Genomic DNA, 68845 nt, shown 5'->3' with positions numbered 1-68845 from the left:
AAAAATCTTATACAAAGTATAATTAGAAAAATATAATAAATATATGCATTAACTAAATTAATATATAATTTATTTTCAATAACAAAAATTAAATATTTTAATGATTGTAATACTTTTTAATAGTTATTACAACTTAAAATTATGATAATTTTCTTTAATAATTAAATAAAAATTACATTTATTTACTTATATATTTAACAATTTTGTTTTATTCATTTGCGTGCATATTGTGTAAGTTAGCTAGGTGTATTTACATCTCACTCAATGAAACAATTGAGGTTTAAGAAAAATTGAGGTTCAAGCTGTGACCCCTAACCGGTTCGTCGGCAGTGCGTTTACGATCTGGGGGTCGGAGGGTAGGCAGAGCCGGAGGCCTTCATCTGAAGACAGTCGTAGCGCGGGGGCGCCGGGGCGTGATAGCTCCTCGTCGGCGGCGGCTGTGGCTACTGGAGGGTTCGTTGATGGGGCTGGGTCGGTTCTCCGGCGACCTGGAAAGGCTACCAGTCACGCTGAGGCTCAACGAAGGCGTGCGGCCTCGGGAACGGGCAAAAGCTCGAAGGAACATTATGTTGTTAATGCTGGCTCTACTCCCCTCACCAATCAGAATCTGGAGACAAGGAATTTTGGGAAAGGGAAAGCCTTTAATGATGAGCCAACGGCCAGTTCCTTTAATGCGTTATCTTCTGATCTGGGAGGGGTGGACCCATGCGGGCTTAGGGCTGATTCGGGTTTGGGCTTTGAGAAACCCGCCTCTTTGATTGGCCCAGCTGCGTCTAAGCCTTCCTTCTCCCAGCCTGCTGGAGTGTGTGCTAATTGGGCTGGAGGTCCAGATGGAAAAAAGCCTGCTAGAAACCTGATCAAACGGCGCTCCAGAGGAAGATCTACGACCGCGGCTCAGGATGGGGACGATACCACGCCTTCGACGCACCCATCGACGCAGGTCGAACCCAAGGTGTCTCAACGGGAGGATGGGAGAGAGAAGGTCACTGGGCAGTCTGGTATCCCGCCTCCAAGAGTCTCGGCTTCTCAGGCGGTGGCTCAGCCGGGTCCCGACACGTCTCCTGCTCCGCCGTCTCTCTCTCACTCATTCTGCTCTTCTGCTGAGGGCGATGTGCCGAGGGCTGAGGACGGTCCGGGTGTGGCGACGATTCAGCAGGAGCCGCCCTCTCCGGTGAAAGCCAACCCTTTCTCTGCGCTGCGAATTAAAGGTGACGGGACGAACTGGAAGAAATTGGCGCGTGTCGAGGCCAATAGTGGTGGGGTGGTGGGCGAAGGGACCCAGGAGGGTTTTGTGTTGAAGACGAGGGTGGAGTATCAGAAATCAGGTGAGCCTATGGCGGGTGATAAGATGACTTTCTCGGCGTCTGTGAAGGCTAATACCCAAGTTAGTAGAAAGAAGAATCGGCGAGGTAAAGGGCCGGTTCATACTGAGGGGGGCGCTGGAAGCCTTCCCAGACCGGGTGCGAAACGCAAGTCGTTGTCGGGTTTTGGTATTGAGTCGACCGAAAAGATGGCTCGGGTTGGTGATCTTGGAAGTGCTGACTGCCGGATCGCGGCTCCTGTGGTTTTTGTGAAGCCCACACAGGAGCGTCCTAGCTGTGCTTCACCCATTCTCTCGTCCCCGTCTGTTTCCTCGGGTCTGGATTTAGGCGGAGACTCTTTGATTCCAGAAGCGGCGCCCCTCGAGGTGGAGGGCCGCCGAGAGCAATGATTGGTGTTATTTGGAACGTCCAGGGGCTGGGTAGTCCCCGGACGAGGAGAGCTCTCCTTTCTCATGTCTCGCTCTATAAACCTGACCTCATCTTTTTGTCTGAGACGAAGTCGCGCAGAGGAGCTGCAGAGAGAATGAGGGTGTTGTGTGGCTTTGATAATTGTTTTTCGGTTGATTGTGTGGGGCGTAGCGGGGGTCTTATTGTTTTTTGGAAGAATTCTATTGTTTTTGAGGTGCGGTCTTACTCTCGGTTTCATGTTGAAGGATTGGTTTCTGAAGTCGATGGAAGGAAGTGGATGTTTTTGGGGCTTTACGGGGATCCTGTTGCCTCCTTGAGGAAACATTCCTGGGAGCTTGTGAGGAGACTGCAACCCCTCCCTGAGTTTCTGTGGCTGGTTGGGGGGGACCTTAACGAGGTGGCGTGGAATTCTGAGCTCAGCGGGGATAGGTTGAGGGAACCAAAACTCCTCGAGGACTTCAGAAGAATGATGGAGGATTGTGACTTGGGGGACCTAGGCTTCGACGGAGATATTTTCACGTGGCGGCGGAGCGAGGACCCCCTCATCAGCGCGGGGAGATTAGACAGATGTCTGGCCAACTCGGGCTGGACGGGTGCTTTTCCTTCGGCTTTGGTGAGGCACTTGGAGTTTTGGGGATCGGATCACCGGCCTCTTCTGTTATCTACGTTGGGTTTGCCGACTAGGGAGCCAAGAAGAAGGCCTAGACGGTTTTTCTTTGAGGAGTCTTGGTGCGGCGATGAGGGTTGCGGGAAGATTATCAGGGAGGCCTGTAGGGGGGACGAGGGGAGGGAGCCAGCTGACAGACTGGCCTTGTCTCTGGAACATTGTCGGGAGTCGTTTTCTAGGTGGGGGTATGCTAGTAGGATGGGTTTTAAACACCGGATTGCGAAACAGAAAGAGATCCTCCGTCGTGTGAGAGAAGGGGGGCCCGGGAGAGATGTGGAGGCGATTCGGAGGGAAGAGCGTCAGCTGGATGCTCTGGAGGAAAAAGAGGAGATGTTCTGGCGACAACGTAGTCGCACTAACTGGATAAAAGGTGGAGACAGAAATTCCAAGCTCTTCCATCGTAAGGCCTCTTCAAGGAAGAAGAAGAACGAGATCAGGGGACTTCGCGCGGATAATAGAGTCTGGGTTACGGAAGCTCGAGAGATCGAGTCGGTGGTGGCGTCGTATTTCTCTGACATCTTTGTTTCCGATAGACCGACGCGCGAGGATATGAATATCGTGGGCGATGAAGTATCCAGGTCAGTTACTAACGATATGAATTTGGCTTTACTGATCCCATTTACAGGTGCAGAGGTGAAGCAGGCGGTGTTTTCTATGGAGGCTATGAAGGCTCCCGGAGTCGATGGCTTCCCGGCCTTGTTTTACCAGCGATATTGGGAGGTTGTCGGTAAGGAGGTGGTGGATTTGTGCTTAGGGGTGCTGAACGATGGTAAGCCGGTGGGGGACATCAACAAGACGATCATTACCCTTATCCCGAAAGTTGACAAGCCTGAGCGTGTTCGCGATTTCCGGCCCATCAGCTTATGCAATGTTGTTTACAAGGTAATATCTAAGTGTCTTGTTGAGCGCCTTAAAATCACCATGCCTTACTCTATTTCAGAAAATCAAAGTGCTTTTATCGGCGGGCGGCAAATCCACGATAATGTTATGATTTGTTATGAGGCAATCCATACCATGTCCCGAGGGAGATTTGGCAATGGGTCGTGTGCGGCACTAAAGATTGATATGGCTAAAGCATACGATAGGGTGGAGTGGCCCTTTCTGGAACTGATGATGCTTAGACTTGGCTACGATGCCCGTTGGGTGGAAAAAATTATGCGCTGCGTAACTTCGGTAAGTTTCTCTTTCAATATTAATGGTGAAGTTCGTGGTAGTGTGATTCCAAGTAGGGGGCTGCGCCAAGGGGATCCTCTCTCGCCCTTTCTCTTCATCTTTTGCTCAGAGGGCCTCTCTAGTCTTCTCCGGGCACGGGAAGAGCAGGGGCTTTATCGTGGGATCCGATTTGGGCGAGATGATCTATCCATCACCCACCTCTTCTTTGCGGACGACAGTCTCATTTTCTGCCAAGCGACTACTGAAGATTGTGAAGAGGTAACGCGCTGTCTTCTGGATTATTCGAGAGCTTCGGGACAAGCGATCAATTTTGATAAGTCCGATGTGTGCTTTGGATCGGAGGTGGATGAGGCGATCGGGATAGAGCTTGCGTCGATTCTCCGTGTATCGATTACGGCCTGTCATCAGAGGTATCTGGGGCTCCCTACGGCTGTAGGCAGATCGAAGAAAGGTGTTTTCGCCTACGTCCGTGAACGTGTCTGGGAAAAGATCAACTCGTGGAGAGGACTTTTTTTCTCAAATGCTGGGAAAGAAGTTCTTATTAAGGCAGTGCTCCAGGCGATTCCCTCCTACGTTGCTAGCTGTTTTCGCATCCCTCAGGGGCTTGTTGATGATATTCATAAGGCCATTGCTAGTTTCTGGTGGGGAGATCAAGTTGGTCAGAAGAAAATTCATTGGGGTAAGTGGGCAGAGCTTACGGTTCATAAGGATAACGGTGGACTAGGCTTCCGTGACATTGGGAGATTTAATCAGGCGCTCCTCGCCAAAAATGTGTGGCGGCTCCTTAGGCGGCCGGAAAGTTTGGTTGGCCGTGTTTTTCGCGAGAGCTACTTCCCAAGGGGTGGAATCATGGAGGCGTCGTGTGGGTCGTCGGGTTCTTTCCTTTGGAGGAGTCTGTGTTGGGGAAAAGAGGTTATTCGGCGTGGTTCTCGTTGGAGAGTCGGAGATGGGGAGTCGATTTCAGTGATTGGTGACAGATGGATCCCACGTCCTCCGTCCTTTGGCTTCGAGGATGCTTCATTCGTCCCGGGTAACATGCGGGTCTCGGAGCTTATGCTGGGTACGGGGGTATGGAATGCCCATTTGATTGAGGCCATGTTCTCTCCCGAGGATTCAAATACTATTAAGAATATCCCGTTGAGTCGTAGCGGAGGCCCAGATGTGCTTCGGTGGCACTACACTAAGGATGGCGAGTTTTCGGTTAAAAGTGGCTACCGGGTCGCGATGGAGTCTTTCTCTCCCTTGGCTAGCACGTCGGGTCCCTCCGGTAATACCGAGTGGTGGAAAGTCCTCTGGCGCCTCAATCTCCCCCCTAAGGTTAAGAGCTTTGTTTGGAGGGTGTGTCGGGGGTAGATTCCGGTTCGGGCTAATCTCGCAAAGAAGAAGATCGTGATGGAGTCCATTTGCCCTATTTGTTCGTCCAACGATGAGACCCTCTTCCACGCTTTTTGGGGATGCTCTTGGGCCCGGAAAGTCTGGAAAGCGGGGGGCTTCAAAGACCTCTTTCCTTTGTTCCGGGAGGGCGACACGATTGGGCTGCTCCTCGAGGCCTCTAAAGTTCTCACGGTACGTAATCTCGAACTCTTTATTTCTTTAATCTGGGAACTTTGGAACCACAGGAACAACGTTTGCGCTGGGAAAAAAGTGTGGAACCCGGGGGACCTCGTGGAGTGGACTGGGGGATACGTGCACGATTTTCGGGAAGCTACGACCGGGCCACGCAATACCACATCTACTTGCGTCGAGAGGAAATGGAGGCCTCCGTCGGAGGGCACTATTGCAATTTCTGTGGATGCTGCTGTGCGACCTCAAGGCAAGAGATTTGGGATAGGATGTATTGCGCGGGATGCTGGGGGGATGGTGCTCAGCTCTGAGATTACTGTGCGACATCAAGGTCTCTCGCCTCAACTTGCGGAAGCCTCGGCAATCTTACAAGGTATGATCTTTGCGGTAGAGTTGGGTTGGAAGGATGTGATTATCCAGTCCGATTGCCTTGAGGTTGTGGCGATCATTCGGCAGGGCACGTCCCCTATGACGGAGCTTGGTACTTTCATTAGTGATATCATTTTGCTTACGCCTAATTTTGATAATATTGATTTTGTGTTCCATTATCGGGATTGTAATAAGGTTGCGCATAATCTTGCTAGTTTTGCTCTTAATTTTGAGACGGGTGCCCGGTGGTTGGGCTCGGTTCCTCCTTGTGCTGTTTTAGAGATCGAGCACGATCGTCGTGGTATTAGCCATTGCGTGTAACCACGGTTTTCCTCCGCCATACGTGAGGGTTTTAATGGAATTTTGCCCGTGGTGCTGCCCACGGTTTCTTTAAAAAAAAAAAGAAAAATCCCACATTTCTCATATACATGAGTAATATGAGTTTTGAAGTGTTATAAATACAAAAATATTTGGTGGTCTTAGTCGTTAGTCGTGTTTAGGTATTTTTGCCTTTAATTTTAAAATACGCGATATTTTGATTATTTCGTCGATATATTCGATATTTTATCAAGTTTTTATCAAACATAAGATTTTGTCATTATTTATGATATTCAGTGTGCTCTTCAATAGGTCTGTAACCCGAACCCGTCAACCTGAGGAAACCGATCGTCCAATCCGCCCCACTGACCTGGCGGTGCCACCCCGAACAGACCCGACCAGTTTTGGGGTGCACCAAACCGAACCGTTGATCCTCGTCGGACGGTTTCGGTTATCATCGGTGGAACAGCGGGTCGCACCGACCCAACTCGTCATCAAGAATCCCTACAAAATTCCCGGGAAGGCAAGAGAATGAAGATCCAAAGCAAACAGTTTTGATACACAAAAACGAGAGTGGTGACGTGGCTAGTAATTTGACTATGGCTAACTTCACCAAGGAAATAAGTAGGAGGGCTTGCGTTGAGTACATAGTTGGTGCCGAGTTACCGTTCAAGCACCTTGAGATCGTTTTTTTGAACAATTTTGCTTCACCATTCAGCCTAGACTTGCTCTTGTTTCTCAAATTACAGTGGCTAGAGATGTGTATCAAACATATTTAGAAGGAAAGAAAATATGAATAATCCTGCAGAAGTATAGAGTGTCTCTAACTATAGATACATGGAGGTCTATTCAAAATCTAAACTATATGTGTGTAACCACTCACTTTATAGATATGACAACTGAAAGTTACATAAGAGAATCGTCAATTTTTTCCTTGTTCCCAACCACAAAGGAGATACTATTGGAAGGGAGCACGAGACATGTATCCGCGAATGGGGAATTACAAAATTAGTTTAAGTCACAATCGATAATGCTTCCTCAAATGATACCGCATTGACTTACCTGCAAAGAAAACTACAAGACATCCCCGGTTGTGTTCTTTTGGATGGTAAGTCCTTGCATATTTGTTGTTGCGCTCATATAGTGAATTTGATTATGACTAAAGGTTTGAAGGAAATCAATGATTCTGTTGAGATGATCAGAAATGCAGTGAAGTTTGTTTGGTCTTCTACAACAAGATCAAAGAAGTTTGATGAATGCATTGTTGAAGAAAAAATCGACTCTAAAGCTGGTTTGTGCTTAGATGTTCCCACCCGATGGAACTCAACATATCTTATGCTAGAGACAACAATAACATACCAAAAGGCATTTGATATGATGGTGGTTGACGGAAATTACGAGAACTATTTAAGAGATAATGAAGATGAGAAACAACGGAAAGGGCCTCCAACTGATATCGATTAGGAGAAAGCAAAAGAGTACGTTACTTTCTTGAAGACATTCTATGAGGTAACATTAAAGTTCAGCTGGACACACTACACGACGGCGAATCTGTTTCCGTGAAATCTATGAAGTTAGGCAGCTGTTAACAACATTAAAGTCAGCACAAACAAGTATTTTAAGAAACATGGCTTTCAACATGAAGGCTAAATTTGATAAGTATTGGGGTGATGCGGAAAAAATAATGACATGTCGATTATTGTCGCCGTTCTTGACCCTCGATACAAGATGGGACTTGTGAAGGTTTGTATCGAAATGGCAACCGGTGAAACGATGGGGGCTGATATGGTGTGCTTTCGAATTAAAGAGAAGTTGCAAGAATTGTTGAATTTTTACAATGAGAACCATACATCTATTAAAGAAAAACAAGTGTCTCAATCGCAACCAATTCCTCAAAGCAACAGTTGTACTTCGGTCATCTTGAGTAGACTCATGGAAACTCGTGATTACAGTCATGGTGCTAAGAATGAAGTTGATGCATACTTGATAGAATCGCGCGAGCCGTTTGTTTTGTCTGTTAAGTTTGATATACTTTCTTGGTGAAAGTTGAATAGCTCAAAGTATCCAATTTTATCATCCATTGCTTGAGACATCTTAGCAGCTCAAGTTTCAACTGTTGCTTCTAAATCAACATTCTCTACAAGTGGTAGAGTTCTTGATAAATTTCGAAGTTCTTTGCACCCAAAAATGGTAGAAGCTTTGATTTGTTTGAGGGATTGGTTGATTGGCGATGATGTGTCATTAATTGTGGAAGAACTGAAAGAAGAAGTAGAAAATCTACAATCTTCAGAATCGATCGTGAAAACAGATAATTTATAACCTCATTCCAATATTAGAAGCCCCAAAAAACTGTTCAAAAAATTTATCAATAACATTTTATTCCAATATTCTTGTGACTGGCTCTGGGTCTTATTTTTAAACAAGATATATTTTCATTTATCAAGGTAAAAATAAAACATATATGATATATGATTCATGTTCTTACTACGAGAATTCGAATTAATTCATATATGGCTCTGGGTCTTCGTCGTCGTGAACTTCAGCAAAGAGCAACAGACTTGAGTTCCTTTTTATTTTATTTTTTGCATAAGACTTGAGTTTTTCATGATCGAGAGAAAAAAAAAATTAGATTATGGCGATTTTCTAGTTTCTATGATTTTTTTCGTTTGGATTTTTTTTATAGATTTGCTTTAAATATTTCTATTGATTTTTGCTGAATGTTTTACACTTATTTACATTACTAAATTACGGTGAACCCGAACAACCCGACTCGAACCGACCCAAACAAACCAATACAAACCAACCCGGTCTTTTTTGATCCGGCTGGTTTGGTTCACATATCATAAGCCGTTTGGTTTGGGTTTTTAAATTGGCAAGCCGAATGTATCGGGTTGGGTCCGTCAAAAGCATAAAATCGAATAACCCAACCCGATGTACATGCCTACTCTTCAATAATCATTAAAGAGGAAAGATAATTTTGAACGTATTCAAATTCATTTTCTAGTTCTAAAATAAATTTGGAATATGATTACTGAAATATATACAAATTGAGAGAATAAAAGTAAAGAAGGAAGTGTGTAAGAAAAAAAAATGTGATGTATGGAAGATTAATGGTATAAGAAATACAATTATATGATGGATATAAAAGACACAATTAAAATGTCTCTTCGGAGACACCAGATAAAAGATACAATTAGAATATATGTAGCTACAGGGGCGGACCCAGGTAGAGGGCTCAAGTGGCCTAGGCCCTTCCAAGACAAAAAAATTCGGGCTTAAAAAAAAAATTCAACCTAAATTGAAATTTGGCCCCCTCCCCCTCTTTTCAAGTTCCGGATCCGCCACTGTTAGCTAAAATATGATAAGTATATAGCTGCTCAAATTATTAAAATTATAAAATATATATTTTTATGCTACAAATGACAGAATATTGGATTTGTGATATTTTATTTAATAAGTTAGTGACCAGAGATAGTCTTACAAGAAAATTTTGATGTCACACACATTACTCTATTTTTTTTCAATCTCTCTTTCACTTTCAAAGGTTCAACAATCGGAAAGTACTCTAGCTATTTTGTTAACGGCGATGCGAAATGGCGGAGCCAGGAACTGAATTCAGGGGGGACCAAAAAAAAATTAAACAAAATTAAAGATACATAATATATAACAAAAATATCCAATTCGATAAAAATATTACATATTTCCACGACGGGTTTTAAATTTATCAAAACGATCTATAATGACTTCATTATCAATACAATAAAAAATTTCTTTCTCAACATAAATAATTAAACCGTCGTTCAACCACTGATCTCCAATACGATTGCGTAACTTGGTCTTCACGAGATGCATTCCAGAAAACACTCTTTCAATGCTAGCCGTCGCAACCGGCAAAATCAATGCCAATGTCAATAGTCGGTAGACTAAATGATACACCTTGAAGTTGATGAGCAAAACAATGGATGTAATATGCGCTTGGATTCTCCTTCAAAATAAGTGCTTTTAAACCGTTGAACTCTCCTTGCATGTTACTAGCTCCATCATAACCTTGTCCCCGTAGACTGGTTATGCTCAAACCATATCTAGAGAAAAATCTATCAATTGCCGCCTTAAGTGATGTAGCCGCGGTGCTTGAGACATGTTCAAGACCCACAAATCTTTCAATTACACACCTTTTTTATCTACATAACACAACACAATAGCCATTTTTATACTTTTGATCAAAATAGTAACAATTATGTTTTTTTACAATTTTACTAGTAACTGTAGACTTATATACCTACAGTTATTGTTATTTGTAAACTTGTAAGTTTACATTTTATGATATTTGATATATTTATGTCTACAATTATTAATAAAAGTGTCTAAAAACATAATTATTGTTATTTTAGTACAAATTATCAAAATTACTACTAATGGGCATTGGTCCATTTCCCAAAAAGAAAGAACATTGATATTTCGAACATAAGCACGGAGGCGGATTCGGTGTTTCAGAGGTCTCTAATTTCCTACTTCATGATTTTTCTTATCTAATCTTATTGTGATTTTCTTTCTTCTAATTACTTTGGAATTGGATCCCGAAACTTCTTCTTCTAATTACTTTGGGTGCCAAAAAATATAACAAGTAGTAAACTGTAAACAACATTTTAACAAATTATATATAATATATACATATATATATATATATATATATATATATATATATTTGTATATACATAATATTATAATTTCACTTCTCTTAGAACTTGAAACAAGTCAACGATGGATAATTACACATGAAGTTTTTTTTTTTTTTTTCAACATCCATAACATTACTAATATATTCTTGAATCGGTAAATAAAAGCAACTCAAATTTTCATCGACACTATTTTTTATTATTAGTATTTTTCAGATTTATTAGTATTTTCATGATCAGTATATATTTTATCTCTAATAGAAATCGATATATATTTCAAATATTGATCTTTGTACACTATTTTCACAAACAAAAACAAATTACATTTCATACATTGTATAATTTCTTCTCATCTCAAGTTCCTTTCCCTATGTTTTATTTATAAAAAAAGGAAAATAATAAAATTATAAAAAAAAAATGTATGCTAATTTAATTTATTGCGTGGAGGGCATCGTTAAAGCTAGTCACCATAAAAGTGCAAGTTATTAGCTAAATATTGCTTCTTTTTTTTATGCAATTATAGACGAAAACATTGAATTTATGGTTGTTTTATCCTTTTTTTTTTTATTTGTTTTGACATATCTTTGGTGCATTGTACCCCTTCTTGCTTTATTCATTAATCTAAGTAATCTCAAGTAATGAGGTCCTGTATGAGCATGTTTACCACAATTATAACATACGTACGTATATGCGATGTACACGTTTGATCGATTCGTTGATCCAATGTACGTATAGGACCAGTTGGAACACTATTGTTTACTCGAAAATGATATTCATAAGCGCGTTGATGTAGACACATAAAATGGGCTCCACCTGATACGTGGTTCTCATTGATGTGTCTGCGCTGATGGTTGATGTTTAATGATGTGATATGCAAATAATTAATTTGAAATAATAAGTTTTACCTTTTTTTTTTTACCTTTCACAAATATTATCTTTTTGGTTGAAGTGTTACCGACTACAAAATCCTAGTAGTCTTTGCTTGTCTAATCTTTTTTTTGCCAAATTGCTTTGTATGGCATCCACCTTCTTTGATCCGGTGTTCATATCTTGGGCTTCTCTAACCTTCTTTGATCTAGTGTTCATATATTGTGTATGATCTCTTGGGCTTCTCTAAGATTGTCAATGGATTCTCTTCTTCGTATTTGGTTGAGCTCGTTGTGTTTAACCCGTTAAAACTCAACATACATCATATTAAATTAATCCATAATTCAGCGTATCAATACAAATACCATCACTCTCTCGGTGATTTCTTCCGAAGAGAATTTTATCGGTTGTGTTCTCAACACGTGCCGTTTCTTATTTTAAAAGCTTAGTTTTTTATTTGACAAATCTAAGATCTTGTTACAACCATTTGGGTAGAACTCATCCCGAAAAGCTAGGTGTTAGGGAGATGGTGTCCAAGAGGTTATAGACCCACATACTAAGCCTATACTTTATTGATGTGGGACTCGCACATGTCAAGCTCATACTTACCAATGTGAGAGTCAACTAGGATCGTAACATACCACCACGCTTCTGGCACCGACGTCCACTTCAGCCCACTCTGGTCGACCCATTCTGGATAGCCTCCTCTGGCTTTTCCAGGTTGCCATTCCCTAGATTGCCCATTCCGCAACGTGGGTCGGAGTAGGGTTAGCGACCTGATACCAACTATTACAACCATTTGGGTAGAACTCATGTCCAAAAGCTATAAACCCGCATACTAAGCTCATAATTTAATTAGTGATGTAAGACTCTCACATATCAATCTCATATTTAGCAATGTGAGAGTCAACTAGGATCGTAACATATCTTTATTCATATATTTTTTCAATTCAAACTAGTTTAAAGATTAAACCAGTTTAAACTTTTTTTTATGTAATAACTAAAGTAAAAATGCACCATTCAAAATGGAAATGTCAATTGAGCCGAGCCTCTATGGACTAACCCTACCAGACCTTCTTTTTTTAGAAAATTTGGGTCGGGCCGACCCTTTTCAAAAAATGGTCGTGCCAAACCGAGCCCGTTGAAGGGTTTGGCCTGAGTCTGGGGTATAAGCCCGGCCTGGCTTGGATTTGATTTGGACCCAACTCTTTATAAATTAAAAAAGAAGTATTTATTTTTGTTCAATTTTTTTTATAAAAGGTGTTTTTGACACTTATATTAAAAATTTATTATTAATAATGATTTTTTAATTAAACAAATTTATTGTTTTGATTAAAAGTGTATTTTTTAATTAAAAATATATTTATTTATTATATTTTTTTGGAAAATAGCGATATAAATACTTAAAGTTTTCAATTGGATAGTTAAGTATCCAATATTTTTTTCCAACGAGTAAAATACTTGTTGTTTACTTTTAGTTCCGCCATTACTACATATTTCAAATCAACGGTCTAAATTTAACATACTTTTAATTCCATATTTTTATTTTTAATTTTAATATGATAACATTAAAAACTAATAAAATAAATAACAAAACAAATAAAACTCAAATCAAAATAAAAGATTTATAAATAATAAAAATTCAAATAAAAGATTAAAACAAATAACATCCGAATAAGAAGATAACAAAGTCAAGTTAAGATCATGTTTGGACTTTTTTCAGGCTCAATTTAAACGCTTTGAAAGGTCGGAGACAGACACGGTCCGGTTTACGGTCTCATGTTTGGACTAATTCTGCCCCGCCTAGCTTCTAGTACTTAGCTACTAGAAGAAGAAGAAAGAAAAGAAAAAGAAGAAGAAGAAGAATATAATTTAATTTTCCATTCATTTATTTAACCAAACTGCTGTGTCACTATCATAATCTTTTATCATATTTATAAAAAATAAATAAAAAACTGTAAAGTCGTAAAAACCCGATCATTTTTTACACAACGAGCGCTATGACACTCTTTTTTTTCAAAACAATGAAAAACTCTCCTTTCCTAATCCAACAACAGAAGAAAGAAACAAAAAATCGATCTGTGTTTTTTTTTTAAGCCAATGTAATGTATATTCACGTACTTGATATCTGATACAATAAAAACTGACTAATAATTAACTCATCACAGAACTACCACCACCATTATTATTAGCATCGCAAAGCACACAAAAGCGTCTCATCATGGAATCAATGACACTCCCACTCTGGACCCTCAGGCTCTTGCTCTCGTGGTTCCACAGATGAAGCGCGTAGCCCTCCGCCAAGATCCCCCTCAGCCTCTCGTCCCGCGGCGGCTCGTCCTCGCGGGGCCCGCGAAAGAGGCCGCGGATGTCCATCCACAGCACGGGATAGAACGCGCTCGGCGGCAGCACCGTGGGGCCCGCCGCGGGCCCCAGCCTCGCCGCGACCCTCGACACCAAGTACGGCCCGTTGTGGCCCCACCTGCTTCCGTCGAACGTCCGAGCGAACTCCGCGATGAGCTCGAGCACCGCCGGGTGGGCCCGGTCGAAGACCAGCACCGCGTTGTTGAGCCGCGTCCATTTTCCGGTCTCGGGGTCCGCGGTCTGGGCTCCGACGGCGTTTCTCAGGCCCGAGAAGCTCCTGAGGAACACCACGTCCGTGTCCGCGTAGACTCCGCCGTATCGGTACAGGAGGCCGAGCCGGAGGAGGTTCGAGAGGTTTTGCCCGATGGAGATCTTCCCCGGGTCCACCGCGCCGCTTCTGAGCCCGGCGAGCCATTTTTCCGCGGGGGTTCCGGCGAAGAGCGAGTCGTAGTCCGGCGAGAGCGCCGCGACTCGGAACCCGGCGTCGACGAAGGGTCTTAGAATGTCCTTCCCTCGGTCCGAGTCCATGGTTTCGGAGGCGATGACGAGGCAAGAGGACGGGTGGGACTTAAAGAGGCTCTCGACGGAGAATCTCTCGCGGTCGCCGAACGAGTCGAGCGAGGAGATCCACGTCATGAAGAACTTGGGCTCGGTGCAGTTTTTTTCGGGGGCGAAGAACTCTTCGATCCTCGCCGAGAATCGCTTGTCCGAGTTCAGGACTAATGGCTTGAGGACTTTCTTTTTCTTTTTCCGGGACTGTTTCTGTTTCTTGGTTGGCTCGGGCTTGAGGAACTGAGGCGAGTTTTCCTCTCTGACGACGTACATGACGGAGGAGGAGACGAGTTTTTGGGGAGATGAGTCGCGAGAAATTGAGGACGAAGGCGGCGAGGACGAGAAATTGGCGGGTTGGGACGGGATTCTGGCGAGAAGAGGAAGGTTGAGATAGAAGATCGTGAGGCCATTGTAGGCTAATAAGAAGCAGAGAAGAAGAGCGAGAAGAGAAGTTGGGAGGCAAAACAGGCACGAGTTGAGGCCTCGTAGCCTTTGGACGATATTCACCGATGTCAACATGGCTTTGTTTTGTAGTTTATAATAATTAGGGTTTGTTTTCTTCTGATTCTTTTTTGGTTTCTGTGTTTAGTAGACATAGCAGCTAACAACGCAACGACCACAAATAAGAAGACGAAGAAGAGGAAGAGGAAGAAGAAGAAGAGTATGGAAGACTAATTAGCGGAAGCATTGTGATATGGGTTTTTGTTTTGTCTCTATTCTTGACAATCTATTTTTGTGTGAAAGTGTGAGAAGGTTCATAATACAATTAACTTTGATTATTAAATCGATACTACTATTTTATTGATTAGAGACAATGAAAGAGTTTAATAGTTGAGAAGTATTTTATTGTCAGGCTGCCAACTATTCTTACGTAATATAGTATATGTTTGAGAGAGAGAGAGAGAGAGAGAGAGAGAGAGAGAGAGAGAGAGAGAGAGAGAGATTGAAAATAAGAAGAGCTTGTTTTCTTTTTCTTTTTTTTTTCGAGGGAGAAAATAAGAAGAGCTGACCTAAAGTATATTTGATATACATAGATATGTATATATATTTAGTCAATTTGATTTTTATTTGTAATAAGTTGGTTATAGGCTGGCCAACGGCCAATCTGATAAATTAAAGTCATTTTGTATATATATATATTTATGTTGCAAGTTGATAATTGAAACTTCCATGATGATGCTTCTTTTATATCATTTGGAATAAATTATAGTTCCCTGGTAACTGGTAAGGTTTTTGTCCCCAAGAGAAGGATGATTAAAGATAAAGATGAGCATTGAATATTATGGTAGAGATAAGTGAAGGAATCAAGGAAATTAAATAAAAAGAGAAAAATATATGGGTTAATCAATCAGATGTAGATGTAATACATGGTCAAGATTAGCAAATGATATTGATATTGCCAACTATATGAATATTATATAATATTTATTAACCTCCCATATCACAGCTTAATATTATATCAAGTTCAATTGTAAATACCTACAGTAAAAAAAAAATTGTGGTATACCGTATTGAATTTACTAAAGTCATAAGATAACTGAAGCTTAACAATAATTATTTTTTATTTTTAATGGAAGTCATTAACATAGTTTTGGTTTTTTTCATTTCATAAGAGTTAAATGTTTCTCAATTCCAAAACATCGAAACATTTTTATCATAATTTTGGAACACATGCAAAGATATATTATGAACTATATATCGCGCTTTGATATATATCTTCATTTGAATATCATTTTTTTTAATTTACCTTGACAAAAGCTTTTGTTTCAAATCTTGTGATTAATGTATACATAGACAATACACTAAAATTTTCAAAATGGTGACGTGCAATAGCCAAAAATATGCCTCTCCATTTCAAGTATATACATACAATATTCATCACTTCATTTAGATGAAATGTCTTCGTTTTATAATTTTTTTTTTAATGTAAGACTAAAAAAAGTCTCTCTTTCTTTTTCTTGCACGATGTTCTCTCTACCGAATATTTCTTTTACCCATTCTTCTATTCATGTGGGATGTAGAAATTAATAGTAAATAATAAATATTAGGCACAATATTCAAGCTGTGACTTGTGTCATTTTCTGTAATTCCCATGAAACGGTCAACGCAACACTATACTTTGATTTCTACTCTCTAATCGTTTATTTGTAAAATACCTGATACAGTTAGGTTCAGATTAAAAAATTAAAAAAAAAAAAAAAAAAACTGATATAGGTTAGGTTCTCAAATCAGGGCATGTTTGATCATAAAAAAAATAAGAGGGGCATACGAGAAAATATTAATAAAAATAAGGACTAAACTCTTAAAGCTAGTATAAATCTACAGATACAAAGTATTTATTTTTTTACAAAATTTCAGGGGGCGTATAAAATAAAATAATCAAAGAGAATTTTAACCGCTGGAATTTAAGACAGTTAATATTTATTGTTATTTAATTTTTAATTACAAAGATAATTTTATATTAACCTCATGGTATTTTTTTTTTCAAATTAACCCCCCCTAAAACAATCAACTTTGACAGATTCACTTGGGGTTGATTTTACTTGGAATATACGAGCCGCTTGTATTTGACAGAACTGAGTTTTTTTTTGGGAGAGTAACTCTCTTAAACATATCCATGTTATAACGTGTAGTAAGTTCCGTATTTGCTGGCCGAGATATTAAAAATTAAATATGAAATCATTGGAACGCTCAAATCCATAACACAATTCATAATCAGATACACATGGCATTTTGTATATATATATTTTGGGATAACTCTCGACTATTTATTGGCTTGCAATCGGTCTCCTTGTAAAAATTGATTCGCAATGAGAAATATTAGTATTATATTTATAGTTGATTGGTTATCAAATAACGTACAAAAATGAATAAAAATCTTGATGTTGTTAAGACGTGCATGTTCTGTAATCTCATCTCTATATTAAAAAAATATATTAGTGTCGTGCCTACGTGCTATGTGTTAATGTGATATTCTCGTAGACATAAGCAAACTTGTCTGTTTTGATGTGGGGTTAAATGACGATCTTCTTCTAACCATTTGAGCGAGAGACCCAAAAATTAAATTTGAAATTAACAGCAAATACATATTTTAATAACCTTTTAGCCAAAATAAAAATAAAAACAAAATGTCCACTCCGGAAAAAATAACAATTAATTAAGACTTCATATTTGCTATTTAACTTTAGGTTATGCATTAACCATGATAAGGAACTAGCCACGCGCCGCACACTCTCTCATGAAACAAACAAAAAAATCAAATTTGGGCTTTTAATCTTTGGTGTCTTCTCTCTTGGAATACGGAGATTCTTGTGGTCTCGCCCAATGGAAAACTCTCGACTTAAGTAAAGTTACTTTTTATCGTTATTTTCTTATTCATGTTTTGCTTTTTCTTTTGATTATATTTTAATAATTCAGATTTATTAGATCTGGCTTTTGTAAGCTCGATTTTAAATCGGAGTGGTATTAGGAGTCATCGATTTCGCGAGTTTCCACATATAGGAACCGACCGAAATTCCCGTACCTCAATTGAATAAGGGCTTTATGTAAATGACGAACACGTTTTCCTCAATTGAATAAGTTTAAAAATGTATAATGAATTTGATTCAATTTTAAGGAGTGATATTCAATTTTCTATTTAACTTAAAGAGCTATAACCAATTGATATCACGAGTCATAACTTTTGAATCATATAGCTTTGTATTGTCATAGGAAAAAAAACAACAAATATAGATCAATCTAGTGATCAATGAATTTTGAAATCTATATATATATTTTTTTTATATTTATCATGAATATTTAATTTCTATATCCAATGTAATTGTTAGCATCATATCTAATATTACTTTAACAAATTATAATGAATTTTATTTAATTTTTAATGGATAATTTAAAACATTATTCTTCAATTTCAAATGTAGTATTTTATTTCATCTCTTAAATTTTGAATTCAAATTAATTTTATTTTATTTTATTATACAAAAAAATGGTTACCTCCTTGTTTGTCGTATTTCCTGTTTTGATACAATTATTTGTCTTTTCCCCTCTTTTTTTCGTTTTCATTTTTTCTAATTTACATGTTCTTCGGTACCTTCTTTTAAAAAAAGATTCCTTCAGTACCCATCGACCGTCGATCCTTCAAGGCCGCAAGAACGCCGAGATCTCATCTCGTTTGTGCTTTCAATTGTTGCCGCTCTCGCTGTTGCTCTCGACCGTCCCCGTTCTTTCCGTCATTTTGGCTCATCGCTCTTGTCGTCGCCGAGATCTTATTATTTGTTTTTAGTGATAGATAATTGTATTTTGTATTTTATTTTCTTATAACTATGTTTGTGATATTTTTAACTTCCTAATTAGTAAACCATATTTTTTTTCATTGATCATAATCGCAATAATTGAGTCTTTAAAATGATTAAAACATTATTAAATTAATCATTCAACACGATCATTAGATAGTTTAATCTAAACAGATATGTATTTGTAAAAACATTAATGGTCGGATTTGGATCTAAATTTCAAACACGATTATAACTGATCGGTTTTGGGTCTAACGATTATTTTTGTAAACACGATTAACACGACACGAATACGAAATTGTCTTTTCAGTTTGAAAGTGATCTTGGAATATTTTTTGGAAAATAAGGGCGCAAAAATAATACCAAAAAATAAAGAAAAATATAATGGAGAAGACGGAAAAATTGAAGAAGAAGGAGAAGTACTATTTAAAAACTAAAGAAATAAGTAACGTTATATTGAATAAAAAAACCAAAATTTGAAAACGTAAACCAATCCGTGGGACTAGGGTAGCGGGTGAAGGGATTGGATTTGTTACTCGTTAGATGATCATTTTTTTTCTTATTCGTTTTCATTAATAAGAATTCCAAGATCTGCAGTGGCCTTGTGTTTTGTGACTACCCAATTTTAGCGTAGGAGTACCCAAAGAGAGAGACAACAACACGGGAGGAAAAACAAAGACAGAAAGTAGAAGGTTGATTACTTGTAATTTTTATAATCTCGGATTGATATTTGTTAGTGAAATATTATTTAGTATAAACCTATGTAAAAAGATGTATCTCAATCTTCTTTTCTTTTTTTTTGGTTCTTTGTTTATAATCTTAAGCCAGATATGCTAGATATATGTGCTAGTATATTTTACGTATTCAATTGGACTCCAAATTATTGTCACACCAAATTATTGTCACATAAATGTTGGAGTTTTTATTTACTTATTGTAAACTGCTAGTTAAAGCCTAATTTTCTGATTTTGGGTCTATTAGGAAAATAACTAATTTAAACGTTTGATATTGCTAAATAGTCAACGTTTGATAAATCTTAGGTAAATAGTCATTTCATGTATTTATAGATGTAAATCTTAGATAAATAGTCACCTCCCTATATCAGGCCACATCATTATTTACAGCTATTTATCTAAAATTTACCAAACGTTGGTTATTTAGAAATATCAAATGTTAAAATTGTCTATTTTCCTAATTTTCTGATTTTGTTATCTGTGCTCTATAAGCTATATATTCATGTATTGAACGTCCAATTTACGTTCCTTGCCCTTCAAAAAAAAAATGTACAACAATATTAATCAACTTACTATTATTATAAAATAAAATAGAAGTAGATTAATTCGTTCCTGTTAAAGACTAGGAAACACGTTTCATAAATGAGATGCTTTTCTTACAAATTTATAACAAAAATAATAGGACATATGCTTCTGTTCTATAAATAATATATTATATATATCCCAAAGAAGAGTTACTCTCGAGTCAGTACCTTACAGCTATGAAATTTAAAATAAATAATTTGGTGGTAATTTGGATAAATTTAGTCAAACCGCGCTGAATCATGACGAGTAATTTACTTATCACATGTTTTAAGACACCGACGTGATTCTCTCCGAATGTCGCAAATTTCTAAAAATAATTTTATGGTATACATTGGATCTCTATGATTAGAAGGAACAAGAAAGTGGATCTCCAAATAAACATTAGGGTTCTTAATTTTAACCAACTCTCCATTTGAAAATAAATAAATAAAACGATTTGCATATTGCATTTTGCATTTTCAATTGGATGATTAGTTTATCATCTCAATACAGATGGCGTAGTGTCTTCCCACTTCTTCAGCTCAAGCATTGAAGAATAGGTTTTTTTTTTTTTTTTTTTTTTTTTTTTTTTTTTTTTTTTTTCTGTGGAGATATCATATCAATTCTTTTATCAAATTGCACACGTTGCATTTATTCACAACTATCCACTAGTTACATGGAGAACTTTTCACATATGAAGTCACAACTATTTTTCCTCTATCGTATAAATATTTATTTAATTTTTTTTTCTACCGAGATCAAATGAGATAGCTCAAAACGTGATTTGATTAGTTTCATTCATACTAATATGGTCACGGATTTTAGTCGTGTTTGTTGGGTAAACCCTCCGCTGAATTATTGAAGCCTCTCTATACTACGTCCATTTTTTATGTCTCGTTTCCGTGTTTCTCCAAATAAATTAGCACACGTCATTGTTTGCAAGTAAAAAGAAAATAAAGTTTAAAATGATAGTGATGTGTCATAATTTAATTAGAAATACGTATAATGTGTTAGGAGATTAAAAATATGAAGGATAATCTATTGACTCTATCTTTTGCATTTCAACTAAATTTTGTCACATATTTTCTTAAAACAAAATCCAATCTCGTATTTACACGTCTAATAAGTTGATTAGTAATTTTTTTCTTTCTTTCTCCGGTAGATATACATAAGTAAAAGGTTGATCAACGCATGCAATATATCAACAAAGTTAGAGGCAAATGTACCCCCAAAAAAAAATTAATTAACAAAATCATTGAAGAAAAACAAGTAGTGTATCATATCCACGCCTATCCCTGAAGGAAAACAATGACATTTGGTTTCTGTTTCGCTGTGATCAAAAGCTGTTCGGCAATTGAATGAGATAGTTCATTGTTGATTGGTATAATTGTACTAAAAAGAAGTGGATTTGTGAACAAAAACAAATCTGTTAAAAACTTAGTCACTAGACTTGTGAAGCATAAATTATTCAAAGCTTACATAACGAACAAAGGCAACACAAAATAAAAGCATACAAGAAATTGAGATAAACAAAGAATAAATATACCAGGGAAAAACACTGCAGATTTTCAAGCTAGACTAAAACTAAAACGGTTCTTATTGAGATCATACATATTGAAAAACCACAAAGAATAATGAATGGGTGTCAAAGAAGGCCTCGCCTGCGCTTGTAATCGCTGACGGAGAGCGTGAGAGCGTGGCGTCGCCCATCGTTCTCCGGGACCCGGCACCCCACGGTGGCCTCGATCCTCTGCTTGCGGGCCATGAAGCCGGCCTGGGCCCCCGCGGCCCCGCCAAACTTGTCGAGCGGGACCAGCGATATCGGAAGCTCGAAGTCGTGGAGCGCGTTCGCCACCGTCCCTTGGTCGACGGGGGCCGCCGTGTCCACAAGCTTCCCGGCCCCCGCCGCCGCCTCCAACGCCACCGCCGTCGCCTCCCCTCCGGCGGCCGCCCCCTCCTTGGCCGCCTTCCCCACGTAGTAGTTCCTCGACCGGGTCCACCGCCTCGAGAACGGGTCGTACCCGTCCTCGCCCGCCTTGAGCCCCGACTTGGCCGGCTTCAGCCCCGACGCGTTCTTGAAGTTCTCGACGCGGTTCTTGCGGTTCATCTCCGAGAGCCGCACGGCCTTCGCGTCCGCGCCCTTGTCCTTGCGCGAGGCCTCGAGCTCCTGGAGCCGGGCCCGGATCCGCTCCGCCTCGGCCTCGTCGGAGCGCCCGCGGGCCGCCTCGAGCTCGCGCCGAAGCCGGTCCTTCTCGAGGGCCACGTTCATGGGCCGCGCCGACGCCGACTTCTTCTCCCGGAGCATCTGCTTCACCGTGGCCGCCGAGTACACGAACGTGCTGATCTTCTTTATGGCCTCTTTCTTCTCCGAGACCTCTCGCTTGCTCGGGAGCCGCCCGCCGCCGCGCTCCACCTCCCTCGCCAGCTGCTTGAACTCCTCCTCGATCGGGCCCGAGTCCGAGACCATGGCCATCTGCCACCTGGCGGCCGAGTTCTCGCTCCCCCACACCACGTTCAGGTACTTGTGCGTGATCTTGTTCTCGAGCCGGTACTGGCGCTCCGGCTCCGTCGCGTCCACGTTTCGCACCATGCAGAGGCGGTAGATCGGCCCCGACTTGGACCGCCCGATCCCGACCCGGACGAAGCAGCCCACGATGAGCTCCTCGAAGAAGGGCTCGAGGAGCCACTTGGCGAGCTTCGACCGCCGGATCGTGACCTCCCTTACGTCCTCGAAAGTCAACCCTCCCGACCCCGGAACCCCTCTCTCGTCGTCGCTGTCGAGCGTCCCCGCGGACCCCTCGTCGTCGTCGCTCTGAGACCGGCTGTCGCTGTCGCTCTGGCTCGAGCTGCTGTACGATTTCCTCCGGCCGGGCGGGCCCCGCCTCGGGGCGGGGTCGCGGAGCTTCCGGTGGGCCTCCGGGTCCTGCTGCTGCTTCAGCCGCTTCGCCCGGAGCTCGTTGAGCGCGTCGTCCTTGGCGGTCGTCCGGTCCGCCGACCGGGCCGAAAGCCTGACCCGCGAAGAGGGGATCGGCGGAGTGGTCTCCTTCCTCGCCGCCGCCGCCGCCGGAGCGCTGCTCTTCCCTTTTCCGGCGACGTCCCACTTGGGCCTGAGCTTCTCCTTGAGATTCTTGTCGTCTTTTTTCGAGGCGCGGTCGAGGAGGATCATCTCCCTCTGGAGCTCGGTCATCTCGGCGAGCTCCCTCCGGTCGTCCTCGTCCTTGTAGAGGTCGCTCCCGACGTCCGAGTCGCCGTCTCCGTCGCTTTCGCCTCCGCGGCTCCGATCGTTTCCGCTCCCGCCGCCGCCGCCGTCCTCGTCTTCGGTGGGGTCGAGCCTCTTCTTCAAGGGGACTTGAGAGGACGAGGATTTTCTGTGGGAGTAACCGCGGTCATCGTCGGAGTCGTCTCTCGAGTCGCTTCCGGCGTCGGAGTACGACCCTTCGCGCCGCCGCCGGGACGCCGGAACGGAGTGCCGGTTTCTCCCGGAGGAGCTTGTCCTCCCCGCCGCCTCCAACAGCAAGTTTTCTAGGTCCGCCATTACAGGCAGCGCTTCTTTCCACTATCTTTTTTTCTATCTACCCAACCAGCTATAAATCTTTAAAAAAAAAAAAGAGGATTAATACAGCTTGAATTTGAAAGGAATTTTTAACTCCGACCAATTACCAATCGCAAATCAAAGTCCAAAATTACGCAAGGTTTCAAACTGAATTTCTACAGAGACGCGTATAATCACAAATTCCGAACATCATGCAAGAAAAAAACAACGATATGAACTCCTCGAGGATCGCAGCGAAGATTCGCGAAATTCGAAAAACCCTAGGCGATTCAGAGATGAAAGGGCTTTGGGAAGTTTACCTTATCGTTCGTTGAATAGATGAGTAAACTCGGAGAGCAGATCAGAGCCAGAAGTTCTAGGTTTAGAGAGACAAAAGAGTTTGATAGATTTCGAAGAATTGAAACACTTTAAACGGAAAGTACTTAATTAAGTAATGATGTACTTGTAAAACTTGCTGGATTCTGTATCAGAAATCAGAACGCGCGTATGTTATGGGCTCACACGCGCTCGGGCCGTGAATCAAATCAGCCACAGCCCAACACTACTCAAAAAGTTGTAATTACGTCCCTAAACAAACTCATTTTCCCTTTTTAACATCAAATTTTCGTTAAAACTTCTTAACAAGTTTTTTTTTTCCCTTTATCTTTTGAAAATTGCACAGGTGCGTAAAATACCTACATATAAAACAGTTGTAGAATATTTTAATATAAGGAACAAGCATCGAGGTCGGATTATGCATTGGGCTATTGTAAGCTTAGGTTGAAATTTGATACGGACAGAACCACGAGGGTGCAATTGAACCGAGATATCGATTAGCGACGGAAATTTTTCGTGTTTGATGCTTTCTTGTCATTGTAGTGTCGCTGTTGTCACCTTATGTTGGGATGCAAACCAAAGTCCCACAACGGAAGTAAATGCAAAGAATGCATTGGATATAAGAGACTCACCTAACTACATTAGTATGAGGCCTTTTGGGAAGGAAACCCAAAAACAAATCCGTACGGACTTGGGCCCAAAGCGGACAATATCATACTAAGGTGTGAGGCAGCCCAACACGGTGGAGGAACTCAGCCCTATCACCTTCATTGCAACGTAAGCATCGTTCATGTTACCTTCACCTCGCCCTTGTGTTCCACTCGAAGAAAGTTAGGTTGTGTTTGGTAGTTAACTCAAAAAGTTTTTTGTTTTTTGTTTTCTAATTTTTGTAGTTGTATTGAAAAACTGTTTTGTAGTTGTTTTCAAAAAGATGTTTGGTACAGTTTTCATTTTTGTTTTTGAGAAAGTGAAAAAACTGAAAAAAGTGTTTGGTATAGTTTTCATTTTTGTTTTTGAAAGAATGAAAAGAGAAGATGAGGAGAAAGATGAGAGAAGAGAAGAAATTTTTTTTCAAAAACACCTTTTATTTGTTTTCAGTTTTCTTTACTTTTTTCCAAAACAACTTCAAAATTTTTTGAAATTTTTTTCCAAAAACACCTAACCAAACATGTTTTCAATTTTGGTTTTCAATTTTTTCAACCCAAAAACTAGAAAACAGTTTTTGAGTGAAGAAACAAACATGGCCTAAGTTTTGAACAAGGGTTTTGAGTTTTACGTCTTTTTTAGAGGAGTGTCTTTCGCGACAAGGTACATGGAGAGAGAGAGAGAGAGAGAGAGAGAGGAATTACAGTCAAGAGTGCAAAATTGAAAAGAAATAAAAAAATTAAGAGGATATATTTGAAAAAATCATATAATTTTGGATTAAATAAAAAGATTAGTATTAATTTGGATTAAAATTTTAATTTATAAAAATTTAGTGGGGGCATATGCCCCTCCTGTTTTTAGCTCGTTCCACCGGTGGTTAGAAATAAATAAAAAGAATAAGAAGGAAATGGAGAGAAAGAGCTCGTGAGAAATAGAAATAGGGGATTTAAACGTAATTATATTTCACTTCTAATTAGTGTAATTAATAAATAACTAAAATGTAATACATCATTATTAGATTTTTTTTTAAAAAAAAGTCATTTTTGCTAATATCGATCATCTAGGCAAATTATTCGATCGAATGTGTAATTTATTTATAAGTCTATCAATGTGATTTTGTATATACCAAGCCTAATGAAGTCTAGGTAATCAATTTTTCCAACCTAAATAACATATTGTTTTTTTTTCTTCCTCTGAGTAATAATAAACAGTAATTGAACTAGAACCTCAATTTTTTTTTTTTAATCTGTAGAAGTAGAACTCACTCCAAAAGACAGTGGTCTCAATTCTCATCTCTCTCAAAGAAGTCAACTCCAACAAGAGTAAACAACATGGACCAAATACAGCACAAGTTCGTGGAAGTGCAACAAGGATTGAAACTTCACATCGCCGAGATCGGAACCAGTGAGAATCCCAACAAAATGGAAAATCCTCCAGGAAATGCACTTCTTTTCTTTTCCTTTTAACGCTATAACCAGCTTCGATTCGCAGGCGAGAACGTGGTGGTATTGCTTCACGGATTCCCGGAGATATGGTACACGTGGCGATACCAGATGATCGCTCTCTCGGCCGCGGGTTTTCGCGCCATCGCGCCCGATTACAGAGGCTACGGATCGTCCGACCCGCCACCGGAGCCCGAAAACGCCTCTTACCTTGACTTCGTCAACGACATTCTCCGAATCATCGACTTCCTCAGAATCCCTAAGGTCTTTCACATTCCACCAATTGTTGTGAATTTCCGTTTTATTACTTGCAGAAAAATAGGTCATGTAAATCATAAAAGGTAAGAAATTTATACATAGTATACATCTTCTGAAAGGCGTGGCCAAAATACTCAAATTGACAGGTATTTGTGATTGGGAAAGACTTTGGATCTCCAATAGCATACTATTTAGGGCTTTTATATCCAGACAGAGTTTTGGGAATTGTGACAATGGGAGTCCCTTACATTCCCAAAGGCGTTCCAATACTACACAAGTCACTGCCTCAAGGTTTCTACATCTACAGATGGCGGGTAATTTTTTTTTTTTACTTCTAAATTCACAACTTTGTTTAACCTTTGACCTTAGGTTCCTAAGGATCTACTCTATCTCTATTTTACATATTCTTTAAAGAATATTCTAAGTATATCCTCTCTCACTGTAATTTTTTATAATTGAGTTTTAACTCATTATTATTTTTATATATTACAAATTTTACCAACACAATTAATTTTATTCATATTAGTACAAATACATAGATATTATTAATAATATATCCGAAAATAAAAAATAAAAAATTATTCATTAATTGCACGAATATGACAATATATTAATTGAAAGTAGAGTACATAAATTAAAATATTACATTTCATAATAAAATAAAATAAAAACACGCCACAACATAAGTAAATGGATTACATTAATAAAAATAAATAAAATACACCACAAGATATTAATTGATTAACAAATACATAAATATAGACTTAAGAATTTGAATATCTCTCCCACATATGGTCTATTAGTGCATTATTTTCTCTCTCATTTAGGAGCCGGGACGAGCCGAAGCTGATTTCGGGCGCTTCGACGCGAAAACGGTTTTTAGGAACATATACATCCTCTTTGCGCGGAGCGAGATTCCAATAGCTTCGGAGAATCAAGAGATCATGGACTTGGTAGACTCTTCTACTCCTCTCCCGCCTTGGCTCACCGAGGACGATCTCACGATTTACGGGGAATCGTACGAGAAATCCGGGTTCCGAACCGCATTACGAGTTCCATATAGGTGAAATTTTATTTTTACCAATGCTCTTAGTTCTTACTTAGTTACCTTAATATTTTTTACTAACGTACTTTAACTGCAATTTTTTTTTTAAATGTTAACCATTTTAATAAATGACGTCCCTTTAAAACTTATTTTTAATACAAAAAATAATACTTTTATAGTTTATATATATACATATATATATATATATAGAACGTTGGTGGAACTACGAAAATTATTAATAACCTTCACTTATGACGGAGGAAAATCGTGGTTATAGCTTTATTAAAATTAAACGAGGTGAAAAAAAAGAGCACGAAGGATAGATTACATAAGACTCTTGTGATATCTAGTTATAGTCCTTGCTATCTTTTACAATACTTTTATAGCTAAAAAAATTGGTTATTTTAGTTACCTAACAATCAAAAACAGGTTAAGATTAAATCTGTTGAAGTGAGATAATCTTACATTGGCTATGTGTGAGAAATGTGAATGGACGCGTGTTTATATATCGGTAGGACCTCTCCACTTAATACCAATTGGTTTTATGATGCAATTTAACATAACGTCTTTACCGTATTATCCTTTTTTTTATATAAAATTGTCCCTTGTTTTTTTTAAATAAAAAATAAACTTCTAGAGAGGATTTTATTATTATTTTTGTTATTTTTGCTCACATTTGTCGCGTGACAGATCACGGGGCGAGGAGATAAATGTAGTTGATCCAGTGGTTAAAATTCCGGTGCTTTTTATAATGGGAAGCAAAGACTATGTTCTCATGTTTCCGGGGATTGAGGACTACTTGAAAAGCGGAAGGGTTAGAGATTTCGTGCCGGATTTGGAGGTCGTGTTTTTGGGTGAAGGAAGCCATTTTGTGCAGGAACAATTCCCGTGTGAGGTCAACAAGCTAGTCCTCAAATTCCTTGCTAAACACGTAGAGTCATGATCATGATATGCGTATTGAGTGTTGAGTGTATTTTTTAACGTACATTTTTAATGCAAGTGGTATTGCGAATTAAGGACTAAAATTGTATGTCTATCTGCATTTTTTTTTTCTATTTCTAAACCAAAAGCTTGAAAAATGCAAGAACATGACATTTGAGGAAAGGTTTTTTTTTTTCAAATTTGGGGATATTCATCACTTTTTTTTTTCATCAGATAAAAGAACAGAGAGCAATTAAACGTTACCTGCTATATTTCCTATTTTGAAGATTCCGTAGTCAAATCAAAGAACTTAAAAGAAGAAACATGATTATTAAGGGGCCGTTTGGTTTAGTTTTCTAAACTCGTTTTCTGTTTTTAAATTATGTTTTCTGATTCTAATTTTTAAATTTAAAAAACAGATTTAGAATTACGTTTCAGAATATTTTAAATGTTGTTTGGTTATGTTTTTCATTCAATTGTATAGAGATAAAATAGAAAACAACTTTTCATTGTTTTCTGTTTTCTAAACAAATTTCAAAGAAAACAGAAACATGATTCTAAATCTGTTTTCTAAATTCATAACCAAACAGTTTTTCTAAAACTGTTTTCTAGAATTTAGAATCAGAAAACAGAAAACGGGAACAGAAAACATAACCAAACGGCCCCTAAGGTATTATCAACACCTAATACATTGACCAAAATTTATTGCCCTTGCTTTTAATAGGATCTCATCTGATTGCGAAGTAATCTTGCAGCGTCACACACCACCGACCAAATGCCATTATTTAAATAGACTAAATAAAGAGCTAAATATTCAATCTCTCTCTCCATCAATGGATCAGATACAACACAGGTACGTTGAAGCAAGAGGAGTGAAGCTCCACATAGCTGAGATTGGAACTGGTAAGAGATTAGAAAAGAATCAATGGTTATAGAATTGTAGTTGCTTTTTCATGGGTTTTGTTGTCTTCTCTTCTTTAAACCTCTTTGGTATTTCTTCTTCTTCTTCTTCTTCTTCTTGTGTAGGCTCTAGTACGGCAGTGGTGTTTCTGCACGGATTCCCGGAGATTTGGTACTCATGGAGACACCAGATGATTGCTCTGGCCAAAGCCGGTTACCACGCAATAGCCCCAGATTTCAGGGCATACGGGCTCTCCGAATCGCCTCCGAACCCTCAAAACGCCTCCTTTAATGACTTTGCCGAGGACACCGTTGCCATTCTCGACGCTCTCAACATCCAAAAGGTAAATTATCCGCTCCCAAAGTTTCTATCTTTTTCTTCATACCTTGTAGTGCTTTTCATTTCTGAGTGGAATTATGTAACCAACAGGCTTTCCTGGTGGGAAAAGATTTTGGATCATGGCCGGCTTATTTGATCTCTCTGAGCCACCCCACAAGGGTTCGTGGGATCGTGTCATTGGGCGTGCCCTTCTTCCTTCCCGATCTGCTGAATTGGAATTCCTTGCCTGAAGGTTTCTACATTTTCAGATGGAAGGTACTAATTCTGAGCTATATATTTTGTGTTTGTTTGTCCGGTGAATTTGTGAGAAAATCGGACTATTTTTTAGGAACCCGGACGAGCTGAAGCTGATTTTAGTCGGTTCGACGTGAAGACCATTGTTCGGAACATCTACATTCTCTTCGCTAGAAGTGAAATTCCGATAGCTGGCAAGAATCAAGAGATTATGGATTTGGTCGACCCCGACACTCCTCTCCCGCCTTGGCTCACCGAAGAAGATCTCGAAGCCTACGCGTCGCTTTATCAGCGCTCTGGTTTCGATGCCCCGATGCAAGTTCCGTATAAGTAAGTTTGGAAGAAACAAAATCAAGATTCCATTCATTCCGATCAAACTCAACTATTTGCTCTTTTCTTGCGCAGGGGGCTTCGTCGGGAGAAAGTAAAAGATGACCCGAAAATCGAAGTGCCTGTGTTGCTTGTCATGGGAGAAAAGGATTACTTCATGAAATTCCCAGGGATTGAGGACTGTGTGAAGAATGGAAAAATGAAGGACTATGTACCTGATTTGGACCTCCAGTTTTTGCCTGAAGGGACTCACTTCATGCAAGAGCAATTCCCTGATCACATCAACCACCTCATGATCAAGTTCCTCAATGACTATGTCTAATCACCATAAACTTGATGTCTTAAGAACTCGCCAGAGTAATAAGGAATAAATTAATAAGCATATGTTGTGCCTTTTATGCGACTTTATAGTTTATATAGAATAATAATGTTATTATAATATTATCATTTTTCTGCTGCAACGATATTATAATTTATGTATTTCTCGTTTGCATGGTTTAAACATTAGATTCTCTATAAGAAAATGGTTTTCAATCAGAGCAAACCCCGAGCAGTTGAAATATATGGGAAGTAAATGAGTAACATGGAAAAACCAGTACAATATAAAAAGGGCGTTCCCCAAGATCACGAAGTAAAGCATTTTCCTTTTTCTATTATTCTCGTATAGAACCATATCCTAAACCCATAACGTTTTTTTATAACTAGAAAAGAATGAAAAATCAATGAAACAAAAAAGAGATACAAAATAAAAAAAAAAAAAAAAAAAAAAAAACAAGCAAAGACTAAAAAAAAAAATATATCAACCAGGTTTGTTGTACTCCTGGTCTTGCCGAGCCGCGCCGCATAACAACAAATAGTTGTAAGTGGAAATTTAGAGGCTGAGTGAGTCTGTCTGTACTGTACAGTTTAGTAAAGTATATCCCTGGGCGGGCGGGCAGCTTCTCGGTCAAAGGGCTATCTCCGACACGATTCAATCACTTCGCTCACAGCTTTATGGGTCTCAGGAGATATCATGTTTAACGACAAATGAAACGCCTACAATATGACAAGAAACAAAATTTTAACCCACGACCGAAAGATATGCTTAAACAACAAAAATAATCAATAATAAGGTAAACAGAACAAAAAAAAAAGCTGTACCACAAATCTTTCCAACACAGGTACTAGAATTGCCAACTTGCGTTCTGGAAGACAATCTATGATAGCTTCCCGAATGCTCTTGCTGATGAACATTATAAAAAATAAAAAAAAATAGTCTTTCAGAAAATGCATAAACTAAACTTGCTAAACAAATACATAAGAATCTAGTGGGTCGGATGAATCGAAAGCCAGACACGAAAACCCGGGTCAGAAGTAAAATGGCAAACCTTTCTGTAGAGAGGAACGCGAGAAGCAATGCTGCGTAAGCTTCGAGAATCATTTTCTCGGCTTCTTTTTCTCCTTGTAGAACAGCTTCTTCTTCATCCTGAGAAAACGCAACAACAATTATAAGACTTGAACAGACCGAGAAGCTACAAATATAGCTTATTTCCTTTCAACTACATTAGATACATCGGTACCAGAATAATTTACTTGTAGACGTCTTCATGGTAGACACTTTATTTTTCCAAAAGAAACCCAGTAAAAACAGGCCGAAAAGGTCTACAACAGTTATAAATTTGCACTGTTCGTTTCTCATTTTCATTCATTTAAGATATTGATATGAACTGATGGGTGACTGAAAACAAAGAACTTACACAAGGCAAAGCTTTTCCATCCTGAATGGCCTCACCGGCTCCGTGGTTGGCCAAAAATATGGAGCAGAGGAGTGGGATTACATCCTTGCTACACATGTCGTCAATCGCACCCGAGTTCTGCAATTGTACACTGGCTGAAGCGAGCCTTGATCTACAATCACATGTAACAATCGGCATCAACAGAAAGAAAAATGCTAATGTTTTTTTATATTTAATTACTGAATGTTCCCAGATATGAATGAACAAGATAGGCAAAAACGCATGAAGTACATGAGAAAGCCGGGAAAATTAACCTGTTCTCGCTATCCTTCTCGACCAAGTTCACAAGAAGGCCCAAAATAGCAACGAGAAAATCTAGCTCCTGATCTGTTAAGGGTCTATCATCCGGACCGTCGAGATCGATAAACAAAGCATCGTGGTTTGTGCTGTTCATAGACGAGGAGGACGAGCTGAAGGAAGGAAAGTGGCAAGCGATTAAGGAACACATCGTCTCAAGTCCACCGTGGGCAGCGATTTGCCGACACCCAACTGGATTGTCGTTAGTCACATTCATGAGAGCCTGCCACCAAAGCAATGAATATTTTACAACTGAAAACTTAATACCCGTGAAACAGCCGAGCGCAAAATAAAAAAATGAAGAACCTTACTTTGACAGCTGTGAGAAGGCAGTCGGCTAGAAGGATTGAGCTTTCGTCATCAACAGTGATCGAAGAGGAAGCTTCCCGTGAGACATCATTTCCTCCGTAACTCGATTCTTCTTGGCTCACTAGCATCCGAGACTGAGAGCCACCATCAAGTTCTCCGACTACCATCATTTCACTTTGTTTAGTACCAGATACAGGTTTCTTTCCTGATAGCACTTCCCACTTGGAGAGTTCCAAATCATCTTCATCAAATGCGAAAGGGTCTTGGGTCTCTCCCAAAAGGTCAAGAGCGCCATGGAGCTTCTGAACGATATCGGGATCCTTCCTCGGGGGATTCTTAGACCCACGCTTAGTAATCGATAGACCCAATGATGTTTGACGACACAAGCCCGATGATGTAGAGGAATTTAGTCTTGATTTAGACGAATAGCTCTCGCACATGGAGGTGCTAGCAGTTTCAGAACTAGGGTTTTCAAACTGAGACCCAGCCACAAATCGGCCGTCCTGCCATATGTCAAAGCTGTTCTCAGAATAAATCTTCTCCAAATTGCTTCTTGACGAATCACTGTATAAATCCTCACTAACATCCCCTGAGAATTTAAGATAGATAATTAGTAAGAAGATCACAACTACAAATGGCCATTCAATTGATTTATCCATCTACCACCAATATTTAAAATAGCGAAGTAAAAATATCAGTCCAAAAAAAAAACATAAAACAGTGGCAATTAGGACCTTTGGATTGTGTCGAAGACTTTGCATTAGTGGCCGCAGCAGAAGAGGCTTTGATTAAAGAAATGTCTGAAAATCAATGAATAAGTAAGCAGACTGAAATAACACAAGAGAATAAGCAGCTCTGATGATCCGCGCCTACCAGAGAGAATCTTAATGGCATTTATAACAAGTTCTGTATAAGATAATGGGGCTACTGTTGTTGACGACCTTCGCTTCATCTTTAGCAAATGGCTCTGGAACAAGGACACAAATATAACATGAATTTAACTCTTTGTGGCTAAGAATATTAATATCCTCAAGTTCCGAAACCAATGGTAGTTATTTACCTGATTGTCTTTACTCAGAAATGTTGCATTTTCCATTATTCTCAAGCACTTCAATAGCAGAGACAGACAACGAGTATCAACGTCAACTTTTGCTTCCGGAGAAAAAGGTAGGCTAACTTCCATCAGACTCTGCATATAAATAGACAATTAAAAAGACTAAAAGCACTGCACAAGTTCTTTCTAATTAAGCGAAAAGTGTATCAGAACATTTGAGTTCGATGATGCAGATAAGATTGCGCAATAGCTAATGGTGTGTGTCCAATGCATATTTATGTACACCTTTCAAGCTGCTCTGTGAATAATATGAAGTGAAACATTTAAGAGTTACTGAGAGATGCAGCTTATGTATCAATTTAACTAAGACAAAATGGATGGTTAATTTATTAAAGGAGCGTAAGAGTGGAAATTGCATTCCCAAGCATCATTGCTTCCGCTAATCACTGAAACGCTGAAATCCCAATTCAACAAGAGTACTAGCTAAAGCATTCGTATGTCTTGATTTTCTATTGCTAGGTTTCTCGGTTTAAAATAATGAAAGAGTCGTAAATCAAACATACAGGCTCACACCTCCATATCAGAGTTACACTTAATGGCGACCTCGAAAACAGCATCTAGACCTCCAAGTTCTCGCAACTTCTCCTTAAAGATTCCACCAGATTTCCTCACAGTTCCGGAGGTTTCTAGAAGAAAGGTGAAAACAAACAAAGGGAAATGATTAAACCAACACAAACATGCTTGTATGAAGCAGCATAACTAAAAACGTTTGACAGAAAAACGGAAGATCTACAACTACAAGTGTATTCCGGAAAGAAAAAAAAAATGGCATGAAGAACCAAGAAGTTCCAGCCAAGTACCAAACATTTGCTACAAAGAGTAGTTTTTCAAGAGCTTTTCTCTTCTCTAAAACACAACAGAGACGAAAACAGTAGTTTTGGAACTGAAAAGGTGTAGACTGACCAGCACTGAACTAAACTTAAGACACGATCATATTGGCTAACAGATCCTCAAGAGCTAGGAATATACAGTGTTTCTCATAAAATGTAACTAGGATACAGCGCTTCTCATAAAATATCTAGTCATCGATTGAATCAAACTTCAACCTAGATAATTACATAATTTGAAAAATGCAAGATTTAGCATAGAATAAAAGTCACACACCTTCAAGAGAAATAGTCGATAAGCATGCTCTCTCGATGGTCAGCAGCGCCATCCATTTCGGGCATAACTCGGGCCTTTCTATTCCACTATTCCCGGGACTTGGCTTAATCTCTTTGCAACTTAAAAGAAGTTCCTCGACTTTGGACAAGATTGCAGCAGAGCTCGAGTCTATTCTTTTATTCGCATTATTCAAATTGTCAGCATTTGCCCGTAAAGCTAAAAGCTTACTCCCAATTCTTGGCAATTTTTCTTCAGGGGCAAAAGAAGCAATCGGTTTCAATAACCTAATAAGAAATCTGATGCAATTGGGTGCTTCCAACAGGTGATCATCTTGACCCTGACCCACGCACATAAAAAAATATATCATAAATACATACATTAACTTTAAGATTCTACACTTCTATCAATTGCATGAGTCCATGAACACGAGTCCTAACATTAACGAGGAAAGATTAAGACTCGGAAACTTACATCACTAGTCAGAACATAAAGAAGCGTAGCGGCAGCCAAATTGCTAGGTGAGTCGTCAAAGCTAAGGCCCAATAAAGCATCAACGATTGTCTTTACCATCCTAAAAGACGTTAGCACAATATTAAGAAAACACCATTAGAATCCATGACAAGCAATAAAATACCCTAGTTTTCTCCTAAACATAAACGTTATGAATTTAAGTACCCAATTTGCAGCCATAAATTCAAGTGTATTGAAAAAAGGTTCAAAATAAAACAGCTATTTTACAAGCCTCTGCGAAACTAAACCCCTTTGATTAAGATTGAAATACTCAACTTGCCTTAAAGAACACATCTATAAAAAAAGAAACTCCCCAATGAACTTCTAACGTTAAGAACTTCAGAACCTGAACAACCACAAATCATGTCAATCAAACCCTCAAAGATTCTCAAAAATCCAAAATCACCCACGATCAAGATTCACGGTTCTCTCCTAATTAATCACACCACCAAGACTCACATTATTAGCACAAAATTCAAATACCCGTCACCTAAAAAAACACACAGATTTCTAAAACAGACCACCGAAACAGAGTCACAAACCCGAACCGGCAAGATCGCGTCAGATAATTACCCTTGAGTCCTCAGAAGCCGTCTCTGGTGCTGAGTCGCGCCAATCGACAGCAACGACAAGAGACTCGCTCTCCTGATCCGAACGGGCTGGTTCTTCTTCAACCCATCTAGGGCAAAATTGACCTCGTCCACGTGCTCCATCATCTCCCCGAACTCCTGAGCCTCCATCAGAGTCGATGTCGCCGGAATCGAAGGGCCGAGGCCCCTCGCCGGAGCGAGCGCCGGAGCTCCGGGAGAAAAGTCCCTCTTTTTGGAAGGCGAAACCCTAGGCTTCTTCTGCCTCGGAACGACGTCGTCGAAGGACGACTGAGACTGAAACTGAGTCTGAGTCTGGGACGAATCGAGGTCGTAGGGGTCGAAATCGAAAGACCAGTGTGAGGAAGATTCTTGCGACGACAAGAAAGGGAGAGAAGAGAGACGGTGGTGGTTGTTGTGGAGGCTGTCGTTTTCGTCGTTGTCGTTTTCTTGCGAGAGAGAGTCGTGAACGCCGTCGTTTAAGGGAATGCCACGGTTGCGACGACCGTACGTTCTGACCATCATCGTTTTTTTTTTTCAAATTCTCTTTGCCTTCCTTTTCTTTTCTTCCTTTCTTTTACCTCACAGAGGAAACGCTGGTTTGGGCATGTATGGGATTAGTGAGAAAGACGAGGGCTTTTCGGGGACAAGGGCGGCGAAATCCAGGGGTAGAATTGGAAAACGAAGTTATTTCTTTCTTCTTTCTCTGTGTTTGTGTGTGAATTGCGAAGAAGAAAATGGTGAAAGAAGCCGAAGAAGGAGGTCAGAAATAGAAATGGACTTTTGAAAGGCGAGGAGAGAGAGAGAGAGAGAGAGAGAGAGCGTTTTTTTGTCTCTTTATTTTCGATTCGAAACCCGCCCGGTTCGCATCGTAAAATTCCGTGCTGTGCGTCCAATCACACCCTTTTTATCTCTTCTTTTGAAATTGTTTGGGTGAGGATAGTTTCGTCTTTGCACGGTTCGGATCCTGTTTGTGACGGCTCACCGTTTTCCGCAATGGCCTTGATCCTCTTTTTGTTATATTTCATTAACCAACTGTGGCGTTTTCAACTTAATTTTTTTTCGACTTATTTTATTCGGTTGAATTTCTAAGTGAAAAAAAGAAACTCCACAAAGCTAATAAGCTTTTATATGATGAAAGTGTATCGTACATGTTCTTTTAATGCAATAACAATAATGATTATAGACGTTAAGTCCAACCAAATGTTATCAATGTTGGATTAATGGTTTAGATTATTTAGTGTTTTTTTCATATTAAGGAGTGTCAAAGATTTATTGCAATTTATAATATCAAAATAAATTAATTAATATAAATAAAATATGGGGGCGTAGTTCAAAAGCTCACTCTGGACCTGAGTAGGAGAAGTTCACTGGATTACTAATTTGAAAAAAAATAATAATTCAAGGGTTAATTTGTAAATTTTCAAGATAAAAATATAATTATTTTAAAAAATTAGTCAAAAGTGCAAAAAAAAATTGAGGTGAGCCTCATTTACGGTATCTCTGTCCCTGAACTCACCCTCCTTTTAAAAAATAGGCAAAGATTTATTTTATTAAGAAAATATTCACCATACCCGTAATAAACTAATTAACTAAAAGAGTAAATTAAATCTACTCTATAATTAATTAAATTAATGTGGGCATGGTGTGTTATTTTCTTAATAAAATGTAATTTTTGTTAGAATCTTAAAAGAAGTTAGAAGATTGATTAATTGCAAAAAATTCTTTTAAAATGTGAGGTATTTGCTAAAAAAAAATTACGTAATTTGATAAAATATTTGCGGTATTTGTGAAGTTTTTTGCGATATTTGTAAAAAATAAAGACATTTACGAAATATACTTTAAATAAATCCGCGGTATTCGAAACTTACATGGAGCAATAGAGTTTTCAACACACATTGCAATTTACAATCTTTTTTTTTATTTGCACAAAGCTTTCATTAAAAAACGGGTAGAATACCCATCGATACAGACGAATAATGGATATATCTAAAATTGTTTAGCTATATTTGAACATATCCTAAATATAAACATTATTATTTACAGTACACATACGAAAATGTCTTTTGAAATTTTTGCAATTACATCCCTTTAGAAGTTTCACAATTACACGTGTTGGTTGAACAATAAGCAGCTAAAAAAGGGCTTTATCAGAAGCTTAAATTGAAAAATTAGAACTCATGCCCAAAAAAGAAGAATTATTGTTATGTATAGTGTGTGCTGACTTTTTACCTTTTATAAATCATAAAATTCTTTTTGTATCGCATCCGTATATGAGTGGCCTACTCACCCTATACATAACACAATCGAAATTTTAATTCCCTCACTGTTCTTCTTTATTTGATGAAGAAGCTCTTCGCTCTAAATACACTGATATTGTAACCTTTCCCATACGAACTACGAAAAGACAATTTCATCTATAAAAAAAAATTCATAACGTCCTAGCGGAAGCAGAGACGGAGTCAGAAAAGCTCATCAGGAGGCTTGATTTAAAAAATAATTTCAAGAAGAGCTAATTTATCAATTTTCATAGTAAAAAATATAAATATTTTAAAAATGGGTCAAACGTGTAAATTTTCAAGATAAAAAATACAATTTTGTTTTAAAATGAACAAATAGTGTAAAATACTTTTTTTTAGGGGGGCTTGAGCCCTCCTCGGCCTACTGTAACTCATAGATTAATTTTTTTACTCATTTAGATCCAACGCAATATTTGTTGAACTTAATCATGTTTATGATATGATACGGGAAATAAAAAAAAAAATTCAAGAGATAAAGAGAGAAAATAAGTTGGTCAAAAATATCATATTACCATGCTTCTATTCATAGTTTTTCAATATCTTAAGATTTCATATTTACGAGACCAAAAAAATACAAAACACTTTATTTATTTTTATTTGACACTATTCTTTAAGTTATAATAAAATAGAATAATAACTTATAATTTTCGATTAGTTAGAATCTAGAGTTACAATATGTAAATCTTATTATCCTCAACTTTATTTGATAAAAAAAATTAACTATCGAATCAAATTCATATATTATATTTTATTTTAGTGAACTTTAACAATTAAGTTTGAAATAAAGATAGAACAATCCCGAGAAATAAATAAAAGTACAAGTAATCCCTACATATTCGAAAACAACTAAAATATCTAACATTTATTGAAATAAAGTTTGAAACTATTATGAGGTCAAGAAACCAAACCCAAAAAAGACAATAAAAACTCGTCAATCCTGGTTCAAAAAAGACTTTGAAAACCCAAGAGAAGGTTGTGAGACTTCAAATGAGAGACCAATCCTTTCTAGAAGAGGTTATGGCGCAGAATAGAGACCAATCTTTCATGGAAGATTTTCTAGCGCGTAGAAGAGACTAGTCCTTCCCATGGGAGGTCATGGCACGGGCACACCGACAAGCCCTTCCGAGGGGAGGTTTTGGCGTGGGCAAGAGACCGACCCTTCCATGACTATCCCAGCCCTCGCAAAAAAATAGTGATGGCTTGAACGGATAATGACCTTGCTTAAGAATTCCTCCCCCTCCACACAGCCTCGTGGCTCCTCTATAAATATATCATTCCATTTAAAGTCGAGGTAAGTTTCTCTCAACTTGACAAAGTTGTGTATCTTTCTCTCACATCACGATTCTCCCCCTAAAAATTCAATAGAGAGAACGTGACTCCCCATTTCACATTCAACAACAAAAAAAAAAACTTATGTTGAGCATCAAAGTGTGTGCTAGAGAGAAATAATCCGGACTCCTCAGGTTCACTTATCTCTATTTTATCAAGTGACAATAAGACGAAAATCACATTCTGATGAGGTTAAGGCGAAAAGTTGGAAAATTTCACCTCCGTGTAATCTAAGTGCGATCACAATGTCCGATCATATATAAATCCGCGTCAAAACTTTAAGTGTTGACTAAATTTTCGGCAATAACATTAACTAATGACACACAATTTATAGGGCTATTTGTTTAAAGATTATAAAACTTTTGCTATAATGTAATTGGGAAGTTCAAAATTAGTTGTAATTTTGTATTGAAAAAAGTTAAATGGCCAATTTATCCAAAACTAAAATAGTAAATAATTTTGTAATCAATTTTTTTTAATCTGAATTTTGTAATCAATTCATTAGAGCATCTTTAATGGTTTAGCTTAGGGTATTGCTTAGCTAAATAGTATTTTTGCCACATAGATTTTTTAGAGCTAAATAGTTAAGCAACTAGCTTAAATTAGCCAATTTGCTTAGATTTGCTTAGCTAAATCAATAGCCAATATGCAAAACAATGGTTAAGCAACTAGCTAAACATTTTTTATATTTGCAAGCAAATCCCTACAATTCTTAAGCAAGAAACAATTAAAGATGCTCTAATTATTTTCAATTGCAAAGGGTCAAAGTAGACTGTCCCCTAAAAAAAGGTCATAGAATATAAAAGAAGTTACTATTTTTTTTTTTGGGATCAAAATATAGAAGCATCATCTAGAAGACTAAAATCATGACCACAGATCTGATCAACCAATAACTACACGCCACGTACAAGTCTGTAAATATTAACATATTATTATTATATTTCTTTTTTACCTTTCGAAAAGAAATATATATATATATACATATTTAAATTTAATTTTTTTCTTTATCTTCTTCTTTTCTTTTAAAGAAGTTTTCTCTCCTTTGTTGGCCTGTTTATTTATTTATTTAGAAATAACCTATACGAACATTATACTTTAGGAGACACAAATTATAAATTTATGATGGCTTTTATTATTTCAATTTGCTATCTGAGCGTGTCACCTTTATTTTTTCTAGCCAACACCAAGAGCCATAAAGAGTGACAGGATTATTTATTTCCTCCTCCTTTTTATTTCCCGAATTGTTTTCGTAATTTCACAGTTTTCACTATTTATTTGTTTTGCTTCTTCACTTTTACGAAGCTTCGCCCACTTTAACCTAATCCAGCCTAAAGATCTGAGCAAAAAAAAAATCTAGCCTAAAGTGAAAGTAAAATAAAATAAGGTTCTTAAAAAAAGAAAAGAAAAAAAGAAGCAAAAATAAAATAAATACCATCGCTTGCTTTTTTTCTTTAAAATATAAATATCACAATAATACAATTATTTAACTTTTATGCGTCGTACTATTTTTGACCTTTCGCTATCTGGATCTAGGGTTTCTCTCTTCTCGACGGCTCGTTCTTCTTCACCATCATCATCGTTCAAACCACCATAACCAAACCCTAGAGAACTCAAACACACACTCTCATAGATACACCAATCGCCGATATTATACGAAAATCTATAACAAACAGCGTATTTTCTGATCAGTTCAGTTATCTTGGATCATCGCCAATCAGGGATCTAAAAATTTCCAGAAGAGAAAAGAAACCCTAATTCTCGTCTTTTTTTTTTTTGGCGGATCAGTGATATGAACTCAAAATTTGGACCAAATTTAAAGCACTCATGACGATGATGATGTAAGATTTTTGTATTGTTCAAAGTGTTATGTCGCACTTGACGAGACCTGTGATTTTATGAGAAGCAAGACAGAGGTGTTTTGCTGGTGAGAGAAAAAAGAAAAGAAAATGTATAAATCGGTGGTGTATAAAGGTAAAGAGTTACTCGGAGAAGTAGAGATATATCCCGGAGATGAGAACGACAAGAAGAAGAGGATGGTAATCGATGACCTGAGGGAAATCCGGATAAGCCATTTTTCGCAACCGAGCGAGAGATGTCCGCCGTTGGCAGTGCTTCACACGGTTGCTTGCGGCGGAGTTTGCTTCAAAATGGAGTCAAAGACCTCGCTGTCTCAGGACTCGCCGATCTTTCTTTTGCACTCTTCATGTGTCATGGAAAACAAGGTATTATAGACACAAACACCACAAGCTAACCTTCTAAATCAGAAACGGAAAATTCGACACTTAATCTTTGAACTTAATAAAGTTAAAGAAAAATATTTGCGAGCGACAACAAGGGGTTTACAGAGAAAAAAAAAAGCTAAAGAAGCAATCTTTAAGCTCCATTGTGGAATGTTATTATTCTAAGTTAATTGACTTGTTGTTTGTTGACTCTGGACCTTATTCGCAGGTGAATCCTAAGTTCCTAACTAGGGAAACCTTGGTTAGCTGAGTTATATGGAAGTTTTTGCTAATTGTTCAAGTTTATCAGTTTTTTTGTTGTAGAGAAATTGTGCTTGAGCTGAATGAGCTTCTTAACTATGCAATTGGATACTGATTTTTAATATTTCGACCTGAACCTTAAATCTGAGCTTGCTATGGGTAAATTATTTGAAATTTTCTGATGGTTCAAGTCTTTCTTAGTGGTGCTAAATTGTTCTGTCTTTTTATGTGTACTTTTCTCAAGAAAGAAGACAATTTTAAATAAGAACTAATCATACTGGTACTATTTTTTTAATCTACTGATCGTGTAATCTGAAGCACTGGGACGGTTCTTGTGTTATCTTGTATTTCATTGCTATGCTAGACCAGTATGGCGCAGTACATTTTTATGCATACTTTGTCAAATCTTATTTATTCTAAATGCTCCCGTCTTATCGGCAATTGAGATTTATTGCCTACGGTTATCTTCTCAGTGATGCCAATTCAAATTTTGTTGTCTACAGACTGCTGTAATGTCGCTTGGAGCTGGAGAGGAACTCCATTTAGTCGCCATGTATTCTAGGAACAGTAACAAACAATATCCATGTTTCTGGGGATTCAATGTGGCATCGGGGCTTTACCATTCTTGTCTTGTCATGCTGAACCTTAGATGTCTTGGCATTGTGTTCGATCTCGATGAAACTCTCATAGTTGCCAATACAATGCGCTCATTTGAGGACAGGATTGAGGCGCTGCAGCGCAAGATAAACAGCGAAACGGACCCACAGCGTGTAGCTGGAATGCTGGGAGAAGTGAAACGATATCAAGACGACAAGAGTGTATTAAAGCAGTTTGTTGAGAATGACCAGCTCATTGATAATGGCCGGGTTATCAAAGCTCAGTCAGAGGTTGTTCCTGCTTTGTCGGACAACCATCAGCCTATTGTCCGTCCTCTTATAAGGTTACACGAGAAGAACATCATTCTGACTCGCATCAATCCGCAGGTTAGTAATGTTTTTGGGGGTCAGCTCATTGCAATGGAGTACTCTAAATCTTATTAACCTACTTAGAATAGTAAGAACTTACTGATCACTTTTCTTCTTGCTACAGATTCGTGATACGAGTGTTCTTGTGAGGTTGAGACCTGCGTGGGAGGATCTTAGGAGTTATTTGACAGCAAGAGGGCGTAAGCGTTTTGAGGTCTATGTTTGCACAATGGCTGAAAGAGATTATGCATTGGAAATGTGGAGGCTTCTCGATCCAGAATCAAATCTGATCAACTTTAAAGAGCAACTGGAGCGCATAGTATGTGTTAAGTCTGGTGAGTAGTATAGCATTGTTTATTTTGGGATGACATTCGTTTCTCGTGTAGATTTTATATCTCTACTGACTGTATTTGTGTCGAAAGGTTTGAAGAAGTCATTGTTCAATGTCTTTCAAGATGGTTTATGTCATCCAAGGATGGCGTTAGTGATTGATGATCGCTTGAAAGTGTGGGATGAGAAGGATCAACCAAGGGTCCATGTCGTTCCTGCTTTTGCTCCATACTATGCTCCTCAGGCCGAAGTAATACTCATCCTTCAGTTATCAAGTTTAACGTTATTGCACTGCTCATGTTGGCACACTATACTTGAACATGTACTTATATTTTCAATCCTAATGTTGAAGGCAAACAATGCTGTTCCTGTCTTGTGTGTCGCAAGAAATGTTGCGTGCAATGTCAGAGGTAGCTTTTTCAAGTAAGATATGCTGCCCCCTTGTGCAACTTTTGATCCTAGAACACATGCTTAGCACACAACAGTCATTAATCATTGAGGGTATTGATAGAGAAATCATGTTGTTTTCATCCTAACAATATTTGAAACTTTTGGTCGCAGAGAGTTTGACGACAGTCTTCTACAAAAAATTCCCGAAATTTCATATGAAAATGATATGAAAGATATCCCTTCTGTTCCTGATGTCAGCAGTTTTCTTGTTTCTGAGGTTAGTCTTTATATTTATCTATTAACTTATTATTGGATAAATGTACATAGCCCTCCAAATTCGTAAGGGTCATGGTCCCTAAGAGCTGCTTATTCCACATTCTTCAGGATGATGGTTCTGCTACAAATGGAAACAGAGATCCCCCTGTTTTTGATGGCATGGCAGATGCTGAGGTTGAAAGGAGACTAAAGGTAGTCACAAAATCTAAACCACAGGAATCTTTGTTTTGATATATGTATGATTTCGAGTAGAAATCTGCCCTGTCCTCCACTTCTTGCATCAAGACTTTTTTATTTTATGGCTATGAAATTCATGAATTTGTTTGTAAGTGAATGTGGCCAAGGTTAAGCTCGACATCAGTGCTCTAATCTAGTTAATTTATTTGTTCAGGAAGCGATCTCCGCTGCTTCATCGGCGATAAACCTTGATCCTAGACTTGTGCCACCACCTCAATACTCAATGCCATCTTCTTCTGGGATCATTCCCCCATCGATAAATCAAATTTCAGCAACCTCTTTTTCGAACACGCAGTTCCTTCCCCCGTCAGCTTCGGTAGTTAAACCATATGCTGGTTCAGTCGAATCAAGTTTGCAAAGCTCTCCTGCTAGAGAAGAAGGCGAGGTACCGGAATCAGAATTAGATCCCGATACAAGACGGAGGCTTCTCATTCTGCAACATGGACAGGATGTTAGAGAGAATGGGCCGCCTGAACCCTCGTTTCCCGCTAGACCTCAAAATCCGGTGCCTGTTCCACCGGTGCAACAACGTGTGGGCTGGCTACCCAAGGAGGAAAATATGAGTCCTCCACGGCAACCGAACAGAGCAGTACCCAAAGAATTTCCTTTAGATTCACAGCCGATTCAGATAGATAAGCGTAGGTCTCAAAATCCATCTTATTTTCCGAAAGGTGAGAATCCGATGCTGCCTGATAGGATTATTCAGGAAAATCGAAGACTGCCAAGAGAGGTAATTTGCATTTGGTGTTGCAAAGCTCAGAATTATACTTTTGACTGATGAAGCTTATAGCTCTTGCATTGTTGTGCATTTGCAGGTCTTACAAAGAGATGATCGGTTGAGATCGCGCCATCCCTTGCCTGGTTATAATTCCTTTCAAGGTGAGCTACAAGCATACAACATGATTGACTGAATTTTGTTAATGGGTATCTTAGTTTAACAGATGAAATGCTATATTTATATGTTTTGGTAGAGGTGATAATCACCACCTTTCGTTTTGTAGTATCTTGTTTTCTGGATTCATATTTCAAGTTTCAACAAAATTCTGATTACCTTGAATTATCAATGGAATCTGAAACTATTAGAGTGTGAATGCAATTTAGCAATTTTTGCACTCTTTTTTTTTCTTCCTTTCATTCTCGTTTTTAGTCTTAGCATTTTCTGTGGGTTACTTTATTTTTGTAGGTGAAGAGTTTTCTTCGGGTCGTCCTTCTTCAAGCAACAGGGAAAATGAATTTGACTCTGGGCTGCCAGCATCGAATGCAGAAACTCCAGTGGTAGTTTTACAGGGCATTGGATTGAAGTGTGGAGCTAGGGTAATCATTGGAGTCTTGCCTGTGTCTTAATTTATAGGATTCCGTTAATTGAAAGTTTGGCTGTCATGTGTAGGATGCATAATAGGCATTGTCTCATTTTTCTTTGTTTCTTTATTTTTGTTAATTTATTTATTCATTCTTATTTACTTAACAACGCTACAGGTGGAATTCAGGCCAGCTTTGGTTTCATGCACTGATTTGCAGTTTTCTGTCGAGGTATCTTGTCAATTCTATGCGTTAGTTTCTTTGATTCAAGTTTGTATTTATTTTATTCTCTATGGGAAAAATGTATATGAGATTGATGAGGTGGATGAACAATAAAGTATATCTTTGCCTAAAACCTTTTCTGTACTTTTTAATAATTTTTAGTTTTTCAAGTAAGATACATTGCTGATTTATTGAATAAGTGATTTTCCATCTAGTCTGACTTATTAGCACATTTTTTTTGTTGAGAAATGCATGGCTTGATCACATGTTTCGTGTTTCATTCTTAGGCTTGGTTTGCTGGGGAAAAAGTTGGTGAAGGAACCGGTAGAACAAGAAGAGAAGCACAACTCCAGGCTGCCGACTTTTCTCTTGGAAACTTGGCTGGTAAGATACTCGTTTGAGTATAGCAATATTGTTGACTTTTTATTTTATTTTTTATTGTAATGTTTGATAGTGATATGATGTAACTGTTATTTTCCTACTCTCCAAGCATGTTATATACAACAGCCAAATAACAGTAGCAGATGAGATAAAAAGACAACATGTTTGCAAGGAAAATGAAACTTTTTTTTTTTCAGCAGCTGTTCAGCTAAATTAATATTTAAAATCCCCATAAATTGTCAAGGAAAAAAAAGGGAAAATCGTTATGCCTGTTACATCTCAGTACATTTAGAAACTTCTTTTAACAGAGCTCTTTCTTATTCAGCTTTGGTAGCATTTGGTTTCTGGGAATGCCATTATAGCTTTTCTGCAGCGTAACTATTGGGTGTGTCTGGGATGTATTTTGCAGATATATATATTTCACGAGTTAAGCAGGATTCTGGGTCTTTACTTGCTGACACTTCGAAGCTTCCCGATGTGAATGACAATGGAATTGTAAACAGCTACAATTCGTTTGGTGGCCAATCTAAAGATGAGTCACTCTCTGTTTCAACTTCATCAGAACCATCTCGGTTTATGGGCTCTCAACTAGAAGGCTCTAAGAGATCTATGAGTTCAGTCTCTGCACTTGAAGAATATGTAGGATTCGAACCTTGATTATTTTCACGTCGATTTATATTTCCATTGTTGGTGACTTAAATAGTGGATGGATGCTGATTTGCAAATAACCTGTTATACTTCAGTGTGCACTGGAGGGTCTTCATTTAGATTTTCATCATCAGCCTCCAAGTTCAGCTAGCTCACTTCAAATGGATGAAGTGCAGGCTCAGGTACTTACAAGATCATTTTCTGACAGAGCTTAAGTTGGATCTATTTGCGGTATACAATTCAAGATATTGGTTTAATGTATCGATACAAAATATTCTTGCACGGTTTATATCATATGCCCTTTCCGCTGTAATAAGCAGATCTAAGGTGAAAAAAGAACAAAAAATTAGCCAAATAAGCCACCGAAAGTCTAAGAATTGCTAAATATCCAACCTTTTGTAAATTTTTTGTAAATAGCCACTTCAACTTATTTACGGAATCAAAAAGACAAAAATACCAAAAAAAAAAATCCCGCCTATTTTGGGTTTTTTTGTCTTTTTGAGTGCCGTAAATAAGTTGAGATTACTATTTACAGAAAATTTACAAAATGTTGGCTATTATACAAAACGCTATAAGTCAAATGGCTATATAGCTAAAAGACCCAAAAAAGAAAGTGAATGACGTACAAATTGTGGTACCTAGTGCTTGAGATTTTTGAGCCAGTCTATTGATCAGCCAACTTGATACTTTAGCCAAACTAGATTCTGGGCTGGTGGTACTTGTTTGAATTACTTTTAGATTTTGTCTCTCCTAGTTCCTGAAGTTCAGGAGTCATCTCATAACTGAAAAACATAGTTGTTGGAGAGAATTGCAACTCCTGTCGCACAGTTCTTGCAGTATTATCCTCAGAAGCTAATGATTTTTTGCAACTTTTGTACGATTTCTATTGTAGGTAGAGATAGATGGCCAGCTCATAGCAAAGGGAATGGGATTGACATGGGATGAAGCTAAGATGCGGGTATGTTATTATATTTTAAGCTCATAATGCTTCTCCTGAAGAAAAAGAAAAAAAGGAAAACTAAAATCTTATGTCGCTTTATTTGTTAATGAGATTAATCTGGGTGTTATTTTCTTAGGCTGCTGAGAAAGCCCTCGCAAGTTTAAGATCACCATATGGTCAGAAACGCATTGGCTCTCCAAGGTTGGTCATCTATAATAAACTCTTGATTTAGCATCAGCTTAATCAAAATCACAAATTAGATAGCTGTTGAGACCCAACGTTCCAAATTTATAATAGAACTGATATCTTAGTCGTGTTAAGTGTTTGGGCGTCTGTGGAAGTGAATGAACAACAGTCCAGAAATTTGAAAGTAAAAACAGTTTGGTGCTGTGTCAACAGTTTTTTTAGGCATGATCACTACAGTCTTTTGCATCAACTTATATGAATGTATTGATTAATGAATTTGGTGTTTCTGATGTCAAGGTCGATGCAAGGATACTCAAATAAACGGCAAAAGCAACAGGACTTTCCACGATTGCTACAGCGGTTGCCTTCGTCCGCAAGATACCCCAAAAATGCTCCTCCTGTTCCCTGAGAGTCCTCGATACCCTTTCGCCTTCACATTTCACTACGCCTATTGTTGGGTCATCTTTGCAGTACGTCATAGAGATAGAGAGAGAAGCAATAGCTACGGAGATCCTGAAACCACCAGCTGGAGTGTAATTCAGAGTAAATATATATCCCGACTTGAAAGGACCAAAAAAAAAGAATTGTTCTACGGGGCGTAATTTCGAATTCCTACTGGGCCGAGGGTGAGACTCCTCGGAAACCCACGGAAGGTCTCCGCTCTGAGATCTTTTCATTCTTGTAGAAGAAGCCTCGTTACATGGATTAGGGTTTAGAGCTGGGGTTCGTCATAGCTCCGTTTTTATTTTCTTATGTGGGTGGTAATGATTGGTAACCAAAGATCTTCGAAAGGCTCGGTGGGGTTGGGATTTTCTTTTCTGACCCCATGAGGGCAAAGCTCAGCCCCGGCGTCCTGGCACTGCCCGAGGGTTTGAGGAACAGTTATATCGACCACTGGCAGTTAATTTTTTAACTGTAAGAAAAGTATAGGTACTACAGATCATCTCGGGTGATACGGTGTAAGATTAAGAGGTACTACAGATCATCTCGGGTGCCAGATTTTTCGGGTTCGCGGAATGATGTAAGTCGGGTTGTTGTAATATGATGATTACCAATTAGACCAATACACATGATAGAAATTTCTATTTTTAGGTCTATTAGAATTAAATTTTGCTCCGAACATAGAAGATGGTCTTTCAAGTATAACTTATTTTGTTTTGTCCTCGTCATTCTCCCTTACACAACTGGCTTTAGAACACAGATTTTGTTTCTAAACTGGGCTGCACAGGTCTTGATTTTCAAGTGGGTCGGTCACAGTTTTGCCCTTCAGAAGAAAGTGCCATCTGCGGTACGAATGCGATGATTATAATTGGCAGTAGTTAGTTTCTGTTACACATTATATATAGAACCTGTTATCAAGAATGATGTTAAGAGGTAATTACAGATCCTATGGAAGGAGGGTTGTCCTCTGTACAAATGAGTTTATTGTCTGAAAATGTTCATTTCGAGTTAAGAAACACCAATCTCGTTTGTAAATTTAGAATGTCGCTACAACTTAGACTACTGATAGCATCTTATTTCATCGATCAGTAGAACAATTTTACATTAAAGTCAGTGAACTGTCTAGTAAGCTTTATGCCTAAATTTAGGTAAAATGACACATACATACCTTGTGTTTTAGTGAAATGTCGATTTAACCATTGTTTTAAAAAATGTTGAGTTCATACCTTCTATTTAATTAAAATAACGAAATTATACAATGAAATATACAACAGTGCCATGAATCTTTTTTTTTTCTTGAATTTTCATTGACGTTGACTATAATATTTATATGTAAACACTGATTATCTTTATTCATTCGTGTCATATATGTAATTTATTTAAAAACAAAAAAGTAAACAATAGTTTCTTAATCGTGAAGAACACAAAAAGAGGCAAATGTGTAAAAATCGACAGTTGATAGTCATCAAAATCACATATTCGAATAGAGAATCCATGATTCAGAGGTTCAATTTGAACACATAATTAAGTCATCTCTGGAGAGATGAATTTTATTATTTAATTTCAATTTAAGACTATTTTTATTTCAAAATTGGAAATCTAGAAGTTAGGGTACTGATTTAGATTTGATTCGGTTTTTCTTATATAAGAGTTAATATCAATGTAAGAGAGATTTGTGACAGTGTTATCTATTTCATGGTATAATTTTGTCATTTTAGTTAAACAGATGGTATGAACTCGACATTTTTGAAAACCAAATGTTAAACTCAACATTTCACTAAAACACATGGTATATATGTGTTATTTTTCCCTAAAATAATCATCTGATAAAAAAAATCAGTCGAACCCTTGATGACAATTTCAAGTATATTAGATGAAATTGTCGCTGATACTGAATTTTCAATTTTAATCCCAAGAATACTGTTCTAATAACTTTGATTTTAGGAATATGACACTGAAACTGGTGGGATTCACCTATATTATGAACAATATAGCGATGTCATTTACCATTAGGTGGAATTAAAGTTGAACAAAGCCATGTAAGTAAAAGACAACCCATTACATGAATACAAATAGAAAAATTACATCAATTAACTAAGCCACATGAAACGTTGGAATTGTAAACTAACCGATCTTTTATATTTTTTGTTCAAATAGTCAATTTTGATGATGTGGCAATTAAGCCAAATACTTGTTTTCGATTTTACCCTTTTTATTAAAAAATTTGAAAAAAAAAATTGATGAGAATGGTGAATCAGATTTGTTTAATGTGTTGTTTTAGGCTCAATAAACAAATCAGTAATTGATATAGAAGCAACCAATTTTCTCAAACAATGCTCCTTTAATATGCATTAATTTGTAGCATTCAATCACCACTATCACAAGACCACGATTTCCATCCACTATACTGACTTCAATGGAAGATGACGAGTGGAAAGCGCTCAAATCGCCATGGCAAATCGAGTTTGCCCTTCCGACGATCACTCTCTCAGTCGTTGTTAATTTGCCTCCGCACCATCGGAAAATCTCGAAGACTTTACAGACTCGCCGCTTCCCTCGTACTCGGCTTCCACTTCACCGACTCCTCCATTGTCGGAATATCCTATGGTAGCAAACTCATCTCCGGCGAGAGAGGCCGCGGCGAGGTGTGGGTGGCACGCAGGGCAGAGTCAGATCCGATTAGCGCTTGGAGATTATGGACCATCATGGAGGTGGCCAAAGATGTAGTGACGAGGCTCGCTCCCCTCGGAGCTCGTCCCACGGGGGCTTCCCGGTGCAAGATCAGGGTTCGAAGGCCAAGGTTGAGGCGGAGGGTACATATGGTTATTCTACTCCTCCTCAAAATCAAGATGCGTGTGGTGGAGGCAGGCTCAAGGTTCTTCGGTAGAGTATGGCATTGGAGGCGTGCCTCGAGGCAACTTACATCGTTTTGGACAACGAAGTAAGTCATCTTCATGTGCTTCGACTTTGGGTTTGAGGTTTGACTTTGTTTCTCCGTTGTTTACATTATTTATATTAGTTTATTTGTGCTATGACGGTAAATTTGTGTTTGTATATGTAATGACGGTAAATTTGTTTTAGGCAACGATGAAGACGAATCGGTTTCGTTGGCAGCAACGAGGGTGAACAGAATCAACGGCGTGGTCAGTATATTTGTGTTAATGTTGGTAAATTTGTAACAAAAATGCAGCCATAATAAATCTAGGAGATTTCGACGCAACTTTCGATCGGTACAATGCAAAGTAAAAATCGGAGTAGAGAGACAAATGCATCGTTAATAGAGAGAGAGAGAGAGAGAGAGAGAGAGAGTTTTTTTTAATGAAGAAAGAGAGATAATTAATTATCAAGAAATGAAAGGTCATTAAATGTGGCTATGGTCATCTTATTAGGTTTTTTATTTTTAATTCAAAAATATTTAGTGAAGAGTATTTTGGACATTTGATTTTCGTTAATATATGTTAAATTAACCCAAAGTTAGTTATTTTTCAAAATTTAAGTTTGTTATTGACTAGTTAACTATAGAGCCCATTAAAATTTGGGAAAGTATGTGTTGAAGTTTGAGAAATTAGATTTCTGAAGGATAGTAAATTTTAATTTAGAAAGTGCGTGCAATTTGACAAAAAATATCCTTGACACATAATTTTCAAATTAAAGGTTTTCAAATCTCAACATAGCACCACAGAATATTGCAGGTCACCGCAGAGCACATCAAAAGACAACGGATCACAGCAGAGTTGTGATTGGATTGCATACCATAACAGAAGACCGCATAGCAAAAGACCACATAATAAATTTTAAAAATTTGTAATGTGTTAAATGCATTTTTGTAAATTTTCATAATTTCCTAATCCTAGCAAATAAATATTGTTTAACATTACATTTGATTACAAACTGTAAAAAAGAAAAAACTCTCTCTCTCTCTCTCCTCTAACTCTCTCTGGTTTTTTTTCAGATCTAGATCTAGTTTTTTTTCTTCTCTCCCCTGGGGCCGATTCTGGCAGGGACTCCGGTCATTGCTGGGTGTCTTTCGGCTCCGGGGGAGAATGGACGACGGAAAGCAACTAGAGGTAGTGAAGCAACAACGAAAATTCGTGCTGTGGCGTGTTCTCGGCGACAGAGGCTATGCAACGTGATTCCTCTCCGGTGACGACGTTGCGCGCCTCTCCGGCGACAGCGCTGCGTGGCTCTCTGGTGACGACGCGACGTGGCTTTTCGGCGCGGGGTCGGCGTTGGGTGACTCTTCGACAATGGCGACGGCGCTGCGTGTCTCCTCAGTGACGTCGAGGGCGCGGCGTGGTTTTTCGGCGATGGGAGCAGAGTGGCGTGACTCCTCGGTATGGTTTGGCTCCTCGGTGACAGGGACGGGGCTGCATGGCTGCGACGGCGTGATGGCGTGGTTGTTCCACGGCGAGGACAGTGAGGCATGGATTCTCGGTGTTGTGTACCCAACTCTGGTGGCTAGTTTTAATTTTATGTTGGTTTTTTTTTCAGTTTAAGAATAATTGCGAGTGATATTTTTGGTAGCAACATTTTGTTTGCTTTGTTTTGTTATGGAGTCGGATTAGCCGTCGTTCATTATCCCGGTGTGGATTTCCTGTTAGATTTTGCTCTATATAGGCTGAAGATGCATCTTTTTCGTGATCATCGGACCGAGGTTGAGTGGACCTTTCCATCAACCATTATTGGTTTTGTTGAAAGAGCCATATGTGTGCTCGAATATTGTGCTCGTCGTTCTTCTTGTTGGAAGCATGCACAAAACGTACGATTACCGGAACTTAGTGTTAGTTTCACTCTGACTTAGGTTTGAGGTGTTTCTTGTATTAAGATGTTATTCTCTTGTATTGTTATGCCTTTTTACCCAAGTTTAATGAAAATTCCGTGTTATTAAAAAAAAAAAAAAAAAATGCATTTTTGTCAAATTAAAACTTACTACCTTGACGACTCACACTTTCCCAATTATCTCTTCCGTTGCCTTTTCCGTTCCGTTTTGCTTCACCGTTAAGCATATAAGATGATTCTTCCAACCAAAACTCTCATTTCCAAGGTTACCGATCCGGGAGAGAACAGAAGAAAACAGACAAACACACGTCGTCGTTTTAGCGAAGTGCCAGAACAGAAGATAACAGTGAAAGATGGCTTCTTTCGACGCATTCGACGGCGACGATCTGAACCCTGAAACTCGCCACTTCGACGACCAAGACGACGTCGTCGTTGTTGATAGCTTCTCTGGCTACGATTCCTACTCCGCTTTCCCCGCCGATCAGCCAAATTCCGCGGACGAGTACGTCGCCGTCGACCACTCCGCCTCTCCCGACGACTTTTTCCAGGATTCTAATCCCGACTACTCTAAATCCTCTCCTTTTGGCTCCGTCCCCGTCGTGAATGGCAACGGAAACGGCTATGGTGGCTATGGCAGCGCTGACGGAGACATCGCCGGAGTTTTCTCCTCCGACGGTCCGATGCTTCCGCCGCCCGGCGAGATGGAGGCCGAGGAAGGATTCGCGCTTCGTGAGTGGAGACGGTGAGATTCTCGATCTGATCTGATTGCTTCTCTTTCTTTATCGTATGCCTTAGATCTGTGTTTGTTCTTCATTGAAACATAGAATTAGCTTAGATCTGCGGCGTGAATTTAACTTTGTCGTTGGAGATCATGTTGCTGTCTGTCGATTGAACTGGTTTCTCGAAAATTCGAATCTCAGCGCCATTTAGTTACAATAAATTTAACATTTTTTCGCTGTTCTTCACTGAATTGACAATAACTTAGATCTTCCGAAATAAATAATGTCGGAAAATCACAATGACTAGATTTTTGGAAATGCGAACTCAGTGAGATCTCTCAATTCCTGTTTCAGATTTTTGGTAACAAAAAGTTCGGGACTGCTATGAACATTAGGGCTGGTCCGGATCGTTTATATTTCCTTTGTAACAATATCTTGTTGTATTACACAAAAATAAAAATAATTTTTTTAGTTCCACTTCAACCTACGTAGATCTAGTATATTCATTTAGGCATTTGAGTGGGTATAATACGATTTAGTTAACTTTAGCTCATAAATTGTTAATGTACTAAGATTATGATATGCCTGTTTTGATATCTGCTCCAGTTCTAAATGAAGGCATTCTCATAGTCCCCCACTTATCTAGGGAAGAAGAATAATAACCAATACAGGATCTTTTATGTAAATAAAATTATTTTGTAATGGGAATGAGTTGTGAACTGGTTTCAGTGTTGCGATTGTGTTCTCTTTCTCCAAAGTTTAAGGACGTTTTTGAGAACATAGCTTCTTTGTCAAGCATTTGGTGATACATTCTTGTTAAACCCGTCTATTTTATGGTTCGGGTGGGGTTTTTTTTTTAGTCTTAGGAAGTCTTGTTTTGTGCATGCTGTAGTGTGATAAGAGCTAGATTGCACTGTTCAAGTAGATTTGCAAGTTGTGTCGTTCCTAATTACCAGTGGCTCTGGGTTTGGATTGTGATCTTCTTTGGAAACACGGCTTGGTTATATTTTGTTTAAATGCCTAAAAAAATTGAGAATATGGATGTTGAAGCTAATTTGTACGTTCTTACGTGTGGCTGAACAGTCAAAATGCCATTGAGCTAGAGGAGAAGGAGAGGAAGGAAAAAGAAATGAGGAACAAGATCATCGAGGAAGCAGAGGAGTACATAATGTCCTTCTACGAGAAAAGAAAGCTCAACGTCGAGACCAACAAGACTAACAACAGAGAAAAAGAAAAGGCAAGTACCGAAATGATAACCCGATATCGATCTATCTTTGGTACTGAACAAACGGGTTTGTTTGAACTTTGAATCGTTCGTCCGTTGCAGTTAGACTTGAGCAAGCAAGAGAAGTTCCACAAAGAGGCGGACAAGCAGTACTGGAAAGCGATCGCGGAGATAATCCCGAACGAGGTCCCGAACATGGAGAAGAAGAGAGGGAAGAAGGATCAGGACAAGAAGCCTTCGATCACGGTGGTCCAGGGTCCGAAGCCAGGGAAGCCCAGCGACCTCTCGCGGATGAGGCAACTCTTGGTGAAGCTCAAGCACGCGCCGCCACCGCACATGATCCCTCCACCGCCTCCTCCGGCGAAGGACGCCAAAGACTCCGGCGCAGCTCCGGCCGGGAAAACCGGGTCGACTTCCGGCGCGGCTCCGGCCAAAGATGTCGCCGCTAAACCGGACGCTCCTGCTCCGGTCGTGGAAGCAACAGCTTGATTATTCTCTCGATTTTTGGGCTCGGTAATTAATTACTATCTTCTGTAATATTTGGCTTTCCCATTGCTCTTGTGCCTTAGTAGTTTGGGAACCCTTTTTTTTTTATATATACACATTGGTTTGGTAAATGTTTTGGTTGTGTGATTGTTGTCATATTCTAAAAAGCCCTGTGTACGGAGTAACTTTTTTGAACCATCTTTGAGGATTGAATATATTTTCTTACCGCCTTTTCTTTTCTTACGGTTCTTTGACTTATGCTATGGTAAAATATGCAAGTGCTTCAGCTTCGCAGACCATGGTGAGTAAAGGCGCAAATTTAAAATGAAGCGAGCTCATTCATAAAAAGACTCCTTTAGATGTATTTTTCTATCTTACAATGAACATTACAATTACTAGTCTCTACACAAAACTCTTCTACTCTATAAATTAATATGAATCGTTGATAGTAACAAACTGAGAGTAAATACAGGGCCGGGCTTGGATCATCGAGGGGTGATCTGAGTGATGGTGACAACGACAGAGCTCATCTCGGTGGTGGTCAACCCGGTTTTCTTTGAGGAAGACCCGCTATGCCTAGAATCGTGAAAGTAGCCGGGGGCGGTGAGCTCTTTGTCGTTGAGTCGGATCTTTCTGGACAGCATTTCGACGACTTGGCTCATGGCGGGCCTCCGATTCGCGACCCCTTGGGTACAGAAAAACGCCACCTTCATGAACCGGACCGCCTCTTCCTTCGGAAACTCTCCCAGCTCCGGGTCCACTAGCTCCAACAGCCTTCCTTCTTCGTGGAGCTCCCACGCCTTCACCCAAAAAAAAAAAAAAAAAAAAGGGGTCGGATAAAAAATTCCAAAATTCCAAAAGAAAAAACTATAATTGAGAATTTAAATATATGTATGTACCCATTCCAAGAGAAGCTTGTGATTCCCTCCCCAGTTCTCTTTGGAACTGCTTTTGCCGCTGATGACCTCGAGGATGAGGACGCCGAAGCTGTAAATATCCGCCTTCATCGTTAGCTGACCGCCCAATGCATATTCCGGTGCCAAGTACCCGCTTCAAAGGACAATAACAGAAAAGAAAAAAGAAAAAATAAAAAAGGAGAAGCATAAGCTAATTTGAATAGGAAGAGTGCTTTAGGATCTTAGGAATGTGGGTGGCATTATGGTTCCTAAACTAATTTTATGAAGAGATCCTCAAATGATTGGTTTTGAAGCAAGTCGCATAAAGGTATTTTATTTTTATTTATTTTTAATGAAATTCAACATTAATAAATTAAGGGTCAATTAAATCAATAGTCCAGTAGTCCATCCTCCTTTTAAAAAAATAAACAAAGTTTTATTTTATTAAAAAAAATAGATTACCAGTGCATTCTCATGTGTGAAGAAATATGTTATTTAAAAAACCAAGTTTATTATGTTAACAAGTTGTTTAAAGTTTATACGGTCAAATATGTCAACAAGTTTATGCCGCGATACATGGGATGACGACTTAAATTTTTATATTTTGATTTACAAAACTTACTAAAATGCCATCAAATCAATAGTTTGACTAAAGTAACAAATAAATAAATAAAAAATTATGTCATGGACTAAACTGCCACTCCCGTAATATTTCATGAAATATTTTAGACTTCAAATCTTATGATACTTAGTCTTTAGTCAGGGGTTAAATTGAATATACAATAGTAAAAAGTCGTTTGGTCTAAAATCATGAGCTAAAAATCGTGTGATAATTAGTGTGATGATAGAATTACTGAGAAAATGAAAGAGATGTCTTTAAGACAGACCAGGCTTTTCGAACCAAACCGGAATGGCAATGCCGGACAGTGAAGTAAAAGAGAGAGGAAAGAGATAAATAAAATACATACGTGGTTCCGGCGATTCTGGTGCTGATATGAGTGATGTTATCAGGGAAAAGTTTAGCCAACCCGAAGTCCCCGATCTTCGGGTTGAAGTCTTGGTCGAGGAGAATGTTGCTTGCTTTGATGTCTCGGTGCACGATATGTGGCTCGAGTTCCTCGTGAAGAAACGCGAGACCCCGAGCGATTCCTACGCAAATCTCACATCTTTTACTCCAGTCTAGCCTATTCCTTATACTCCTCGAACCTGCAAAATAAAAAAATAAAAAATAAAAACGCACTCGATTCCTTACCACAAAATAAGGAAAAGGGTCATTCCTTATGCTCAAATGAGATTAATGCATTTGCATATAGCCAAGGTCTATCAAAATTTATTGAAATAACAAAAATGTGTGAGTATCAATAATTTTTTATTATCATGTTTTTAAAAAAATTTGAAAGTTATAAATTGCTTATATAAACCATCAAAAAATTTAATGGCAGTGTCAAATTTATTTTATTTTATTTTTTTGACAATGTAACTTTTGAAATCTTGAGACATTAGCTTATTTTTAAATTCATTAATTTCAAATGGCTAATTTGTATAATATTTCCTTCTTTGTTTTTGCGAAACTTACTTAGCAAGGCACGATCAAGGCTGTTGTTTTCGGCGTATTCGTAGACCAAAATCCGGTGACCTCCTTCGACACAGCAACCGATGATCTCGACAAGATTGTGATGCCTCACGTTCGCTATCGTGTTGATCTCCGTCAAAAATTCGCTCACGCCTTGCTTCGACTGAGCAGAGAGTGACTTCACCGCCACTTCTATTCCCCTTTTCAGAGTTCCCTATACCCAAAAATTTAATTTACTTGTTCAATACACACATTCAACAAATGTGATAAGAAGGCCTTCAAATTCCTATTTTCGAAAATAAAATCATGAACTCTTTTACTGAATATACCTTGTAAACCGTTCCAAAGCCACCGCGGCCAAGTCTATTGTTTGAGTTGAAATTATCTGTGGCCAATCTTAGCTCCTCGTACGAGAAGTGCTTTATCTTTTCCAAAAGAACCCCTAAAGTGGCGGAGCCAAGAATTGCAGTCAGGGGCGTAAATTTGAAAAATAAAAATATAAGGGGGTAAATTTAAAAGAATTATATAATTTTAGGCTAAAAGTATAAAATAGATAAAATTTTAAGATACAACTGATAACTTTTAGAAGTTAATGAGAGGTGAGGATGACAACAGAACTAATGCTTAAAAAAAAAAAAAAAAAAAAATCAGCTGCAACAGAACTTAATTTACAGGAGAACAAAAGGTCCCAAGTGTGTGTGTGTGTGTTTTTTTTCATGACAAAAAGAATATCCAATTCATATTTTTCTAACACAACCAAGGATTGAATGAGAAATTGTCATAAAAATAAAATATAAAAACGAAAGACCATGTACATACCATCGATTACAAGGCGATCTTGACCAGAACCCCTTTTCTTGGCGAGAGCTGAAGAAGAACCAAAGCAGCTACAACTCATAATTCTCTCCAACTCCTTTACCCAAAATTTACAATGAAAAACAAAAATGGAAAGAAAGATAAAAATAATTATACAAATCTCAGGAATCAGATATGAAACGAGACATAAAATCATGAATCTGATGAACCCCAATCTCAATCTGGGTTTCTTTAGTTTGTCCTAATAGATGAAATCGGTTTTGGTGATGATGATCTGAATGATTATGACCACATATTCCATTATGTTCATTGAAAATCCAGTTTCTATACCCAGAATCGACAAATCATATTAGGAACAAAAATGAAAGGAAAAACAAAATGCTCAGCTAATTAAGAAGAAGCTTTTGACAAATTAAACCCCATTTCCCAATTCCCATAGACCATAAATCAGTATTCACACGCCAAAAATAAAATAAAAAAATAATAATGATAATAGTCATATTTTTACTCAAGACAATATAAATATATAATATAAAGAAATAAAAAATCAAAAAGACAGAATAAAATCCTTGAAAAAAAAGCAACAAAGTGATGTATTGGAAGAAATTACCTGGTTTATGCTACTGAATAAATATATAAGCCAAACTTGGAAACTCTTTCCAAGCTCTCTGGGATTGAGTTCTGAGAAGACCATCAACTATGTCGCTCAATTTGTTTTCTTTCTTCTCTATGGATCATGAAACAAAAAAAAACAAAAAAAATACTTTCAAAAGAAGAAAAAAAAATCCTTGTATATGCCTTATGGTTTATTATTTATTTATTATTAGAATTTATATATTTTTTAATATTTTCCCATGACCCAACAGTATTGCAAAAATGGCCGCCTTGGCGAGTTGGTGGGTTTGAAAACTGATGTTGAATTTTGTGGCTGTTTGGAAAAAAAAACTCACTCGTAGTGGAAACGGTCACAGATTCACAAAACAGCAACGTGAGAAAAAGAAAACTTTTTCCTTTTTATGAAGTTTGTTGATTTTTGTCCACAGCTGTATAAGATAACGACCATTCTATGTTATTGACGAAGCGATGCGTTATACCTTAAATTTATATTTATATTATATTATAATACTAAATATAAGGTGAGTATTTACTAAACGTGTACGTACCATAAAAGGTCAATTCAATTGTATTTTTTTTTTTGCTCAGAAAATTCAGTTGTTTATTTATTTCCTCATAATTTGCTTACCCAACTGCTCTTGGTGTAGGCCACTCTATCAAGTTCCATTTAATCGTTGGATTGGCAAATCATTATTTACTGCTCTGACATCCTAAGAGTTCCTTTTTGTTTGTTTGGAGTTTTGGACTACTGGAAATGATTTTTGACACGAATTACGACTCACGATTTTCTATCACCTAGAGTGATAAATACTAAAAAATGTTTAAAATTGTTCACTTGTGTCCACATATCAAACACTAGATGGATCGTCCAAATTCGCGAGTCGTGACAAATAGCAGTGCTCTTTGGACTACTGTTGAACATCAAAGCCAACGTATAAATTATTGTATATATAAATATAAAGAAAAGAATAGTAACACTATTCACTCAAATTTATATGGCAGAAATTGTCTTTTCAAATTTTATAAGAGTTAATGGCGGCAAAATACCTAAAGTTTTACATTGGATACACTTAACTACACATTCTTTTTTTTTTCAGCGGGTAAAATACCTAATGTTTATTTTTTGTTCCACCGTAGCTACCTGTTTGAAATGAACGGTCCAGATTTAACAGCTAATTTTTATTATTATTTAAATATGAAAATAAAAAAAATTAAAAGTCTCTCTCTCTCTCTCTCTCTCTCTCTCTCTCTCTCTCTCCGATTCCAATCAGCCATGGATAAACCAAAGAGCAAAGAGTTTCTCAGAGACTTCGGCGACTTCTACGAAAAAAATCCGTCGACCAAATCCGAGCCACCGAGTTCAAACCACTCAACGATCAACTCTTCTTTCCTTTTTCCCTATCTTCCTCGATTTTGTATCAAACAGAGCTAGGTCAAACAGTGATCTTTTATTAAGCTAAATCGTTGATAATTGGTTGTGAAATTGAAATCTTGGATTCAAATGAATCAATGAAGAACTCCCAGAAAATTTGTTATTTGAGGAAATACTGAGATTGCTGTTTGATGAGGCTCAAACTCATCTCTATGGTCAATCGAAAACCCACAAACTCTCCGTCGCCACAATGACAAAGCCCAACCAGAGAGGACCGGCGGAGTGAGGATTTTGTTGCCGACGACAGGGTGCTCTTGCCACCGGTGGAGGCTTCTTTGCTGGTGTCGGGTCTTTTTTTTTATTTTTTTTTATTTTTTATCTTATATACATGTGTGTTCTTTTTATGCTGGTTTTTTTAAACAGTAGGAAAATATGAAAGATGTAATGTTGTAACAAAATAACCGCCGGCGACCGCGATGGTTGTTTCCTTTTCGGCGGCGATTGAAACTCCTGCTCTTTTTTTTTCTTATTCATTATTTTTAATTTTGTTTAAATTTCTGATTATTAGTATTTTATCATTTTCTTTTATGATTTTATTATTATTATTTTATTAAACATTCAATTCAAAATCTGAAGACCACAAGATTGCGACACGTGGATTTCCGTTAAACATAACGGTGAAAATAGTAACGGTGGAACAAAAAATAAACATTAGGTATTTTACTCGCCGAAAAAAAAAGAATGGGTAGTTAAGTGTATCTCATGTAAAACTTTAGGTATTTTTGTCGTCATTAACTCTTTTTATAATTACATAATTTATCAGAGATATTATAAAATTATCACTTTAACTTAGTCAAGAAAAATTAATTCCGAAAGTTATCAATTTGTCACTGTTTAAAATTATCAATTTATCATTACTTAATCGATTATATATAAAAGATTACACTCACGACGCTTTAGAGATAAACTTGTAATATACGAAAGAAAGAAGAAAGAAGAAAGAAGAAAGAAGAAGAAAACAAGGCATCGGATTCAGGTGAGGTAGAAAGAACAAGGAGATAATAAATAAAAGTTGCCAAGCATTTATTTCTTCTCCGGATAATCAACCGTACTTCTGTACATTTGCACGCACGAAAACAAATAATGTGACGTGTTTGTATGACGTACTTATTGTATTAAGCTTTAAATAATGGGCTGGTCTTATTTTTACAACAGAGGCCCAAGTCTTGGTATGGCCAAAATTCATTTATTACGGTCTGGCCTAAAAAAAGAGGGAAATGAATAGGGATGGCAATGGGTACGGGTAAAGTCGGATACACTTATTCCGTTACCCGTACCCGTTATAATTTTTTACCCGTTACCCGGATCCGTTTACCCGGATTTTGAGACGGGCCGGGTAACGGAGATACCCGCCGGGTAAGCGGGTTAAAAATATTGGACCCGTTACCCGGTTTAAAAAATGGTAGCGGGTCGGGTAGACCCGTTTACCCGTTTGTAAAATAAAAATCCATCTACAATATAAAGTTTAAAAATAATAAAATTTAGGTGAAAAATATCAAAGTGCTATTACAATATAAAGAACATTAAAATTCAAAATAAAGAAATAAAAAAGACAAAAGAAGTCTTCATTGCAAATTGATCATCTTCATTGTAAATTTGGTCATCTTCATTGCAACATATAAAAATTTATTATCTTTTTAAATATTTAAAAGTTAACGGGTCGGGTCCCGAGTAACCGGGTACGGGATGACTATTCCGTTACCCGTACCCGGACCCGTTAAAACCTTAACGGGTATTACCCGTTTACCGGTTTACCAAAAAAGAACGGGTATTACCCGACCCGAATAAATCGGGTAACGGGCCGGAACGCGGGTAACCGGTCAAATTGCCATCCCTAGAAATGAACTTAATAGTAATTTTGATATTTTGGACAAATATAGTAACAATTATGTCTTTGGATATTTTAACTAGTAAATGTAGACTTATATATCTACAATTGTTGATTGTATACTTGTAAATCTATAGTTTATGACAACTGTATATTTTGATGTCTAGAGTTACTAGCAAAAATGTCCAAAAATATAATTACTATTATTTTGATCCAAAATATCAAAGTTGCTACTAGTTGATGTCATTTCCCCCTAAAAAATAGTATCTTAAGGGATCAAGCTCTCGATCTTCGATCTTCAAAAACTGGACTTAAAACACGCCTCACAAAACTAAACCAAAATCCTTAAAAAATTTAAGATATCAATATTTCTTTGATTAAAAATTATTTTTAATCAAATAAAAAACTATATTTATATTAATTATAATAAAGTAATTTAATTTTGAAAACCGAAATACTTATATTTTTGGGCTCGTAGTGAGTTTTTTAGGGCACGTGCCAGCGTGAGCTTGGGGCTATACCAAAGGCCCTTCAAAGGGATCGATTAAGCCTGACACTCTTCCGAAAAAAAGATGTACCGACTCAAAATCTCTAAAAAAACAAAAGAGGGTCAGGCCTGGAGGCCCATGGCAATTCGACCCAATTGACAGCTCTCTAGATTGGACCCACTAAACATTCGTCAAAAGTAAACTACTAACGCATATAAACTTAAGAGAACCAATAATTTCCCAACAATACAACTAGTAATGACTATTTTTGATGTCTTTAAAGACCATTATTTTTTGTAGTGCCAACTTATTAGCATTGCTGACACAACATTCATTAGGAAATCTGAACGGTACAACATGACCGCCGATCCGTCCGATGCATTTTTTGTGGCACCAGCTATGGGTTCCTTGACCTGGTTGACGCATGCTCCGCGTCATCAGCATGCTGCTCAAGCTTCCTCATATCGCATAATGCAAAAACTCGTGGCATGACAAGCCGCACATGCCTCGTAGCGTGCTAAGATCCTCGTAGCGTGGGCGTTCTAGAACCGCACAATATAGATGAACTCGAAGAGAATTAGAAAACAACTTTATCGCAAGCATGAAGATGAACTCAAAGAATTGAGCTTTTGATAGTGCAAGTCACATTTTTGTCACATTCCTTTTATCATTATATGTACTCTTGAGTGTCTTTGATGTGAAAGGATATCTTGATAGCGGTTCTAAACATTCTTAAAAATCTTTCTAAAAACGATAGATTAACAACATTTTTCTAGCATTCTTGAGAATTTTACGTTAAAAATGACAATTGACATGACACAAAATATTTATACCCAATCCGATCTCTCCACGAAATATATTTCTCTAGGTTTTCACTATTTCTATGAAAAATCTATTTTTCCAAGTTGTATATTGTATTCAAGATCTTTCCAATTTTTCTCACGAAGCATCTAGTATATATATATATATATATATATATATATATATATATATATATATATAATATGCACATTCTATGTCAAATAATTGTAGTAAAATATTTATTAATTAATTAAAATAAAGTTATAATAATTTGTTACCCTCCCCCCACCCCCCCTAACAAATTGAGTTATATTAAAATAAAGTTATAAAATTTAAAGTAATTTTTGACAATTATAAATCATAACCCACTCAAATTGAGTTCAAGTTTTTGTCTACTGTTTACTTTGCAGTTTTTAGCGAAGTAACCTAAAATTCAATAAATTAAGGGTTGGAAATTTTGGTCTCTTTCAAATCAAATTCAAGAGTCAAGATGTAGGTGTGTTCGTCAAAGAAAGTTTGTACAGTCAAAACATTGCTGATATTCAAATTCAATAATTTGATAAATAAATAAATAGCCCTTTGATGGGTAGATCAATAGTCTTATTCAATGATCCAATTATTCAATATTTCTCTTTTTCTCTGATTCATTTATTAGTCTAAGCAGCTGCATGGTGTTACAAGTTAATTGGCTGGCTATATTTTAATCGCTTTCGTGCAAGAATAGTAACAATTTACTTACATATTACGTACAAATCCCTTGCAAGTCGCGAGAATATATTTTATGAGCTAATTCGATTGAAGTCTTTGAGAATTTTATTGAAAAAAAAACAGTTTTAAAAATAAAGTTTCCATTTTTCCCCCGAAATCTGAATGCATTATATTTTTTATTAACTACATATCAATATGAGAAATGGATCATTATCTGCGTAAAAATAATTTTCTTTTTAAGGATTTCTACAGCGCCCCTGCGGTGCATTGTGGTGCCGTCACTGCCGTGCGGTGAAATACGGCCAAAATATATATATATATATATATATATATATATATATATATATATATATATATATAGCGCGCGTAACTTGGTCTACTATGTTTTTAACATTATCCAAAAAGAAAAAAAAAAAACCTCAATGATAAAAAATTTTCATACATATCTACCCAGTTGGTACATACTCAAGTAATTCATACAATTATCACAAATATATGGATTCAAAGCTTTAATATCAAAGGTACACGCCCCACTTCTCTCTAAAAAAATGACATTTTCTCGTCTATCATGATGTTCGACAATGGAAGAGCCATCAAATGCTCTACGGTCTGCAAATTCAAGAAGTTATATCAGATCATCGAAAAAATTTAGAGACTAGTTGATGCATCAAAATAAGAAATGACAAATAATATACACGTATTTATGTTTCGTTGAGGCAGCTAATTTCCAAGATCTTGCTTGAAGTCGATTCGTATGTGTAGTCCGATACCACACTGCAATATTCAGCTCGCACGTGATCCAATGCTTGTTGTCGACATTGGCGATGAAATATGTGGCTTCGTGCCTGGTCGTAGGCCTTGACCATTTCTCTCGTGAAAGAACGCTTTACTCGTGCTTGGATTTGTGAAATCATCTAAATTGGACGGAGAAAACTTGATCCTCTTACTCACGACTAATCCTTTGGGTGCTTGAGGCCATCGTTAAGGGATCTCGTACTCGTCGTCTCTAGGGACTCTTGTTTCTCTTTCAATCAATGTTGGACCGAATTGCATTGGAGTTCTTGTGCCTACATTAATTAGTGACGTCTATGTTGGTTCTCCTAAAAATAAAGATAAGATAGTCTTCTGCATTTTTGACCCCTTTATTGTTAATTGAGAGACACATTTTCAAGTCAGATAATAATGAAACCATATTAATTGCTATATATATATATATATATATATATATATATATAGTGCTGTGTGTATAATCATGCGTTAATATTTTTTTTTTTTGATAGGTCAATAATGTACTAATAATATATGTGAAATATTTTACCGAAAGGCTGTTTATATTCTCACTCCCTCTAGGCTCTAGAGTAATATAAAAACAATTACATTAACATTTGATTGCACCCCATAAATAATTGAATAGAGATATCAAAAACAACTTTTTCACTTCTGACCCAAAATATTTTTACTTTTCACTTATTCTTCTTCAATTTGGTACCTTGAATATACACGAGGATTGTGATATTAATGATTGTCGTCTATCCTAAAATAATCAGATTATTTTGTCGAATAGAAATGAGGTGAACAAATTTTAAGAACCCATTATCCCAATAGGAGTTGTAACATAATTTTCTTTACAAAAGTAATGTTTTAGGCAAACAAGAATAAAACTCATCATCAAAAGTACAGTAAGCAAACTCATAGTAGGATAATATAAATCTGAAAACTAATTTACACCCATGGTTATAAATGGAAAGGTAAATTCTTATATACCCTAAAAAATTGTCACTTTGCCGTAGTTGCACAAAGCAAATCAACAAGGGTGGTAGGTGGTTCATATGTACTGTTAAACGTACTTGATCAGGTGAGCACCAAATGCAATGGCAGAACATATTCATGAAATGATAATTAGATTTCAAAACATCTGCTATGAACAATAAAACTAATAAGTGATTATTAAGCATGAATGTATAATGCCATTATCCATGTTTGTTATCATTTCAAATGCTGAAATAAAAATAATTTGGAATGAAAATTGTGATAACAAACACAAATCAATGACATATATAACAAATTTGTTATGATTTAAAAAAACAAATTTAAGACTGCTGATTTACAACAAAAAAAAATATGATGCCAAGCATAAATCCAAAAACCAGATACATGCGTTGATAATAAACGCACAATCAATATCCCATTGTAAATAGACATCAGCAAAATTCAACAATAAATACAATGTTGGAGACAAAGTACAAAAAAAAAAAAAAAAAAAAAAAACAGACGTTTTATATACCGTTTAGGTCGAAGAGCCACGTCGACCAAGGGAACAGATCAGGATTGGTTCAAGATTTCCTCAACTCCTCCAACCTGATAATTGAATCAAAGAGCATTCAATTTCCATCCTCAAAAGAGCACTACTCTATAAATCATGCTAAGGAGATTAGAGATTGTAGACATTTAAGAGTGCCAACGACATAGAAAAGTAGCACTCAGCGATTTTGCATGCTAAGCTTTCCAATAAATGGGAGAGACAAATGTCGTTTGCGATACCATGAAGAAACGAATCCATGAGGAGTAAAGACGGAACAATGGCCACGTTTCTTGGTATGCTTCTCAAATAAAACCAAGTATGGAGTCAAATAAAATAGTAGGTGAGAGAGAGAGAGAGAGAGATCTGATTTCGCGGTTGAGACCGGGCTGAGATGGTGGCGGAGGCGGAGCTTCGGATGGGTCAATGCCTCCTGAACTTTTAAAAATTAAATTTTTACTCTTAAATTTAAAAAAAAATTAAATTTGTTACCCTAATAGCCTAAAATTATATCATTTTTTCATATTTGCACCTCTTGAATTTTTTTTTTCTCACACGCCTCTTATAAATTTACAACTCTTACCCCAAAATTTTTCATTTTTAGCCAAAAATTATATAATTTTTTCATATTTACCTCTCATGAATATTTTTTTTCGTACACACCTCTTAGAGAATTTAGGAAAAAAAAAAATAATCAAATTTGCCCCCTGCGCTCCGCCACTTGTTGGAGAGACGACGACACAAGGAGTGGCGAGGAGGCAGCCATGACAATCGGACGGCGATCTGTAGCAAGAGCAACGATGGACGAAATGACCCACGATGGGCGTTAAAGGCAGATTAATTAGACTGATGGTGCAAGCCGGAGAAGACTTAGAACTCAGACACTTGGACAGTAAGTGGCAGAGGAGGAGACGACGTTTGGAGAAGACCCACAGAGGTGCGGTAGGATGACAAACATATTTTGGATAAAAGAAATGAAGGAAGGAAGACATTGTGAACTGAAGAGCGCATATGTCGAGTAGAAGAAAAATAATGGGACAACTATAAATAATGTAATTGGGTTATTCTTACATGTAAGTGTCCAGTAGATATATATAGTCTCATGAAACAATGAATTTTGTCATTTAGTCAACTTTTTGTAAGGTTTTAGTAAATGACCACACAAAATTATTTACAAGATCAAATTGAAGAGAATACCCTCTAAAATTGACCAAATTTACCAGATACCACGTCACCGAATTGACTATATACTTAAACTTTACAAAGGGTTAGCTAATTAACAAATCCTCTAATTTTAGTGGCTTAGTTAGTTAATTATTTGTAAATGTAATTGGTTATTTATCAAACCTGATTTGAGTTTTACAAATATCATACATGACGTAATTAAGAAGAGACATGTCTAGCAAAAAAAACAAAAATTAAAGACATCTGCACTAATCCTAAATTGGATGATTCTTATGAACAGTAACAAATTATTGGCTCTTAGTATTATTAGAAAGATTATAATGATTTATCTCCTAATATGTATAAATACTGATGGATAATTATGTTGCAAAAATATGATATAAATATACTCTATATCTCTAATTATGTATAGATATTGATATTAATACACAGTTTAAAAGGTGCTTCATGATTATATTAAAAGCAAATAATAATGATGGATAACACTCTTGCAAAAATAAGACATAATTAATATTCAATCAATAGCAAATATTAAAAAATACTAACTTGAATGTGTCATGTCTTATTATTATAATTATATATATTGTGTGTTATAGTTTGAAAATTACAAAAATATATAGAGGCAGTTAACATTATTACGCATAAGCATACTGCATACATGCAAAATGTACGCAAAATATTGTTATTATATAGTATATCGGTATAAGGATTGCGGATCAAACGAAAAAAATCTCAAAATTAGGGTAATCCAATGATGATGTACTCCAATGATGATGTCAAAATCCAATGATGATGTAAAACTCTCTATCGTTCTTTGTTTCTCTGGCTACTTTGAGTTGATTTTCATATGCCTGAAAGACGAGTAATGTACTCCAATGATGATGTCAAACAAGCTCAACATTTGGCTATACGGCTTCTTGACTTACAACCATGAGTTTCTAGTGACGGATCCAAATAGCTTCACGAGTTTTTTTAGAACACTACACTGCACAAATTTCTTGGAAATTTAATGCATGACAAAAT

The 68845-nt window shown here is 37.7% G+C and overlaps 9 protein-coding genes across 12 annotated transcripts; 5 read left to right on the top strand and 4 right to left on the bottom strand.

The window, feature by feature from the left end:
* The first annotated feature begins 4962 nt into the window (after positions 1-4962).
* Positions 4963-7284, top strand: LOC149385994 (uncharacterized). Its single transcript, XM_089626448.1, has 2 exons — positions 4963-5803; positions 6986-7284. Exons 1-2 carry the CDS (start codon positions 4963-4965, stop codon positions 7282-7284), a joined length of 1140 nt encoding a protein of 379 aa, XP_089482574.1.
* A 5883-nt stretch (positions 7285-13167) lies between these two features.
* Positions 13168-14972, bottom strand: LOC149385993 (alpha 1,4-glycosyltransferase family protein). Its single transcript, XM_089626952.1, has one exon. The coding sequence runs from the start codon at positions 14796-14798 to the stop codon at positions 13518-13520; it is 1281 nt and encodes a 426-aa protein (XP_089483078.1). The 5' UTR covers positions 14799-14972; the 3' UTR covers positions 13168-13517.
* A 6304-nt stretch (positions 14973-21276) lies between these two features.
* On the bottom strand, positions 21277-23854 carry VIP5 (plus-3 domain-containing protein). Its single transcript, XM_089626890.1, has 2 exons — positions 23722-23854; positions 21277-23461 (listed from the first exon to the last, which is right to left on the bottom strand). Exon 2 carries the CDS (start codon positions 23402-23404, stop codon positions 21515-21517), a length of 1890 nt encoding a protein of 629 aa, XP_089483016.1. The 5' UTR covers positions 23405-23461; positions 23722-23854; the 3' UTR covers positions 21277-21514.
* Positions 23855-25576: 1722 nt separating this feature from the next.
* Positions 25577-28828, top strand: LOC149385991 (epoxide hydrolase 3-like). 2 transcript variants are annotated; one of them, XM_089624942.1, is made up of 6 exons: positions 25577-25786; positions 25874-26088; positions 26229-26396; positions 26910-27145; positions 27818-28022; positions 28773-28828. In XM_089624942.1, exons 1-6 carry the CDS (start codon positions 25714-25716, stop codon positions 28782-28784), a joined length of 909 nt encoding a protein of 302 aa, XP_089481068.1. In that variant the 5' UTR covers positions 25577-25713; the 3' UTR covers positions 28785-28828. The 2 variants fall into 2 exon arrangements, with proteins under 2 accessions (XP_089481068.1, XP_089481067.1); XM_089624941.1 differs by lacking the exon at positions 28773-28828 and having other exon boundaries at positions 25579-25786; positions 27818-28286.
* Positions 28806-30341, top strand: LOC149385990 (epoxide hydrolase 3-like). 2 transcript variants are annotated; one of them, XM_089624944.1, is made up of 5 exons: positions 28806-28951; positions 29075-29292; positions 29379-29543; positions 29617-29852; positions 29928-30341. In XM_089624944.1, the coding sequence occupies exons 1-5, from the start codon at positions 28882-28884 to the stop codon at positions 30172-30174; spliced, it is 936 nt and encodes a 311-aa protein (XP_089481070.1). In that variant the 5' UTR covers positions 28806-28881; the 3' UTR covers positions 30175-30341. The 2 variants fall into 2 exon arrangements, with proteins under 2 accessions (XP_089481070.1, XP_089481069.1); XM_089624943.1 differs by having other exon boundaries at positions 28857-29292.
* Positions 30342-30379: 38 nt separating this feature from the next.
* On the bottom strand, positions 30380-36363 carry LOC149385989 (wings apart-like protein 1). Its single transcript, XM_089624940.1, has 13 exons — positions 35535-36363; positions 34923-35022; positions 34452-34788; positions 33861-33973; positions 33294-33422; positions 33107-33200; positions 32968-33033; positions 32236-32822; positions 31882-32147; positions 31589-31739; positions 31220-31317; positions 30993-31074; positions 30380-30887 (listed from the first exon to the last, which is right to left on the bottom strand). The coding sequence occupies exons 1-13, from the start codon at positions 36071-36073 to the stop codon at positions 30807-30809; spliced, it is 2643 nt and encodes an 880-aa protein (XP_089481066.1). The 5' UTR covers positions 36074-36363; the 3' UTR covers positions 30380-30806.
* Positions 36364-40582: 4219 nt separating this feature from the next.
* CPL1 (C-terminal domain phosphatase-like 1) lies at positions 40583-48616 on the top strand. The gene is made up of 17 exons (XM_089625558.1): positions 40583-41399; positions 42161-42640; positions 42747-42957; positions 43045-43202; positions 43305-43375; positions 43514-43619; positions 43727-43810; positions 44010-44585; positions 44671-44734; positions 45039-45169; positions 45332-45385; positions 45664-45760; positions 46167-46396; positions 46501-46587; positions 47298-47363; positions 47482-47546; positions 47829-48616. Exons 1-17 carry the CDS (start codon positions 41124-41126, stop codon positions 47938-47940), a joined length of 2868 nt encoding a protein of 955 aa, XP_089481684.1. The 5' UTR covers positions 40583-41123; the 3' UTR covers positions 47941-48616.
* A 4382-nt stretch (positions 48617-52998) lies between these two features.
* On the top strand, positions 52999-55420 carry LOC149385987 (clathrin light chain 1-like). The gene is made up of 3 exons (XM_089625561.1): positions 52999-53493; positions 54554-54707; positions 54798-55420. Exons 1-3 carry the CDS (start codon positions 53105-53107, stop codon positions 55182-55184), a joined length of 930 nt encoding a protein of 309 aa, XP_089481687.1. The 5' UTR covers positions 52999-53104; the 3' UTR covers positions 55185-55420.
* Positions 55421-55521: 101 nt separating this feature from the next.
* Positions 55522-59531, bottom strand: LOC149385986 (cold-responsive protein kinase 1-like). Of its 2 annotated transcripts, XM_089625560.1 has the most exons (8): positions 59417-59531; positions 59077-59193; positions 58470-58563; positions 57980-58092; positions 57654-57864; positions 57046-57283; positions 56081-56231; positions 55522-55981 (listed from the first exon to the last, which is right to left on the bottom strand). In XM_089625560.1, exons 2-8 carry the CDS (start codon positions 59158-59160, stop codon positions 55667-55669), a joined length of 1206 nt encoding a protein of 401 aa, XP_089481686.1. In that variant the 5' UTR covers positions 59161-59193; positions 59417-59531; the 3' UTR covers positions 55522-55666. The 2 variants fall into 2 exon arrangements, with proteins under 2 accessions (XP_089481686.1, XP_089481685.1); XM_089625559.1 differs by having other exon boundaries at positions 59077-59507.
* Positions 59532-68845: the final 9314 nt, after the last annotated feature.

The sequence above is a fragment of the Urtica dioica genome, chromosome 9 (assembly GCF_054948205.1).
Source record: "Urtica dioica subsp. dioica isolate 48M chromosome 9, U.dioica_male_clone48M_v1_H2, whole genome shotgun sequence".
NCBI lineage: Eukaryota > Viridiplantae > Streptophyta > Magnoliopsida > Rosales > Urticaceae > Urtica > Urtica dioica.
This window is presented reverse-complemented; position numbering and strand designations above follow the sequence as displayed.

Coding starts and splice junctions, on each gene's coding strand:
- LOC149385994 (XM_089626448.1), top strand. CDS start 4,963: ATGGAGTCCATTTGCCCTATTTGTTCGTCCAACGATGAGACCCTCTTC. Junction 5,804..6,985: donor GATCGAGCACGATCGTCGTG/GTATTAGCCATT, acceptor TTATGACTAAAG/GTTTGAAGGAAATCAATGAT.
- LOC149385993 (XM_089626952.1), bottom strand. CDS start 14,798: ATGTTGACATCGGTGAATATCGTCCAAAGGCTACGAGGCCTCAACTCG.
- VIP5 (XM_089626890.1), bottom strand. CDS start 23,404: ATGGCGGACCTAGAAAACTTGCTGTTGGAGGCGGCGGGGAGGACAAGC.
- LOC149385991 (XM_089624941.1), top strand. CDS start 25,714: ATGGACCAAATACAGCACAAGTTCGTGGAAGTGCAACAAGGATTGAAA. Junction 25,787..25,873: donor CATCGCCGAGATCGGAACCA/GTGAGAATCCCA, acceptor TTCGATTCGCAG/GCGAGAACGTGGTGGTATTG. Junction 26,089..26,228: donor ACTTCCTCAGAATCCCTAAG/GTCTTTCACATT, acceptor TCAAATTGACAG/GTATTTGTGATTGGGAAAGA.
- LOC149385990 (XM_089624943.1), top strand. CDS start 29,002: ATGGGTTTTGTTGTCTTCTCTTCTTTAAACCTCTTTGGTATTTCTTCT. Junction 29,544..29,616: donor TCTACATTTTCAGATGGAAG/GTACTAATTCTG, acceptor ACTATTTTTTAG/GAACCCGGACGAGCTGAAGC. Junction 29,853..29,927: donor CCGATGCAAGTTCCGTATAA/GTAAGTTTGGAA, acceptor TTTCTTGCGCAG/GGGGCTTCGTCGGGAGAAAG.
- LOC149385989 (XM_089624940.1), bottom strand. CDS start 36,073: ATGATGGTCAGAACGTACGGTCGTCGCAACCGTGGCATTCCCTTAAAC. Junction 33,201..33,293: donor TTCTGAGTAAAGACAATCAG/GTAAATAACTAC, acceptor TCCTTGTTCCAG/AGCCATTTGCTAAAGATGAA. Junction 32,148..32,235: donor GCCTTCTCACAGCTGTCAAA/GTAAGGTTCTTC, acceptor CTTTGGTGGCAG/GCTCTCATGAATGTGACTAA.
- CPL1 (XM_089625558.1), top strand. CDS start 41,124: ATGTATAAATCGGTGGTGTATAAAGGTAAAGAGTTACTCGGAGAAGTA. Junction 44,735..45,038: donor TGGTTATAATTCCTTTCAAG/GTGAGCTACAAG, acceptor TTATTTTTGTAG/GTGAAGAGTTTTCTTCGGGT. Junction 47,547..47,828: donor AAACGCATTGGCTCTCCAAG/GTTGGTCATCTA, acceptor TCTGATGTCAAG/GTCGATGCAAGGATACTCAA.
- LOC149385987 (XM_089625561.1), top strand. CDS start 53,105: ATGGCTTCTTTCGACGCATTCGACGGCGACGATCTGAACCCTGAAACT. Junction 53,494..54,553: donor GCGCTTCGTGAGTGGAGACG/GTGAGATTCTCG, acceptor GTGGCTGAACAG/TCAAAATGCCATTGAGCTAG. Junction 54,708..54,797: donor ACAACAGAGAAAAAGAAAAG/GCAAGTACCGAA, acceptor CGTCCGTTGCAG/TTAGACTTGAGCAAGCAAGA.
- LOC149385986 (XM_089625560.1), bottom strand. CDS start 59,160: ATGGTCTTCTCAGAACTCAATCCCAGAGAGCTTGGAAAGAGTTTCCAA. Junction 57,284..57,653: donor CCTTGATCGTGCCTTGCTAA/GTAAGTTTCGCA, acceptor TTTATTTTGCAG/GTTCGAGGAGTATAAGGAAT. Junction 56,232..57,045: donor ACCAGAATCGCCGGAACCAC/GTATGTATTTTA, acceptor TGTCCTTTGAAG/CGGGTACTTGGCACCGGAAT.